The sequence below is a fragment of the Pholcus phalangioides genome, unplaced genomic scaffold (genome assembly GCF_987345545.1).
Source record: "Pholcus phalangioides strain wild (caught in Gottingen) unplaced genomic scaffold, Ppha-v1.0 ptg000017l_1, whole genome shotgun sequence".
In the NCBI taxonomy this organism is placed as follows: Eukaryota; Metazoa; Arthropoda; class Arachnida; order Araneae; family Pholcidae; genus Pholcus; species Pholcus phalangioides.
In genome coordinates this window covers 20,139,462-20,211,550 of record NW_028301610.1, presented here as the reverse complement: position 1 = coordinate 20,211,550, position 72,089 = coordinate 20,139,462, and the positions used below count along the sequence as shown (strand labels likewise).

At 35.3% G+C, this 72,089-nt stretch overlaps 2 protein-coding genes across 2 annotated transcripts; both read left to right on the top strand.

Moving 5' to 3' along the window:
- Positions 1-50,210: 50,210 nt before the first annotated feature.
- On the top strand, positions 50,211-51,509 carry LOC149072512 (uncharacterized protein F54H12.2-like). Its single transcript, XM_089247221.1, has one exon. The coding sequence runs from the start codon at positions 50,211-50,213 to the stop codon at positions 51,507-51,509; it is 1,299 nt and encodes a 432-aa protein (XP_089103347.1).
- Positions 51,510-52,714: 1,205 nt separating this feature from the next.
- Positions 52,715-53,705, top strand: LOC149072511 (uncharacterized). Its single transcript, XM_089247219.1, has 2 exons — positions 52,715-53,253; positions 53,344-53,705. Exons 1-2 carry the CDS (start codon positions 53,238-53,240, stop codon positions 53,703-53,705), a joined length of 378 nt encoding a protein of 125 aa, XP_089103345.1. The 5' UTR covers positions 52,715-53,237.
- Positions 53,706-72,089: the final 18,384 nt, after the last annotated feature.

The window sequence follows — 72,089 nt, the reverse complement described above, 5'->3', positions numbered from 1 at the left end:
GGAATCTACTTTGAAATATTCATCATGCACGAAGTTCGAACTTCATCAAAAAGATGTAGCAACGATGTCATTGACCGTGTGCAGTTGCAGGGCAACTTAATAATGATGTCATTAGGTTAGGTTTCAACTGCGTGTAACGAATGTTGTAAAAAATATATAAAATTTGATTACCTTTTGTACAAGAAACAAATCATATATCATAGAGGCATCACGCCGAGTCGACCCCACTGAAGTGAAAAACATTAAATTTGGTCATTTTTTTTTATTTCGTAATGCACAGTCTCACTGAAAAAAAGGGATTTCTCTAATTTCCCAACCTCTGAAGTTTGTATTTACAGACGGGGTGTAAACTAGTCCCATTTTTTGGATACGCGATCGACACGTATCGGCTAAATTTAGGGTCTTAAATAATCCGTGTCGACCTTCTATCAATAAATTGTGACTATGGTTTAAATACTGTCATTGAATATCAAGAGGGTCATAAGGCGGTTCATAGTTTACACGGGGAAATCATAGCACCGAACTGAAACCGCTGAAGCTATAAATATGATATATTCAGGGCCGCAACTATAGATGCTTGGTCACGCGGACAGAGACGAATTTAACGGTGGGTGCTCCAACTTCTAAAGGGCCCCGAAAAACCAAAACTCCATACTTTTTTTCTAATTAAAGGGGCCCAATATTTTCGGGGTCTTAACCTACTTTAATCCGCTACTGCACCCGGGGCAAACGCGCATTTTGACGCCCCCTTGTAATCTTGAAGGAGAGGTTTCAGAATGAAATTTGCGCCTCGCCTGCTCCCCCTTTGGTCAGTATTATATTTTATAATAAAGACACTCACTAAGATGGGATTTCTGAAAATTCAATCCTGAAGGGGATCATGGTAATTTCAAATGTTATATGGGGGAAAGACACATCACCGAGTAATTTCCAGATTGCCAAATTCATGCAAGCGAATCTACGTGTAAAAGCAAGTAGACATAGGTCTACATGGGTCCAGGGCCGCAACTAGGGGGGAGCAGCGGGTCTCGTACCCCAGGCGATAGACCCGAGGGGGCGCAAATTTCATTCTGAAGCCTCTCCTTCAGCAATACAAGGGGGCGTCAGAATGTGCGCTTGCCCCGGGTGACCAAGCATCTAGTTACGGCTCTGCATGGGTCTCCAAAAAAAAAAAAGTGTTCAAACCGTTTCCGAGACTCCATAATTCCTTTTACAAAATTTTAGATCACTTGTGATAATTTTAATTTTTTTTTCCTACTTTGCTTCAGATGGTATCCAATTTTCTTTTAAAAATCATAGGAAAACCAAAATATGACTGTTTAATACTTCTTTCAAGCTGGGACAAAGACACCTGTTGCACATCTGAAATTTTTTTTTCCCAAAAAACTTGGAATCGCGTTTTATGTATATGCCATACATAACGAAAGTGGCAGTACAATTTTGAATTTTTTCCCATTTTTAAATGTCCACTCTGTTACGGTCACCTGAGAAATATATTGTTGCCTAATATCGCTTTTGAGCTCATTGAAATGCTTACTTTTAATGCTTGATAAACAATTTTGGATTATACTTTTGCAAAACTATATTTCTGTTTTGTCCTTACTACCAGATTCTTCACTGGAATATCCACTATCATGTCATCATAAGTAATTAAACTTCTTTTTCATCTATATCAACATCAAGCAGACAGTACATGGAGATAGTTCAAAGCATATGATGAAAGTTCTCATAAATCATTCAAATTTTTAACAAAAAGAAAAATTTGGGCTGATTTTTCACTCTGTCACATCTTCCAAAAATTTCAGAATGGAAACTATGATTTACTTTACTTAAGTTAAAAGTTTTTAGTTAAAATTTAAAGATATCCATTAAATTTAAACTCTTCACATCTTTCTCCATGTTATTTTTTTCAGTTAAATATGAAAGCTAAGTTCACTTCAGAAATGCAAATTCCAACATTGCAGAGAACAAACACACAAATGATTGAATCAAAGTCGATTATTTAGGTCAAATTTTATTTTGAAACATCAAAATTCATGACTATCAATTAAAAATCAACAATCAGCTGATTCACTAAAAAGTTGTGTATGAGTTTTTTCTGAGTACTTCTTGATACGTGCACCTCGTACAAATTCCACTTTTCTTCTTTCCAAAATTTCTACCAAATCAGTTCTGGCTGGAATATGCATTCTTAGTGTATGCATGTACAGGCCTACAACATATTCATGTTGTCAGAACTGTGCTTGTTGCGTCTTCTTACTGGTGCTGCTGTCTGTCTCCAAGTTCGAAGTGGAGATGGTACATGCTTGAGTTAGAATTGGGTTTCTGCGGACAAAAAATTGAAAAAAAAAAAAATTAACTAAAAGCAACATCACATGATGTAATGTAATCATCAATCATTAAAACTATAATTTCGATGGATACAGTTTTTCCCTATTTATTCCCTTCCATATATATACAGTAAAACCTTGATAAGTCGTCACCTCAAGTTATCGAAAAAATTATGACGGCTTAAGCGGAGTTCCACCAGATTTAATGTGCAATGTTATGAAAATCGTATAAATTTAAAGTAATATGCCATTTATTAAAGTATGAATCAAAATAACAATATTAATAAAGTTTATAGATTGCGAAAGAAAAAATAACAGCAATTTTTTATATTTTTTATCTCTTATTACTTAAATTATTGTTTAGAAATGTAATGTACACTTTGATTTATACTAGTAATTTTCAATTTATAAACTAACAGAGCAACTGTTTGAATAAGTAGCTTTTTTTCATAACAGAGCTCTCTATTGCACATTAATTTTACATATACATCAAATTTAATTTTAGTGTTTGAATTCTTCATCAGTAGTTCATGATACAACTACAAAGTAATCTCGAACACTTTTGACTTGGTGGAGGGACCCTGGGCAGGGAAAAGTAAACAGAAGACCTCAAATTGGGAATGTCTAATTTTTTTTCAACAAAGATATTTTGTTTAAATTTCAAGCCCTAAATTAGTAGAGTCCATGCTTACTATGATTATTTATTATCCGTGCCCGCGTTGCACTTTGACTTTAACTTAATTAATTTGATTCTTTGATTTACGTAATTTGATTTCCTTTATGTAATCTTTGACATATCAATAAATTTTGGTTTTGCCGACGATGCCCTGCCCCTGGGGGGCGAAGTGCTTACGTTGCTTCTTGCGACAGAGCTTGGGTGTCTCGCGGTTTGTCCAGTTTCTCTAATGGAGCCCAGGCAGAAATGAGATCTTGCTTGAACAGTCCCCAACGTTCCAAAAACCTTATAAGGCAAATGAACTTCCCAGCGTAACTTTCGTTACTTAAACTGTTCCGTTTGGGTATATAGGATTCTATGGTGACATTTAAGCATATGGCAATGCTGTTAACAAGCTCTTTTTTTAATGGGAGCCATAAAAATATTCTGTTTTTCTTTCTCATAACTTTTTCATAGTGACAACTTAACCGAAATTAGCGACGAGTAAACGAGGGTTTAATAACATTGTGGTCTACAAGAGCTGGAAGGGTCTGAAGAAAAATGACGACTTATCAGGGTGACGACTTAACAAGGTTTTATTGTATATTCGGAATATCATTGTGGAAGCTCCCATCACAACCAAGTCAACACGAATAGTATTAATTGTGGCAACTTTTCATGTAAAAATGTGTATATTTTAAGCACAGTTTTTAACAAGCTCATTTCCCTTAGAAACAATAATCGAAAAATAGTATAATAGTATAAAAATCCATTAGCTTCGTAATCATGAGGATATGGAAAAGTCAATATGCATCACCACGCTTACAAAATTGATTATAGTCACATTTTGCAAACGTAGTGACACAAATTGTTTTCCCTACCACAACGCTCATTTTCGAATCGAAGTCCTTCAAATTTATTTTATTTCAAATACAAACATGAAAAGCGCATACATTCAATCGTTTTTATTTTCTTTTTGAGTGGCACAATCGGTTGAAAAATTATCACAGGCTTTTCGTATAACAAAAATGAATTTCAGATACAACTGATGTTAAAATATCAAAAATAGTAATATTCTATATAAGAAAATGTAAGTTCCTGTGATTATATACCTCATTATTTTTATTTCATAGACATTTTTACATAAGTTCTATACAAGTTTCACATGCATGCAATCGAAGTTTGTGAAAATCTTAAAAAATTACATGTCTAAACTGATATTTTGAAAATATCAAAATGTAAAAAATAGCAATGTGAATGATAGCCCGTGATAAAAATCAAAATATAAAAAAAGAACAGAGCAAATGATAGTCCATGATTATATACCTCCTCCTTTTCATTATTCTATACAAAAATGTGTTAAGCAGAATGACATATGTTCCAATAACGTATAATATGCATGCAATATATATATATTACTTTCTCATCAATTCATATATAAAAACTAAATCTCAGTGTGTTTGAACTCTATTATAATGTTTCATACTTTTGATTTAATTTTACTGAAAAATATTTTATAAAATATTCAAATTAATATATAAACGTCACTTTTGGACACATTTTTTCAGAAATTTAATCTATACATCAATGAGCATTTGCTACGCTATGAGCTACATTCAAAAAAAAAATATCATTTGAAATTGTTTTTATCGCGGATCGCGCAATTCTTCGAAAATCCACACTGAACAATAGTTGATTGGGAAACTTTTGTTATATTTGAATTGAATATGGTATTCAATACTTCTTCGAATGGCAATTTTGTTGACAACATTACTTCGTAAGATTTAGTCAAATTGTTATCAAAAAATGTTCAAATGATTTACAGGTTCTACATAAGCTATCTACATTTTCCTTACATTCAAAAATGTACCAAGACATTTCAGAAGCGTTTCTCAAGATTGATTTTACTTCACGCTCACCCAATGGACCAGGGAAATTTAGTTCTTCGAGTGTGTAGCTATCATTGAACTGAGTGAGGTAGATGAATGCTGATGAAGTTTGAAATTATTTATTTCGGAAATGACCTAAAGAGTTGACATCGATACCATTGACATGTATATATTTTTTATCATAAAAGCAACTCAGACTTTACTTATTTTATTCTTGTGTAAAAACATTGATTTTTGGAAGTGATAGAATGCTGAATATCTCTTCGTATACTTTGATTCAAAAGAATCTGTTTGTAATAATTTATAGTGTATTTAGCAATTACTACTTTTTTTATCCCTTTTGCACGTTTTTTGTCATTTTCACCAGGACAAGATAAACTGTACATTTTAGGATTGAGCTCTACAAATTCATCAATCGGTTTACCACAAGTCTCATCTTTTAGGAGACCCGGTTGGGTTTGTTTTTTGCTTCGTTATGCAGAGAATTTGTTTTTTCGTAATTGCTGAAATCAATTATATCTGAAAAATATGTTTTCAGATCTTTATATACATCAGCTGTATGGACTTCCAGTACAAAGTTTTTTTGGCTGTTCAGTGTATATAAAGGACAAACATTACTGTCAAATCCGAAAACATTTATACAGATTTTGTTTAATTTTTCAAAGGTTGGGATTTTAGGCATCGTCATAGGAAATTCAAGTTGTTTCATATTGAAATATTTCACATATTTTGTGTACTTTGTAACTCGTTGCTTGTGAGACCGGGAAGGAAAAAATTTAGCAATTACACAATAAATGAAAGATAAATTATCATTACATCACTTGAGTTATGAAATCGACTTGGTTATTTTTTTTCAATTTATAGAGAAAGCACCCGTCACAGACTTTGATTGGTTTAAACAGAATATATTATATAACAATAAATTCATGGAATTTCATTCTTTGATAAAAATCATGCTAGAGCATGTTTGACATATATCTGAGAGCGAATCAGCGTTAATTAACTCAAAATTATTTTTCACAAATTCTTCAACCACATTCTCACTGTATTCAGTGGTTCTAGATAATCCATCCAAAAGGTTTTTCTCTAGCTATATGCCATAAAAAGTACAAAAAGAAATGTCCACAACTTTTTGAATACGGTCCTTGGTATGTGATTTCATTCCACTCTAAAAATCTAGCGTTGTCATAAATAAATTTGCGTATTTTCAAAATCTTAGGTCTCGTACCATAACTACAGAAATAATATTTTCCGTTTTCACAAAATAAATAGCAACCCAATGACTTCCAGGGTCTAAATTCACAATGAATGCTTTGAAATGTTTAGTTTTTATCAGGGAGTCTATCACACGCATAAACTCCTCCAAAAATGTCTTTCAGAACAGGATCGTTCAAAGCCAACGTCCACAGCGTTATAGTATCTATTTTTTAATAATCAATATAAATGTTTCTAGCCTTGTCAATTTCAATAACGTTATGGAATTCTATCAAATTCACCGTTTCCGTTAAGGGCTCAGCAAATTTGAGATCGATGCTTAGAGAAGAGTTGCTTACCGGCGAGATATGACTTTCGTCTGCATTATAATTCACGCTTAAATCGAAGGCGTATAAACATAGCTTCTACAAACTTCAAAAATAATCTATGTTCATGTCTTGATTGCGTCGATCGTTAAATAAGCTCATGTAGCTTCTTGCATATAAGTTCAAATCATATTCAGGGGTGTATGGTTTTGAAGGTATCATCTGATTATCTTTTAGAATGCAGATGTCATTCACTCCATAGTTTTTAAAGTTGAATGGATTCTTTTTGAAATTACCATTGAATGCTGCATTCGATACCAATCCAACGATGATTCGAATGGGATTAGGTCTTATATATACACATTGTTAACAGTATTAGACTGAACACCAGAACCGAGCGTAAAACTTTTCACATCAACCCTCCTGATAGGTAACTTAACTACTGCGTGTTCCAAAGCCTTCTGTTGAGCTAGAAATATGCTCGGTGACACTGAAACGTTTCGAATGAGTAAAGCTGCATGTTGTATGAGGAGTTTATAATTTTCACTAGTTCCCATCAAAACAAATGCTTCTTTGCTGCGATCAAATTTTAATCGAAGTGAGACATTTGGAATTATTAGTATACTTTGATGAGTCAAATCTAAATGAAGAGGGGAGACTAGGTCAACTGTAGCGCTGTTTTTCGTAAACGCATATCGTTTAGCTAAACTACTGTTGAAAGGTCTTACTGCTTTTGTGGGATCTGGCTCATTTGCAGAGCTTGGTTTATCATGAGAAAAACATCCTGCAGTAAGGTAGGTGCCTTGAGCTTTTTCGGGATAGAACAATAAGGCTTCCAAAATGCTTCGATAGCCATAATTTGGATTAGATGATATTAATTTATCATTGAGGTACACAGACACTTGAGAAGCCCGTGTATTACCGATATAGTTAATCACACTAACTTTATCACTTGCTTCATCAGTATTTGATCCATCAGCTTTCACAACTTTGACTTGTAAATGTATCGAAGCATTAGATAAGTCAAGATAATGTTCACTTGATCCGGGTACAAAGAATTCAATGGGGGAATTTATCACTTATACTTGACGAACTTCAACCAGCGAAGAATTCTCTATAGCTAACTGCACAGGATTTTCCGAAAACAATTCTAGTTCTGATTTCAGACAGTAACATTAATATATTTTCATAAAACATGCAGAAAAATAAATGTCTTTATTTCCTTTCCGTTTTTTGCTTCTCTTTGATGGTTTCTGTTTGGTTTTCCGCCTTTTTATATCCCCTCCAGATTGTAATTTTCTCAAAACATCGTCTTTTATACTCCCTATAGACCAACAGGTATTTCTAAGTTATCAGATTTATGAACTTTTTCTTTCTGTTTGATCGGTTTTTCAATAATTTCAAAGTATTCCATATTTTCTAACACTTCTATTGATATCTTTTTCATTAAAATTAAAAAAAGCAATAGATTCTATTTCTTTCTCATTTTTATCTATACTAAAAATTTTGCTAAGAATAGGAGCATGCCTCTTACTAATTAACACAGCGTAATTTGGCACGATATCCATAATGACAGTATTATCATCTCGATAAAACGTAACAACATTTCTTCCCACGATGGAATTGATGTTTTCATTCAGATTTTTCATTAAGTCGCCATCGAAAGTTATGGGGACGGTAAACGTAGGATTTTCAATTTTATTTCTGTTGATTACTTCAATATATTGTCCTGAAATATTAGAATATGTTGGTCTGAATGTAAATTCACCTGATTTATTGATGATTATATCTTCTTCAGCTAAGTATAACATATATAACATCTTTGGCGCATGTTCTTTTGTGATACGGACTTCATAACCCTCAGGAATATTCAGATGAACGTAATCGTTTTCTAATCGAAACGATAGCTCTTTTTTAAGATAATATGCAATGTTTTCATTAATAGTATCAAATATATTCTCATTTTTCTTGACATCATGAGTTAAAAACATTGATATATTTTATAAGTTCTCTCTTCACCCACTTCTATTTCGTCTTCATAAGATACTTTATATCTGTTGTTAACTTCAGTGACATTCCAACAAGTCTAACTTCATAATCCATTTCCGTGAAATTTTATTATCATTCCGTGAATATAAACCATTTCCAGTTCTTCGTGAGAACCGAGTGTGATGTGAACTCTCTCTGGCGGAAGAAGGGTTAGAAGATTCCACACCGATTGAAAATTAGAGTGTTGTGACCACAAACGACGTTCTCCCGACTGCCCAGAACATGAACCCGTCATACCTTGGAGACGATCGTGTGAAGAATCACGAGAAAAGAAACCCTTACTACTGATTCTGATTATATGTACGTGAATTACTATTCTGAACATCCCATCTATGACTGCAATCTCGTGCAATATGACCACGATTTCCACAACTATAACATACAATACGCCTAGGTGCCTGAAACGGACTCTGGGGAGCCTGTAACGACTGCTGTTGTCTACGCACAGCATCGACAACTTGTAATTTTTGCACCTGTTCTTGTAAAGACAAAATTTGTTGCATCAAAGTTGAAATCAAAGTGTCATTAGCAAGAGAATCTGTGTGTAAATTAGGGTCACACGAGGAAGACGCAACCCACGCAGGTTTAGAACTTGTCTGCTCAATGCGATAAGCCAAATCCACTGCTGCCGGAAATGTCTCTGGATTCTGAACCGCCATTAATGGTTCCATGTGTGACAATACCCCGGCCTTAAATCTAGCCAAAAGCAGAGAGTTCCTGTATTGTGTAATAGCTATATACTCATTTGGGGTCACCGGTATAGCTCGCCTGGCCAGCGATTCCAAACTGTCTGCAAAATCCCTAACCTTTTCAGTTGGCAGTTGAGTCGTAGTTGTAAGTTGTGACAAAAGGACCTCGGGTGATGCAAATCTATCCAACAAATGTGTCTTAAACTGTGTGTACGACATGGGATCAATAATATGCGCAGAGGACTGAATATGTGCGAGTATAGTACCCGTACATTTTTGCATAACCACCTTTTCCTTAACATCGTCAAACCATCCCGTCAACTCCGCTGCTCTGTCTATGCGAGTCAGAAATTCAGATACGGTCAAATTTGATTGGGCTGTAAAGTCAACATTTGGGATACTGTTATAGGTTGCGACAATTAAAGGGAATAAATTAAATTAATTCTGGAGGTCCTCCGCCTAACTGTTGACGTCTTCTCACCAAATACTATCAATAATGGAGCAATCAAATGTGGGATCGCCAATATTTTCCTTCCCCTTTTCAAATAAACCCCATAGGTGCACTATCCCTAGATGATGCTAGATGATGGGGAACACACAAAAAACTTGTTTTTCTTCAGCACTTTCCGCGATCACGACCGCAACAAATGCACACGTGAATAGAACACAAGAAACCATATAACCAATCATATCCATAAAAAAAAAAAAACACAATTCCAAGATTAAAAATCAAAATAAGCATGAGAAAAAAATATCACAGTAAGGCCCTTCAACATGAATACACAATTATTTTCCCTTAACTCAATAGCCTCGGTCGGGCGGCCCAGGTGTACTGGTCAAGAAAATTAACACCCTTTACGTGTTAGCACGGTACCATTTTATATGTTGCACATCTTTCGGCACACAACTCGACACAGGGTCAATAACGTCGAAAAACATTTCCGTCGCGTAAACCCGCAAAAGCCCAGGCCACCAGATAGCAAACCCGACCAATGACTAAACTCAGTAGACAAAACCATTAGGAGAACCCAGTAAAAGTTTATTCAAATAATAGCTTTTCTTTTGAATGTTTAACATGAATTTATCAGTATAATTAAAATTAATCGCATGAAACAAAACTAAAAAAATTATTAATGTAAACATAAACACCAAACGTTATTGAATCGGCCCAACACACTATCCAGTTGAACGGAGATACTAGGAGAACCCAAGGAAAAATTGACTCACGCAGAGCCCGCTACACCGACATATAAAAATTAGCGACTTTCCCTTTTTTTGGGTTAGACGACCCAAAGTCGAGCATAACATAACTAACATCATATTGTTTTTTTTCATACAGCACATTAATCAAAATTCCGTCTCTAATTTCAATAGAAGAATTGTAACAGTTTTATTTGATAGGTGGCGGAAGGGGTTCCAGTTCATTTATGTTTCCCACGTAATAGAAAGTGATTCTAAATTCATGGGTCAAACTTTAAGGTGATATAAGAATCCTAAACAAGCATTTTCGTTCATATAATATGTGGTCGAATCGCAATAGCGGTAAGGGGAGGTGTTCTAAGAGAGCGCACAACAGCGCTTCACCATACACAGATATCAATTTTTCCGACGGATTGGCTGCGATATGTGCCATCAAACATTCGAGGGGAGTTTGATTGATCTTAAAATGGTGCAATCATCATAGCATTGTAAGCTGCACCAAACAATGGATAGCGGTAAAATTTGCGTTAGGCTGGAATTACACTATAAAAATTTGATAAAATTTCTTTTATAAAATTTCAAAAATGCAACCAATAAACATCTCGGTTACATTTGAACTAACGTAACCGAGACGCTTATTGGTTAAATTTTTCAAGTTTTATCAAAGAGCTTTTACAAAACTTTTATAGTGTAATGCCGGCCTTACACAAGTTGCACCATGAGAAGACCTACCACATTAAATTTTATGTGGAATTTTGATGCGTTATAAGATATATATGTGCTAATAGCTCAATTAAACTTTTAAGGGCAGACATTTTTTGCAAAACTTGGAAGACTGAAAGCAAGTGACGAAGTTGACATTGAATTCAACACGATTTTGAGAAAAAATTTAGAAAATATCGTTTTTGCGGTTTCAAATTTAAAAAAAAAAAATAGTTATAGAAGAATTTATCGTAGTAAGGATACCGTTGTATCGGAAGACGTTTAAGAGGGATTTATCATTATATCGTGGTTTCACTGTAGTCGATTAAGCGGGATACTTTAAAACTGTTTCGACGGGTGAGATTTTAGTTTCAGAGGATTTTATCAGTTCAAGCGGGGCCAACCGCATTGCTTTTCCTCGGTTCGTTGTTCTCGGAGAAAGCACTATTACCTACACAAAATCGGAAAAAAATGCTCTCCTCGGAAATAAATGAGACACTTTTCCGAGAGATTAATGATTGTTCTCATCATATAGCAGCTACAAAACAACTACGTGAAATTTCAACTAAACTTAACATGAAAACTAAGGCCTTGTAGCCTCAGCCGACTTAACCCACACGTGCAGTCAAATTTCGAGGATATTGCCAAATATTGTTTATGAATAACTCTGCTAAAATACATTTCTTAAGCCGGTATTACATTATAAAAGTTTTGTAAAAGTCCTTTTATAAAACTTGAAAAATGTAGCCAACAAGGTCACCGGTTGCATTTTCTAGAATGTAACAAATACAAATACAACGCCACAACAGGCAAAATGCCCAACGAGGTGGCTGATAGAAAGATGCCCATAAAAATATGGATGTCATATTTTAAAAATACAGCAACCCAATTAAAAATGCAATTAACACAAATTATAATCAATATATACACATGATAAAATATTATACAATGCCCATAAAGAATACTTATGGTTGTCTTATTCTAAGAAGGGATAGCTTCTCGATTTACCCCAACATGTTTATCGTATTTCTTTTTAAACGCGTCAATCGTGTTACAATTTACTACCTCCGGGGGTAAGCTATTCCATTTATTAACAACCCTATTAGAGAAAAATTCCCTGCGACACAATAACCTTGCATTGTCCCTCACCAATCGATACTGGTGTCCCCTTGTAAAAGCAGTCGATTGGCGGTGTACTAAAAGTTCATTTTCCATCCCATTGAAAATTTTGAACACTTCGATCATATCTCCCCGACATCTGCGTTCATCCAATGTAAACATATTCCAAAAGTGAAGTCTCTCTTCATAACTCAAGCCCTGTGTGCCAACAAGGACACGCGTAGCTCTTCTCTGCACCCCTTCAACCAAGTCTATGTCCCTCTGTATGTATGGTCTCCAAAACCTTACAGCCTACTCCAGTCCAGCACGAACTAAGCCTCGAAAAAGCGGAAGAATGACTCTAGGAGAACGCGAAGAGACTTTTTTGAAAATGAGATCAAGCATTCTATTGGATTTTTTGACCACCGCTGAACAATGTTCAGAAAACCTTAGTCGCTCGTCAATGAGAACTCCCAAATCGGTGACCCTAGTTTGCAAAATCTAACGTTATTGGTTAGATTTTGCAAGTTTTATAAAAGGAATTTTATCAAACTTTTATAGTGTAATACCGGCCTTAAACAAAAATAAACTAGGAAAATAATGGTTGGATGAATATTTGTAATCACATACTCACTAACACAATTCATAGCTACGAAAATGTACGAACAGCGGAGGAGAATGACATTGTTTTTCTCTATTTGTGTGTGTAAAACCATCTACAAAGAGACGCAACTACCGAAAGTTTCGGACATTGCGCGGGTATGACAGGAGATTACCTATTTTCTTTTGTACAAAATGCAAAAAGTATTTTTATCTATACTTTATTACCTTTTGAAAAAAAATCAAAAAACGTCCTATAATCTAGTTTCGAAAGACAAATAATCAAATTCTGTAAGATTTTAATTTCATCAAAAAGAAATTGTCAAATGCGTCATTTCTCACAACTCGCACGTAATTACCACCATTCTTTGTTTTGTTCCACTAGATGGCGCTTTATGATCTTCGTTATGATCGCTTATGATCTTCGACCCCGTAAGGCTGGAGATGGGGGGGGGGGGATCCTGGTCAGCCTGATGCGCTAGCTTTGGCCTCGGATTCAGCCGAAACGGGAGGCCGGGATTAGCCCCGTCTGCGTCAATCGGCTAGTCGCCCAGGTTTATCCGGTGGCTGAAGGGGTTACATTACAGGGCAGGTAGAGGGGCCGGGCCTGCCGGACTTGATGAGGTTTCTTGGTGCTGCTTCACGTCGCTGTTGGATCTGGAACGCGTCTGCTCACCTGTTTCGGTGGTGTATAGTTCCTACTTAACCTGACGTTGTTACTAACCTTCATCGGTTACGTGTGCGCGTCCCCTCGTAGGGCTCCATGGTGGGCATGGTCGGTAGGGGCCGAACAAATTATCTCCAAAATGAGGAAAAATACAAATGCACCAAAACGTCAAAGAACTGCTCTTACGAAAAAATTGTCATTGAACCTGATCCTGTTGTCTCATTTTTCTTTTTGCATTCTTCTGATACTGATAAACCGCTGGCCAAAGTATCACCATTCTTAATAGACAAAGCTTTCTATGGCGCAATAGGCACATTGAAATCAGTGAAGGCTCTTCGATCGGGAGGAGACCTCATTGAAACTAACACACCTAAACAATCCTAACTCGTTCAAAAGCTCACATCAATAGAACTCGTTCAAAGCTCAGATCAAGGTCCTTAATAACATCTCGTATATTATTGACATGACGTAAATTCAATTCAAAGCCCACATAATAGAAAGGTTCAGTGCTGAGGAAAAGCACGAAATATTTTTAGGGTTGTTGACTACCGCCAGTCAACAAGATTTGGAATCTGTCAGATTTTGGTGATAGGTTGCAATCGCTAGCAAGACGTGCGATTCCCATAATCCCGAATGAACACCCACAAATGACTAATTACCGAGAATCACTCGTTTTAGCGAGGTTCAAACAAGGCATATCGCCTTATATGCAACAGGTTATGGCTGCACATAATCCGGAGACCCTCCAACTAGAAGTCGATTTAGCTTATCGTATCGAGCAGTCTTCTAAACATAAGCCTGTTTGGCCCGAATCAGTTACACCTTCAGCATCCTCAATAGCTCGCTATTGAGGATGCGGAAGGTGCACTGGCTCATCAGCTCAGGATCCTATTGTCTCGGTCCTTTTGGAAAAATTGCTTGGTATTGAGAAGGATTTGCAAGAGTTGCGTATCTCCTCCCGCCACTCAACTGATGACGGGAACACAATTTTGTCTCAGCTAGACCCACAGTCACGTGTTTTTATTGCAACAGACGAGGACACATGGCTCGAGAATGTCGATTCAGACAAAATCAAACATCTCAATTCCCCAAGCCACGAGGACGCATGAACGATCGCTCTTTTCCAACTTCAGGTAACCGTTTTAATTCACGGTCAAGAGAACATAATAGGCGTGGAGCTAACGGAAATTCGAGCCCAAGGGCACAGTCACCAAATCAGGGAGAAAGCGTGAATTCAAGTCAGAGTGAAGAGACAAGTCAAAAGAGTGACATTTGCCGATCATGTAACGTATATTGATAGAGAGCACGATAAATCATTACCAGTCATACGAGTTAAGGTGCAGGATTCAGTGTTAGTCTGTCTTATAGATACAGGTACTTCCGTGTCCCTAATTTCAAAAAGATGGTGTGACCAACATGTTTTCAAAATAACTGAGGTAATAGACCAAATTCAAATCAAAGATGTCTCGGGAATTCCCATTTTCATTAGTCAAAAACTAAATGTAACTTTCGACATGGTAAATCACACTCACACCTTTTATGTCATACCCGAAAGTTCTTCACACATGTATGAGGCTCTATTGGGAATAGATTTTTTGGTTGCCAGGAAAGCGCAAATTCAGTTTTCCGATGGGGGTCTCACCCTCAAAATGCCCAATGGATCAGCAGAACACACTAATGAAAATAGAAGAGGTAACTTCGTTTATGGGAGAACTATGTACAAGTCAGTTTCGCCCCCAATATCGGAAAAATTTATAAAAGTTAGGCTGACAAACAAAATGTCATCCGAGTGCATATCATTTGAAGGAAACCGAACCTTGGTTCAAGTTTTCCATGTTGCAAATGTATTGCACTCCCCAATTGACGAAAACATATTTTATGAAAGTTATTAATCCCTCACATAAAGAAACTATTTTGTAAACATAAATAACAATATTTGTTTTGTTCAAATTAACTTCAAATTCAATACTTTCAAAAAAAATTAAAAACTAAAATTATTTTTCGCTGTGGATTTTGCTTCGTATCAGCAACCACGACCATATATATCATGTGCATAAAGCAGGATATGTACTTCAGTATTAGAATCCACACGTATGCCAGGAATACCCGAATTTTCCAATAATGAAACTACATCATTGACGTATAGAGAAGAGAGATTAGGGCTTAAGGTCTCCCCCCCCCCCCCTGCAATACACCAGATTTTATAGAGAAACTTGGTGAAATCTCCTCGTTAAAACGTACATATGCTTTTGCTTTATCATAGAAATTTTTTATAGTTGAAATGAACCCGGGACTAATTCCATAATGAAGTAATTTCTCCCATAAAATGCTATAATTTACAGAATCAAAAGCGCGACTGAGATCAATGAAAGCGGTATAAAGTTTACGTCTCTTTTTCTTAAACTGCAATTGAATTAAAGAATTCAAAGTGAAAACATGATCAATGCAGACAAAATCCTCCCTAAAAATCTTGCTTGATAAACACTAATGATATTATTTTCACTTAACCAGAAGTTAAGCCTTTGATTTAGAATGGAGGTGAAGAGTTAAGCATGCACAGCAAACTAGAGAAATTTCTCGATAATTTGATACAAGATGAATGTCACCCTTTTTAAAAATAGGGTTGAGAATTAGTTTTGACCACGCGTTGGGGAATGTATTGGTTGACAATATTTTATTGAAAAGAATTAGCAAAAGAGATTTAGCATTTTCTGGTAAATGTATTAAAAATTCATTTCTAATGTCATCGTGTCCAGGCACCTTATTTTGCTTGAGTTTTTTAAGATTATAATCAAGTTCGTCCACGAGAATGTCCCGATCTAAAATCGGATCTTTATAAGAAATTATGAGAATTATATTAATTATTATGAAATTATGAGATCGCTCGTAGGTGTACTCGAATTTATTGCGGGCATAAAATTGGAAAAATAAGTGTACCAACTTTCAATTGAAATGTCTGGAACGGTTCTGCTATTTCTTTTAAATTTATTTATTATGCACCAGAATTCCTTTGAATTTCTAGTATTTATTAAATTAGTGTTAAGAGCAGAAAAATAATTTTGTTTATTTCGCTTCAGAGTACTTTTGTAACTTTTCTTACAAGATATATAATTTAATCTATCATTTTCTGAATGGGAGGACCCTCTTTAAGGCTCGTTTAGATAATTTCAAAATGCTTTTTTACACTCATAATTGAACCATGGTTCATATAGCTTAAAGTTAGAGCCAGCATTTCTTCTTACCATGCCCACGGAACGAGAAGTATTTTTTATGGCATTCTCAATAACAGAGACCGATTCTTCAACAGAGAGACTTGAAAAAATTCTGGAGAAATTGTCATTTTAGAATTTAATGAGCTACGAAACTGTTCTTTAAGAGTAGGATTCCAAGATAATTATATGTTTAATTTGCAAGGTTTATTATTTCTCGAAGAGGTATTTGAATGAAATGAAGTCGCCAAAAAGGGCTGTGGTCAGACTCAATCCAGTGAAGAATTTCAAATTTTTTTTTATGAACTGCAATAAAGCAGGGGAGATTGCAACATAATCAATGACACTAGATCCCTGCCCCCAATAAAAGTAAATTGTCCAATAAAATCACTCGCCATTCTTCCATTTATGATGGACTATATGATGGCAAATCCTAACAGAAAATAAGAATGATTCAAGCTGTAAAAGTTTCTTTTTTGATTAGCAATTTCAAATTTCGCATGAAATATTTTTTGCAAGTAAAAGCTAAAAAATAAAGTGCCAAAATGGTAGTCTGATTCATACTTCTTTAGAAATATTTCTATTTCATCATTTCAATTTTCCTGAGTAATTGGTCAACATGTTGTAACTGTTTTCTTCATCAGACACCCACAAAAAATGCTCTCCACGTACATCTGGTTAGTAGCCACTGTTTTAAAGTAGCACATTTGGTTTATACATACTGCTGATGGATCAGCAATGTCACTTGCAGATAACAGCCCGTTTTTTGTTTAGATATTGACAATCTGGATGTGTTATATTTTAACCAGGTCATGTACCCTAAATCGAAGTGTTAAAAATTTCTTTTCAGATTTTACTGCTTACCCTTACAAAATAAAGGGCTAACTTTTATTTACTCAAACTGCTACTTTATTTCCTCCCACAAAAATGTTTGTTACGAAAACCCTGTTATGATTCAGAATTCATCATTAGGAATTGAAGTGCTATCTTCATACCGCGATGATCTCTCATAAAACGACACCCTTTGTATAAGAATATCACTCTGGTCCCACACACAATACACTTCTTACATTGGTAACACAATCAGTAATGGTAAGAAATAAATTATACGCAAGGGCCATTGAGGTTTACATGAGCATCCAGGACTGGTAATGTCTTTTTCTTTGGTCACTTACAATGAATAGCAGGGGGGGGGGGGGAGAATTAAATGTCTTACAATGTTCAATTAACACGGAAATGGTTAAAGATTTTCATTCAGGAAAAAAAAGTGAAATCTAATTACTCTATGAGACAGATACAGACTTTTGAACTGATACCAGTTATCAAAGATGAATTCATTAATACCCACACTCATTCAGATTAACCTCTTCACTTAATTCCATCACTGTTGGAAAAATTCAACAGCATCATATAAACTGATTCAATCGAAAATGTAATAATAGTTATGACATCAATTAGAAAGCTTTCCCGAATGGTTTGCTCAAGAGTATAAGGAAAATGGTCTCCACAATCACATTTAATGCCATCAATTATTTTTCAATATAAATACGAGTTCTTACTTTATATAAACCAGTGAAATGGTAAGTAATTGCTTCGTTAGTTGTTTGTGCCAACTTACTACTTCTACAAGGTGAACATCCGAGATGACAACGAAATACACCTAAAAAAAATAGACATGAAATGCATGTCCAAATACATCCCGAAATATAAACAATTTCCTCGAAAAACTGTTGCGAAAAATTCATTTCCCATAAAATATTATGGTTATCTTGATCTCGGCAAGGACCAATTCTTGATTAATTCCATCATAGATATCGCATTCTTTTTAAAACAGGACAATTGCAGTAGACACCAGTCTATGCTATTCCATTTATTCACAACGATTCTGTTGTAGAAAAGTTTTCCGAAACAAAACCTGCAGGCGCAGTAGCCCAGGTTGATTAGACACTCGCCTGAACTAACACAGTAAAGTTTTACTGGTTCGTGTTGGAATAACGTGCAATGAGAAAGCAGACACAGCACCTCGAACATCTATTCAACATCGGCAATAGCCTTTTGGTCCCTGTAAGTGACCATTTTTCAGTCCTCCGAGAAGTGGCGCATTGGCAGGATCAATGGAACAATCTGATTAATAATAAACTGCACGCCATCAAGTCCACACTTGGCTATTGGCGTTCAAGCTGCTCGAGATACTGAAAGGAGGAAGTATTGCTCGTCCGGTTATGCATGGGACACAGTCGCCTAGCACAATCATGGCTTTCATTTCGAGTCAACCAGAGTGCCCCCATTGTCAAAGTCCACTGAACATTGTTCATGCTTCAACTTGTCTACACCATTTCATGACCACTTTTGGTCAAAGTCATCTTTCACTTCGTGGCATTCCATCTGACCATTGAGATGCATCTCGCATTCCTAAATTCATCAAAGCCATTGATTTTTACAACTAGTTATTTACAGTCTGCACACACACATCATTGCTTCACGTTTCACTTAGTATGCGTGTTAAAAAACAGTGTTTTGACTTTCCAGACTTGAAAAGAACAAGTTTGATTAATAATGGTCATATGTTTTGGCGCAGTTTGGCCTAATTGGTCCCACACCGAAGGGGGTCAGTGCACCAAACTGAGTATGGATAAGGCTTCGATGGATTGGCTGGTATGAATTCGGAAGCAGCAATAAATTGTAGGCCCCAATCTAATTAGCCCTCGTGTGCAGAAAATAACCACGGTGTGACAAATTATGAACAAAACAACCAGCAAGGAACTTTACTTTTGGAAGCATTGAATTTGGACAGCATCGATTTATCAAATACCGAAACTCTCGACACGAGAGGAACAAATGAATTTAAATGACTAAAAATGTGAGATTCATTGCAATGGTACAATTGTAATTTGTTGTAAAAACCAATGGCTTTATTGCAATGCATCTCACATTTTTAAATTCATCAAAGCCATTGGTTTTTACAACAAATTGCAATTGCACCATTGCAATCAAACCATTGCATACCAAAGCGTCTTTAATACGCTTTGGTATGCACTGTTTGCCAATTTCAGTCGGAACACACAGGCCACTATACATATCCTAAATATGACAGTGATTTTTGGATGTATGTATGTTTTGCTGGCCCAAGAAAGGCGCTGGGAAATGTAAAATATGTTCTATTATACCCGTTGGCCTAATCTAATGGTTTAGTTCGGATTTAATTAAATCGGATGAGAGACCCTTTCTATATATGTATTGGATCGATTTCCGTTTAAATTTATAGTGTAAATATTTTTTACAAATAAAGTCGGTTTTCCGGACTACCTTCCCGGAATAGGACCAGAGACTTCTTCGGGTAGTTCTGGCTGAATTACAAGGTATTCATTTTCCCACAATATTAACTTGAATGCTTTTTTACCCAGCTCCATAATCCAGGGCCGTTGCCAGAAATTACTTTCGAAGAGTTGGGAGAGGCAAACATACATGTATTAGTAAACTTAATGTGATACCGATTATCTGCAAATGGGCCGCGGGTCCCGTGAGCCACGGAATCGTCCGTGGTACCCGCAAATAATCTACTTTTCTACTATGTGGTATTTTGCGCAAAATTCGCTGTGGAAAGACACTATTTCAAGTTTGTAGAGCGCCATCTTTCAGAGCGTATAGTAACCAAATGGGATTAAAACGACCGATTTTTTAAATTCCAATTAAAAAAACCAAAAACAAATTGCAATTTGCCATCAAATTAACAATTACTCAAAACTAAAATTAGTTTGATAAAACGTTACTTTATTAACAAGAAATTTTTTATTATGAATTAGAATTTAGAATGATTTAGTCGGACATTCCTATCATCAGTTTACCTGAACGAATTTGAGCCTTATTTACAGGCTTAGGTCAAATTCAAAGACATGAAGTCTTCATGTAATAGAGCCACTATGGCAGTCAAACCGCAGACTCAATACTTGTGCAGCTGCAAAGAGAACTTTAGGGGTCATTTAAGTATTACGTCAGCATCGGGGGGGAGGGGTGTGAAGTTTGCTTATATACGTCATCAACCAACCCTTTTTGGGGGGGGGGGGGTCAGTGTTTTGCTGACAAGGGGGGGGTGTCAAAAATGCCTGAAAATCTGCTTACGTAATACTTGAATTGGGTACTGTGTAGGAAATTGACAATCTCACATAAACAAAATAACCGAAAAATATTTCTCCATCACCTGCATAAAATAGGATTATATAGGGGCATATAGACTTTATCTGAAAAATCATTTGGCGAAAATATCTGCATTTTCCCGAAATATTTATAATATAGCAAATGTTTGTTTTCATTAGTATAACCATATCGTTTACAAAATGATAACATACTGCAACAAGTGAATACAAATAGGAAGATAGTTAACATAATTAGTAGGAATCGCATCCCTTGCGGTATAAAAGATGCAGTAATATTTGTCCATGGTGCAAACCAATGACTCGGCGATACATGGTTCGCATAAAACGCCAAAGTTGATAAGTGTGTGTGGAGAATTTCTGTTTGGAGAATCACAACCTCGAAAGTAAAGGGTTGACGTGTGTGTATGAACTGTTCTTCCATATAAAAACTTTATCGGATATACACCTGTGGTTTCTGCTTTAAATTCCACTACTTGTTTCCCTGGTGTAGTTCCCAAATGTAGAGTACTAGTCGGTAGTTGCCACCGTGTGTGTGATGCGCAGTGCCGTCTTAAGGTATGGGCCTACCCGGGCACGGCCCGGGGGCCTCAAGAGAAAAGGGGCCCCACAAAAATGAGATCTGGTTGAGATTTTCGAGAATTTGCCTGGTAGGGCATCAGAAAAATCATTTGGCCCGGGTGTCCATGATGCTCTTAAGACGGCCTTGGTGATGCGTTGAAAACTCGCTGACACTACTTTCGGCACATGAGATATAGGCGACAAAGGTCAATCGTGCTAAAGGATTGCATGAGTAACCACCTTCTGCTGTAATTTCTTCCGTATTTAATTTCGGGCACACTGTACGCCGTTCCATCACGATGTGGTAATCTTCAAATGACAGATGCACGTTGACAAGCTTGCTGAACAACAATTCAGACATTAGCTGTTCATTTTCGTCGATATAAAAATAGTGGTATCCGATAGTGCGTGGTAATGCTGCCATTTTATTCTCGCTCATTCTGTAAAGAGCCGAAGTCAGTATGTGACAATGTAGCACTTCTTCATAAGCGCTATACTGTATACTGTTCTCATCGAAGATGAAAGAGTTCGTTAGCGAACCGACGCGACAAGAATAGGGATTTTAACGCCTCTTGTCGAGGACATAACATGATTGGTGACCGTCGCTTGAGATGACCCATTCATGCTCTAATTTCCAAGTCATAACACATGAAGTACGGGACGTCACGGGATATTCAAGTCTTTAAATGATCAGGAACTAAGGCGGCTCTATAAAACAACCAACCTTGGGAGTCAATGATTGTGCATGTCGAAGAACCCGAATCCATCGCTATACATCTATTTATTCTTGATTATTGTTTAGACTCAGTCGTTTCCGCAACAAAACTTTTAGCTGGGACACAATGCTCACCCCATCCACACAGCGTTTTGAGGACAAGCTACTTGAGCGGTTTTCGGTTCGGTAGGAAACGAAGTATTGCCTCTGGGTATTCCAATTACACCTGACTTTGTTCAATTTTATATTTAACAAAAATAATATATTTTCTTTCATCTTAGAACCACAAACATTGGGTGAATTTCAAATTCTCGAGATAAATCGTGGCGTGTGTGGTAAGTTTACAAGTTTCTTTGTCATGCACTTTTCACATTCGGTAATCGTTGAAGTAACTATTAAATGGTTATTGTATGTGGTGTCTAGGGAGCGTACTACCGATAATAATGCTAACAGCACCAACAGGGTCGCGGTTTGGTTAGGTATTCCAATTCCGTTTAAAAATTTCCTCGACGGCCGCCTGGCAGCTTCTCACTGTGCAGGTCTGGTTTCGAATCCCGGTTCGGGCATGGATGTTTACTAACACTAACAAATTCCCTGGACGGATCATGCTGATCCCTTGGGAATACGTGAGGATCACGTTATTATTATTATTAAAAATTGCGTTTGATCAACGGAGTGACGTAACCGGCGACCGACATGGACCCTTCCAATCATTGTTAATCTCGCTGTACACCTATAGCATAACTTAACCCTTCAATGGGCAGCGCCGTATATATCCGGCCGACCTGATCAGTTGCCTTCCCCTACTTCCTTTGTGTAAATCTGTCAACCACGCAGTTTACGAGCTTCTCCTCGAGTATTCAGAAGAGATCATGCCATTGTAGGACGCTCTATACAGCTACACAATACAGAAAGCACACGGTAACAATGCTATCATCCCTTGCATTGTAACTGCTATCTTGAAGAGCAAACATGCACAAGTGTTGTAGTGAAAGAATTCTTGAAGATATTTCTGTGGTCTGAAGTATTTTCTTTTCGATCCAAAAATATACAAATACAACGCCACAACAGGCAAAATGCCAAACGAGGTGGCTGAAAAAAATTCAAATGAGAAATTGAATTTATTTGAATTTTGTGGATGTTATGCCGAAACTGATATTTGGAAAGAAGTGATTTGCTTCCTCCGGGAATCGAACCAGGGTCCCCTTGCATACCGGGCAAGTGCGCTAACCAATACACCAGAGTATCTATAGAGTATAGTTTTTTTTCTTTCACTCAATTATTTCTTCTATATTTGATTTTCTTTTGATTTTTGAAACTTTTCGGGTTAGAAATGGATTTGATACAGAATTTATGCTTCAAAATAACTATGAACCTGAAACTCCCACCCCTTGAGCTGAATTTTTTTTCGTAGTAAAGAAAGGACCCCACTCCTTCACTCTATCACTGACTTATTTCCCGCTAAACTATGCTATATAAAATTATCCGTGGTCATTTGAACTTCGATATTATAACTAAGCATCCATCCTATCTCTCTAACAGACTGAACCGTCCCCAAAAATTAAATCCTATTTCTGCTTCTTTTGAATGTTTTAGTTTTTCCTTGTACCTATAGTCGAATGGAACAAACTCTCCACGCCAACTATCATTGATCACAGTCTGTCACAATGAAACGCATTGTTTTGTATCAGTCGACAAACAATATTGTATAAGTAAAAGTCAGGAATTTCGCAATTCCACCATTCGTTGATTTTTTCAACTACAATCTCTCGTTATTATCTCTGCGTATCATTTCCTCAATAACCTCAGTGTCTATAAATCGATTTTATTACACTGCTGATGTATTCCAAAAGGTAGCGAGTCAAAATCGGACGGGACATATGCGGACAACATGGAAATAGGGTCAAAATCGGACAAATTTTGCCGCGCCCTCGATGTTGGCGCTGTATCTCCCATTTGTTTCTCCAACCTGTTAAATGGCGACAAAATGGATACAACAAGAAGCCGGGTCAAAATCGGACAAATTTTGCCGAGCCGGCGATGTTGGCGGTTTATCCCTAATTTTTCCACCAAGCTGCTAAGTGGCGATTTTCTGTTTGATGGACATTATAAAGACATGCAGAGAAACTTTAGATGAAATTTGAACAATGAAAGACGTGAGTCGTCTACCAGTCGCCAGAACAAGTAAAAAAAAAACCCGTCCTCTTTGAACCACTGACAAGTGATGGATTGCTACACGTAAAAAAAAAAAAAACGCCGACATAACCAACACTATAATAATAAATATATAGCTTCAGTAGAACTATTATTATTATTATCGGGCTCGGCGCGGAGGTGATCATAAGTCCTTATCCCGAGGGATTTCTATTCTAGGAAGGGTCTCTACAACTAATGTCGCCTGAGTATTATCAGCACAGTGCGTGGACTGCGGCATTGTCAAACCAATGGAAGTTGATTGTTTCATAAGAGGGAAAATTAGTAAAATCATACATAAATTAATGAGCACTTATACGATCATATACATAAACGATATCGATTGATCGTACATGCGAGATATATCGTGGGAAAAGAAAAATAACTACATCAACTGAACTAAATTTAATCAATAAAAATCACGGCAACTCACAGATGCCACACGTGGATAGAAATATGATAATATAGAAAACATGTGAACTAGTCCGACAGAAACATTAAAAAAAGATTTTATTCTAATGAAGTGATCTAAAACTATGCACACACACACTTATTCCGATTACAGTCAATCCCGTTTTTAACGTTCCCGCTTAGTTCGACTTATTTCTGCGGTTTCAACTCTAAGTACAGTGGATCCCGCTTATAACATTTTTTCAAAAAACCTGTCACAAAAACATTGTAAGCGGGGAAATGCTTTTAATGGAAAATCTTAGAGCGAATTAGTGAGTTGGAAACTCCAGAATAAGTCGTACTAAGCGGGAAAACTGGATCATATAAGCAGGAAAAATGAGCAGGATCGACTGTAATTCTCATTAAGATTTCCCCATTTAAAGCGGTTCTCGCTTGCAACGTTTTCCATGACAGTTTTTTGGAAAACGTTATAAGCGGGATCCACTACATTATTTAATATTTATGCATTTGCATATAATAAGTAGTCTATTAAAAAATCTTTGAGTTGAGCATAATGAATCGAAATGATAGATATCAAGTAGATACATGCGATCTTCATGCTTAATTGATTCAGAATTGAAATTCTATTACTGTCTTATTAAGGATGGGACGAATAGTGATTTGAGCGAATAACCGAATACTCGGCGGCCGAATATGTATTTTCTTAAAATTCAACACAATCATAAATAAAATTGGTGTTTTTAATTGTAAATAAAATTATTTGTAATTTCAAATGATTGACATTGAATTTTAGTTATACTATACGTCCCACGTTTAAATAAACTTACCCGTTTCGTGGTCCAGGATTTTTTTATTGTTCTTGATTATGCTTGATAACTTGATTCACATTGCAGCTCTTATTGATGAACCATCATTAGTTACACTTGTCCGAAAATGGGTAAAGAGCACGAATAACTACATATACTAAGAAATTTATTTCAAATGCTCCAGAGGAGTATGGACCGGAGGAGGAGGCCGGACACCCTTTGCTTATATTCAACCGTTCGAGAAAAATTACTGGGGTCACTGGTCGAAAATCTGGGGTGAATGGCACCGAGACTACCTCAAATTACGAAGGACTAAGATCAGGAGTTTCGGAAGTGTTTCGAACCAGTAGGTACTCATCTTTGTTTTCAACAAATAAATTTGCTTTCTGTCGATTCTGCAGGTGTCGGATGCATGCCAAAAATTACCATGGGTGCTCAGAACCCACAGCACTGACTCGGATCTCCCCTGCTTTGTTATTAATTCAATAACATAATTCGTTACAGATTAGGACTGCGAAGACCCATGACATCTTTATAAGGGAGACTGACATGGTTTGCAGATATATGAATGCTATAGTTTTTGTTTGATTGCACAGTAAATTAACTATAAAGATGCTTGTGAAAAATTTTAGCTAATCAGTATACGTACACCGAAGACCCCAGTTCAGGAGAAGACTCCTTCTGTCCCAGTCTAGTTCAAACGGGAACTGTAAGTACATTGTGTGTGCAGTGAATTCCATTCAGTAGTGTACTGAAGATTTTCTCATGAGTGCGGGGGGGGGGGGGGGGGTAAACTTTTTCTTCGTCGAAGGAGAATGATAGTTAACCTACAAAATAGGGTGGATAGATCTGTTGACTTTACATGACAGTCTCGGTTTTTGTCCAATTCGGATCCCGCTTATAGCGTTTTTGAAGAAAGTCATAAAGAACTTTGAATAAACTAAAAACGCGCGAATTCCCTCAAAGAGAGACAGCCAGACTGGGGCAGACACAGGGAATGTCTAATTTCGTTAGAAGTGTTAAAATATCCTCTATAACACTGCTCAAAACAAAACAAAAATCAGTTTACCAAAGAAACTTCAACGGTTTTAGGGTAAAGGTTTTAGTGGGCTGCTGATTCCAAAACTGGTGTTGGTTTTGACGAAATGACTAGTTTTGAGATAGTACATATTCTCAACATTCCAATGCAGTCTGTAATCACTATTTTTTGCGGCAAATTTTTACTTTTGTGTTTTTTTATTTATTTTCCTAACTTATTCTCAATATTATTGCATTCATATCATTAAGGAAGCGTAATTTTCATATTTACGGAATAAATGCGATAAAAGTGAAATCAGCCGATGTAGATGAATAAATACGAAAATTTTGATTTTTATAACTTTTCCTCAAAATTTCGAAGATTTACAATTTTAAGCTAAAATAGGTTGTGATTTTGCTGAGCAAAAGGCTTTTGAATTCTAACTCGTGAATTAAGAGTTCAGTTGCCTTCCGTTTCTGAGTTCTATCCGAAAATTATGGATGTTATTGACTATTTATAGAAGGACCAAACTATATATCCATTCGCGCACGTTTTGCGCATCAAGTTAATTTTCTCATGCACGCAAAAGTCAGAGCCATTTTTTTCGAAAAGACAGAAAAAAGTTTGACAGCAGCAGAAGAGTTTAAATACACTTATTTTTTACACGATATTCGACGCAACAAATTAACCTCTGCAGCATATACAGTGGTTTTATGCTGGGCCTATCTGACGCCGTGACAACACTTACATCAACTTTGCACCCAAATTTTGTACTTTGGAAAGAAGCTTTTCCAAGATAATATTTTTTGCAACGTTATGGCATGGTATGAAGTCATTGATAAATAGAATCATACTACTTTCAGTAGTCATCTAAAAGACTTCTGTTGATGGCCATGCACATGAAATTCTACTACCTACTTTGCAAAGGCAGTTATTCAAAGTCTTCGTAGTCCCGCTAATAGCAAGAATGCTGACACAGTCAACCTTCGGTTTACGAACGTCTCGGTTTGCGTTAAATTCGGTTTACCAACAACAAAAATTGATTCGGTTTACGAACACGCAAGCAAGAAAATATTTGACTAAATTCGAAATGATAACGGAAAAATTGAAGTGTCTACGGCCGCATTTCGATTTTTTCAAATACATTCCTCCGAATTCGACTCCTTTTATCCAGCTCATAGATCAGCATGTCATTTCAAATTTTGGGACGGTTTTCATCAAAGAAATTTTTGAAACACGTTTTGCAATAACCTCTGACACATATTTAATTACTACTATCTGATTTCTAGAAACATCATTTTAATGTTCCACATTGCTCATAGAACTTATTGATGATGTTTGGCAGCAAGTGACTTATAAAATGAATTCGGTTTGGAACGCAAGGTAGCCAGATTGCTTTGCAGGCAGAAATTTCGAGAGCTTTGACACTGAGATTAATAGGTGAAATTAATCAGACAAGACATGGGTACAGCCCTGCCCATGTATAGCATATATGCCCGTTTTCTCGAAAAGTCTGGATTTTCTCTGGAAAAAAGTGTTTTTAGTGTCAGTATGATTATTTCAATAGGTTTCGAGTTATTCACTTGAGCGTGAAAAAGTGTAAAAATTGACACTGTAGGAATCTTCGTGGTCTTAGAAACGAATGAATCTATTTTTACATTAATTCCTATGGGCAAATGTGTTTCGGTTTGCCAACCTACCTCAGGAACGAATTAACTTCGTAAACCGAGAGTCGACTGTATTATGTACCTACAACGTCGTTACTACTCACAGAGCGAAGTACTATTGAAGGAGATATGGAGAGACTACTGAAATATTAGCTTTTAATTAAGTACTTTACTTCGTTTCAAAATGAAACCTGCAGGAAAAATGTATCGTTAGTTTTGTTCATTTTTGCGAATAAATGCAAAATCTCCGATTTAGAAAAATTTATATTTGCGAAATTTCGAAATTTTATGCGCAAAATTTACGTATATCACATCATCAGACATTCGTTATTTGTCATGATCTTGAGCTGATGAACCTCTTACTGGGACAACAAAGAAAATATTTTTAGAGAGCCAGCGGTTCATAAACAAAATACATCTCCCAACACTTCATATAAAACTCGGCTTAGTGAAGCAATTTGATAAAGGTACTCAATAAATAAAGTGGCGAGTGCTTCCAATTAATTTGTAAAACGTTTCCTGGACTGAACAATGAAAAGCTGCCAGCAGGGATTTTTGATGGTTCTCAAATTCATAAATTTCTTAAAGATTCGAAATTTTCAGCATTTATGACGGATATTAATCAATAGCCATTTTTTGCAGGCCCTACCTACTACTGCTACACCACACCTCCCCCCCGCGGAACCCCCAACGAATCGGTACATGCGGGAATGTGCGTGTACGTGTAGTGAACGTATACGATATATAAATGTATGCACGATATGTATAATGTACTTTTACTCTGAACATAAATGTACCACAAATTTCGTGTGACGTGCATTGCCTGCATATTGAAATTTGATAATTGAGTGGAGTGTTTTTAAAGATGTGCATTTATTGATTTACAAATACGCATTATTTTATTATATTATCAAGGACGGGCTTAAGCATTTTGTGGCCCTCGAAAACGGAGTTTCCTAATCCCTGAGTAACCATGAACACCCTGGAGCACGCCAGGTTTACATAGGCAGAATGAACATCAAACTACTATTTCATGGTAATAGAAAAAAATTATTCGACAATAAATTTAAACGTTATTGCCCGCTGTTTCCAGACATTTAAAGGTTGGAGAGCTGTCGGGGAAATGGAACCGATTACCTACCCAGGACCTTAACTTCATACTCTTTCAGCCGGGCAAGTATGCATTATGTATGCCTTGTGTAATTTTTTAAATTTTAAAAGAAGTATTTAGCAACCCATCGTCCGGAGCACTAGATCCACCTCCATCCTTTAGTTGACTTGGAGGAAGGGGTTCTGTGAAAACCCTAGGCAAGAGGAATAGGGTTCGATGTCTGAATTTTAAAGATCTTAGACAAAATTTTAAGCTACAGCGAAACCTCGATACAACGACTCTGCAGACCAAGAAAAAATGTCGTTGTAGATTATGTAGGGATTATATATCGTTATGTCGAGAGGTAACAATTTAACATTAGAGTATAGGCATTTTCAAACAAGGCTTGAAAAAATATCGTTATAGAGTAATTTATCGTTATATTGAGTATCGTTGTAGCGAGGTTTAAATGCATTCGCTTTGTTGAAAACGAAGTTTTTAAATTAAAATGCAATCAAAGTATTTTCTTTCATCGCGTTTTTGCGGCTCCTAACATTTAACGCCCCGGTTGCGGCCAACCTTCACACTTGCCCAAGTCCGGTCCTTAGTATCATCAGTATTGACTTATCTTCCGATTTATGTATTGATTTTCATGATTAAATTGATTTATTCCATTGATTCAAGCTTTCTAGTGATGTAAACTGCTCGCAGATTTAAATGCGATTTGTGTGCTGCTTTTGTAGTACTACTGAAATTTAGTTTTCACTTTATGTTAAAAATTAGAGCGTTTGAAAAAAAATAATGCCAGATTCACACATAGAATCAGCACTCAAAATTACCCTGAAATCACTAAAAATTTTTTGGCAATAAAATTAGTGTTGAGCAGTCTACGTGTCAAACCACTCGAAATTTCTGCCTGAAAAGCAATCTGGCTATAATGCGTCCCAAACATAGACTTAAGATATAAATAGTATTATTACTCTGTGGTCCCGAACGGAATTTATGGTTCTGTAAGTATAGAGCCACCCTTAGAGGTGTGCGGCAGGTGCGGTTGCACCGGGCCCCGCACTCACGGTAACTTATTGGAGGCTTCCATCAATTCTTAAATTACTTCTTGCATTAATTCCGAATTTCATCAATTCTAGAATTTTTTCTTCCGTTCATTCTAAAAAAAAATCAATTCTATTATTTTTCTAATTAATTCTGAATTTTCATTGGTGTTGGATCCATTTTTAGTTATTTTCAATTCCTCAATTCTAAAATTTTCATCAGTTTCTGGAATATTGTTTCCTCTCATTACTTTGAAACTACCTTTAAGTACTGAATTATCATTAATTTTTTTTATTTACATTTTATTGCGTATGTAAAATTTTTTGTTAGGATATTTCTCAGCATTCCTACACATTCTGAAATAATAGCTGATGATCTCCCCCCCCCACAAAATATATAAAATCGGGGCTAAGGGTGTTGTCCTAAACATTTTTGATGCCTCGAAATTTTTGAGATGGCCCCGTGTCTGATAACGGCGTCCCTGTGTAAGTCACTTTTTGCAAAGCTTCATGGATAAAAATTAAGGGGAATGTAGTGTATTAGTGTATTAAATTATGTTTGCAGAAGTCAGCGATTGTTAATTCTGAAGCAGAGATTATTGCAAAACACCTTCTTAAAAGTCCTTTGATTTAAACCTTCTCTCTCAAAGTTTTAAAATTACTTTTTTATCCATGGGCTGGATAAGAGTCTTATTTGGAGGTACGGACGGCAATGTTAGAAAACGACGTTTCTCAGAAGAAAACAAGGCGACAATTGACTCTAATCCTCCCAGCTCTCAGTCAATTCATTCTTCTTCATAGTACAATCTCCCATGGGGTCGGCAGCCGACATATATTGATTCTTCTTCAAACTTTCCAGGAACTTATTCTTCCCCCCTCCCCTCATTCAACACATTTAGAAAATGTAGCTCGAAAAATCGCCAGAATCATTCGCCAATAAGTGTTAAGTTATCGGTTAACATAAAATGTCCGATTTTGACCCGATCGCGACCAGAGAACGTACCTTAAAAATCGCCAGAATTACTCGCCAGTAACGTTTGATTATTGGTAAACATAAAATGTCCGCATATGTCCCGATTTCCGACATGTCCGCATATGTCTCGTCCGCTTTTAACCCCTAATCTTCCAAAAACATGGAAATTTTAGTATCCATTACACATCTTTCACGTTCTTTGCGAACATCGAATTTGAATATTACCATAGTTATTTTAAACTTTTGGAACTTTAGGTCCTACATTGCAGCCAGTTCTTTGAAGTGAGACTTCACTTCACATGTTTACATTGTGGGAGACATTTGGTTAAATATCACCTCCCATCTTAGTCGTGGACACATATTCTAATGATATATTTTCATTTAAAGCCTCTCTAACAAAATGTCGGATATCGATATGTTTAGTACGACTATGATACAGAGTTTTCAGCTAATTTTATGGAACTACGATTATCAACAAATATTTTAGTTTCAAATATATCATGAATTCTTAACTCTAAAATCACTTTTTGTAAAAAAATTCCAAGTTTCCAAGTGCTATATTCACAGAGAAATTCAAATTCGAAATACGGAGGCACAATTTGAGAAAGAACAGCGTTAAAAGCGTGAAAAACTGTTTTCGCTGTTCTTTCCCAAATATCCTCCGTTTTTCGAATTTGAATATCTCTGCGAATATAGCACTTAGAAACCATGGAATTTTTTTTATTGGCATCGGGAGAGACAGGGCAACAACTTTCTAATTCAATGCACGGAGGACAGTATAAAAATTTAGGTTTTTTACTTTGCTACACACTGTATTCACTCTCAAAACTAGTACAGGGGAATTTTTGAACGCCTGTTTCTTAAATTGAAATCGCACCTCTACGACGGATGGTTGATGAGATGAGGGCAGAGCTAGTACTTACAGACAGGACCCGTAACTAGAATTTTTGCCGCCAGGGGCCAAAATTATTTTGCCATCGCCACAACTTCAAAATTCGATAATTTTGTAACGGTGCTCTTTGTTCCCACCAAAAACTGCCTCCCCCCCCTAAATTTTGCCACCCGGGCAGTGCGCCCCCTGCCCCCCCCCCCCCTAGTTCCGGCCCTGCTTGCAGGACAACCTTGTATATAGAGTTGGTGAAAACTAACTTGCATATTGAAGATAATCGGGGCAGCTTAAGACAAACATTCAGCGAAACTTTGTCGAAGACAAAATTATCCACGAAAAAATTATTTCATTTGTATGGTAACTAATCAACATCTAGTTATTGATATTTTTCTTAAACTTCAGTAAAATGTATTGAAATATAGCGCACATATATGAATATTCATATCATCGCATACTGAATACCAACAGATAAATAGACTGACATTTATCCAGTAAATATTGTGCAGTATGTGCATACAGTGTCCGCAATAAAAATTGATTTTATATTGAGTATTCAAGGAACTTTCGATTCAATCACTGTAAATCACGGCAAGGAAGCAAATGAGATCTATATCTAGAAAGGAAAACAGAACAGTTTTCGTAGAAATACCGTCGTCGAAGACGCAAATAATTTTCGTCAAAGAATTAAAAAAAAATTATTAAAATTGTTCGTACGATTCCACTTACGTTCTGCGATTTCTTTATTAATTTTTTTACCATTACTTGAATAAAAAAATAAGTAAGTAAACATTAAACGTTTTTCTGGAGTGAAAATTCATAGAATTCATTGTAATTCTCTAAGTTAGGACACTAAATGCAGCGGTTCTCAACCGTGTGCACTTCCCAGGGACTCCGCGGTCACTCGAGAATAATAAAATAAATCAATAAATTTGATAAACAAAAAAAAAAAAAAAAAAAGACCTAAAGGGTACCGTCATATAAATAATATACTAAAACGGGCTCCTCGTGTTAAGCAGGGCTCCGCGAGTCAGAAGAGGTTGAGAACCGATGCACTGAAGAAACGTTAAGAAAAGCCGTAATAAGAGCTAACGATTAACTTCGAAAGTTATACGAGTGTAAGCCACGACTGTATATTGAAAATTGCGGCGATTTTTTTTTACAAACGAGCTTTACTAGATATTTCCATGTGTGTGTGATGCTACACACAAGCTCGTATATAATTTCGTTATTTTCAATCGAATACTCTGTTGTGAATGAAAAAACGTTGACGCTCGAGATTTTCATGTAATAATGATTTATATCTTTCAATTAAAATAATGATCTTTTTGGATGAATCCACAAAAAATAGAAAGAAATTGGTGAAAATGATCATTTTTTCCCCATTTTCCTCCAAGAAATCAGGGGAAACTGATTTCCTAGGTTTCATAAACATTCAAACACTCAGTGAGGCCGTTGCGGCCAACCTATAATAAGTAATGTTGTTGCGATGAAAGTATTCCCAATCACCGAAAATCCGGCTACCTGCTGGTGAGAATGGGGGAAAGCATCGTCTTCCCTGAACAGGCTCTGCCCATTTTCAAAGGATTTATCTGAATATGCGTAACTGTCGAAAGGTTTTAATTATGCGATAGGTGTGGTACACCTCGCTGAAAACCGATTTTATAATTATGAGAACAGTCGTCAATGCTATTTTGAGATATATATGACCATAATAGAAGTCATTAGTATAGACAATGCATACACAGTATATTGTATGGCCGGTGGCAAACATTGTAAAGGATCAAAGGCAGCTACACAGAAAAGACATGGTGATTTCCGGCAAATGGTTCTACCTTTGATGCGTAATTCTCTCATCGTTAATCCGCCCTATTCAGCCACGAATGCAAATTGAAGCAGTCCCTGAAATCTGAGGAAATTCTCGTTCACCACTGCTTGTTTAACAGAATTATTGAAGTGAACATTTTCTTTTAGTCCTTCCTTACTATTAAAACACCCGATGTAGAAACTGACTACAGGGTCATGAAATTCAATAAATTGTCCGTTACGATTGAAAATTGCTTCTTGATCTAACAAAGCGCGGTGATGACGCTTGTGCACACTACCATGATCCACGCGTTGACCACATAACGTTAAAGAAATAATACGCGCATCTATGTGAAAAATAGTGGATTTACAGTGTTTGTGATTTCATAAAAACATGTTGCCGGGCTTTTACATGTCATTTCTTGACAATATCCGGCCGCACCACTGCATGGTGTGCTAGTGGAGCATCCGCAAGGAAAATACTCGAAAATTTTTGTAGTTCCTGGGAACAGTAAGATTCTGCTTTATTATGAATTGACGGGGTTGTATTAGTTTTTGTGCTGTGTGTGGAGACCATATGTAACTTTTCCAAACTCGTTCACAATTTTGACACCGTTTGGTCTATAGACTAAAGATATAATATTCTATATAAGATATAGAAAGATATATTATTCTATCTTTAGAATCTTATCTCTAACTCTGTGGTTTGGTCACTGCACAACTAGTTGCGGGCAAGTGCGCATGCTGTGCCTTGGATGACACGTGTGAGCATTTTTGGACGGCATCCTTCATTTCGCATATCTCAACATTGTCTCTGGCCATTGCGATGCTGCTGGTGAACATTAGGAATAACATCTAGAAAGAGAAAAGTTGCGGTGTTTCTTTTTTGTTTATACTGGTCCTTAGTGATTAAGGAAAGTCACCTTCCTATACAAACCAGGGAGATTATGTAGTGATTCATATATTATTATAGCTGAACTAACACACATTCCCTCTTTTCCTATCACTGCACACGCATATCCAACAAGATTCTCCTCTAGAAACTGCATCCCGACCTCTACAGCGAGAACTAATTCCAAGAAAAATACGGTTTTCTTCTGGGATATTCACATTTGGAATTCTCTGCCATTGTGTGTTCGAAATAAATCCTTAACATTGTTCAAAATGACTGTATTTAACCACCTTCAGGATGAAAATCCCTTGGAATGAACCACAGAGTAATAATAATATAGAGTGCGCGCGAGGGGTTACAATGTGAAAAGATCGGAGTCACGTGACTCCGGTCAAAAATCTGGTCAGGGAATCTTGCTGGCAATGCTTTCCTTATGGCTATTCGTATGACGATCTACACGTGCTGTCTTATTTTTCAATAGAATGGTCACCACGTGTGCAGCTTTCGGATGTTCTGAACGGTTTAGGAAAGGAGGAACATTATCCTTTCACAAGTGAGTACTTTACTTATTCCCCTTCATATAAATTAAAAATTGGAATATTAAATTGACGATTCAATGGATTTCTGGCGTAGTCTCAGTTTCTTACGATTCCATTTTGGATTTAATTCAATTAAAGTTCCAAGTTTTGGTAAAATTCAAATGTCACAAATCATTAAATGTTTTAATAGAATTTTTGGCAATAAATGATTGAAGTAATGAGTTTTATTAACTTTTAACTGAAATATACGTCTCCGCAAGATTTGGCGAGCTAGTGAGTTCATTCGAGTTTCGCTCAACTTGAAGAAAATATGCTTTTCAGAACGAGGAATTTATGGCAAATATTTTATTTAAATAGAATGTAATGAAAACGCACCCTCTAAACAATGGCAGTTTTGCATAAAAATGTATAACCAACTATTACAGGAAAGTAATTTTTTTATTCATTAATTTGTGTTTGTTGTATATGTGAAATTGCCCTCAAACAAGAAAATTAATTATTCAATTGATTTTTTTGAGTCAATATCTGTACCAAGACCTGAAGTCATATATTGTGTACCTCAGATGTTAACTTGAAAAAAGAATCATTCTAAAAACGATTCAATACCTTAGATTAGGATTAACATGTATACTTATGAAGCGAAGAGATTACACATGTCACATATATACTTTAAATTATTACATATATACTCTACATGAAATTTTCTCTTATAATTTAGAGAAATTGATGAGATTCTGTAATTTTTTTGAGTAAAATTTATTTTAATCCTGAAATATGATGTAAGTGTTTACAGTTTTGTGCGATAAGGTAATAAAAGGTTTTTAAGGAATGTCAGAAATGAAACTTTTTCTTATTATTTGAATATTATTTCATGACTGAATATTGTATGAGGGAATATGTTACATTACATAACATAATGACGCATTATAATTATATACTCATAATTAATGTAGAATTAGAGTAATTGTAATGTTCTGGAAAGATATCTTTTTGTTTTAATAACCCCTAGTATAAATAAATTTTCGAAATTAAAAGTGGCGAAGTGAATGAAGAGAATATTTAAAAATATAAATGAAATAGGCTTTACCACATATGAGATTTTCTAGCATTTATTTTTACTCCAACATGTTATGTATAATGTTAAAAAAATAAATAATAATTTTATTACACCAAACAAAGAAATAAATCAAATCTATTGATACTATGAAAGAATAAGTGGAGTATAATTATAAACATGTTTCTTAGTTTTTTAATTGATAGAAGACTCAATTTTCATATCTCCACTTCCAGATTTCCTGAAGATAAGAAGTTTGGGAAAGAAATCTTCGACGACAGAATTTCAAAGTTACAGACCATACTTGCATCTGTTCAAAGCATTTCACCAAAAATTCTTTCGACACAAGTAAATTAGGTGGGACTGGGCTTAAACAAGATGCAATCCCAACAATATTTGATTTCCCTTCGAGTTTTTCTAAAAAAGAAACAAAGCCGAGAAAAGAGCCTAAGAAAAGAATGGAAGATGTTGCACCAACAGGTATGCTATGTTATACAGGTATGTACACTATATAATTATTTTGTGCCATCAATTAAAAGGAAATTATAATGAAAGGAAAAAGTTAAATCAGATAATGATGTGAGAGTAATATTATATAAGAGGGTAAATAATTGTAAACATGTAATTGAACCCATACTTTAATAATTCAATAATTTAATTGTGTTTAAGGCAGATAAAATTATTGCCAGTACCCATATTAGTAAAAAGTTTACTAACATATATATATATGCAGGGTATCCTGTCAGTACTAGGTGGACTTTTATCTCATCAACCCTTCACCATGGAGGTACGATTTCAATTTGAAAAATGCTTAACAGGACCTCACCCTGTTGAGCTGAGAAAATTACCCTGTACCGGTTTTGAGAGTGAAAATGCAGAGTGTGTAACAAAATAAAAAAATTTAAATTTTTATAGTCTCCCAGTGCTGTAAGTTCCGATTAGAAAGTTCTTGCCGGTCTCTCTTGATGGCAACAAAAAAAAGGTCCACGTTTCTCAGTACAATATTCACAGAGATATTTGAATTCACAAAACAAAGGAAATTCAAGAAAGAACAGCGTTAAATGCGGAAAACTGTTTCACCCAAACTCCCAAATTTCCTCTGTTTTCCGAATATCTTCGAATATTGCACCAGAAACGTTGTTAGCATCAGGAGAGACAGGGCAACAACTTTCTAATTGGAAGTTACAGCACACAGAAACCGTATAAAAGTTTTAATTTTGTTATACTCTGTATTTTTACTTTCAAAACTGGTACAGGTATTTTTTGAATGCCTACTGAGAATTTTTTAAATTAGAATGATACCTCTACGATGGACGGTCGATCAGATAAAGGCTGTGCTAGCACTTACAAGATACCCTGTGTATTTATATCCTTACATTTATATGGATATTTATTTATTTGTTGCAATTTGTTTTTTTCCCTTTCCAGAAACCTCTTCTCTACCTCCAAAAAGATTTTGTTATTTGGGAGATTTTCAAGAAAGTGATATGAAATCCCCAACTAAAGCTCAAAAGGCATTTTTGATAGCAATTAGAGACAAGAAGAGGAATTCGTCTGCCATAGAAATCCTTCAACAAAAAAGTAAACGATTGAAACAACGAATATGCAGTCTGGAAGAGATAATTACAGAATTGAAGTCAAAAAAGTTTATTTCTGAAAGTGCTCAAAATGCACTGGAAGTGAGTTGGCATGATGTATTTCTTTTTTTTAGGTTGATGTTTATGTAAATTCAATGTTTCGAAGAAAAACACTTTTATACACATTCATGTTTTACAGGTCTTTCTACCTAATTCCAGTCAGATATTGCCTAAAGAAATACAGCAAAGAAGAAAGGGAGCATTTTCACCTGAACTTCGAACTTTTGCTCTCACCTTACATTTCTATTCCAGTAAGGCATACGATTACGTCAGGAAAACATTCTCTTTGGCTCTTCCCCCATCCTGCAACACTGAGGAAATGGTATAGATCAGTTGATGGTGAGCCAGGATTTTCACAAGCTGCACTATCAGCTCTGAAAGAACAAGTATATTCTTTTTCCTTAAAGAAAAAGAAACTTATATGTTCCCTGATTGTGGATGAGATGTCTATTCGCCGACATATTGAATGGGATGGGACAAAATTTTCAGGGTATGTTGATTATGGAACGAATCTCGACGATGACCAGTTACAACTGAAGCGTACGTTCTTATGCTGAATTGTATAAATGGTAACTGGAAGATACCAGTTGCATACTTTTTAATTGCTTGTTTGAATGCATCATCATAAATAATTGTCTTGAATTGTTACATGAAACTGGAGTAAAAGTTATATCGCTAACTTTTGACGGCACCCAAACAAATTTAACCATGACGAAAGAGTTGGGTTGCTCATTAAAAGTCGATAACATTAATCCTTCTTTCGAACACTCAGTGACAAAAGAAAAAAATTCAGATTCTGTTGGATCCCAGTCATATGATCAAATTGATCCGAAATTGCTTTGCGTCGAAGGGGATATTATATGATGGCGATGGGAAACCAATTGAATGGAAACATATATCTTCGCTGCACAAACTCCAGAAAAATCAGGGCGTACATTTGGGAAATAAACTTAGAAACCGACATATTGAGTGGGCAAGGGAGAAGATGAAGGGGAAATTAGCAACACAAGTGTCAAGTGCAAGTGTTGCTGATGCTCATGTATCTCTGTCATGGCATACACCCACAGAGTGATAATATGTATATCCTTAGTCTATGGAATGAACAGTGCGCGCGTGCTCGTCTGTACATATGCACAAAAGCACTTGTTTTTTTTTTCCTTCACCTCCCTCTCCTCTCGCCAAAAACTATTTTCTTTTTAAATCCAATGTTGTAAATGTTTCTACCTTTATACATTGTTTTTTTTTTCTAACACCTGTTCTCCATAACCAAACTGCTGAAGGGACAATATCGGATTTTGTAATCGGCACGAGGTCTTCCATTCGTGTCCTTATCAGCACCTTTAATTTATCCATACTTATTTTATCTTCCCCCCACCCCCCTCAACGACCCTTGTAAAGTTACTTGCTTGATCTTTCCTAAAAAATTAATTCTTTTTGCTAGCTCCTTCTTCTGAACTAATTATACAAACAATTATGAACTTTTCACAGAAACTCTGGTAAACTCCTTTGTTGGTGAAAGCAACTTTCCTTCTGTTTCATTAACTATGGTTAGCAAAGTACTGCAATAGCAATGTCACATTAACAAATTAATGAAGGGGAAGACAATAAATGCAATTTAAACAAATATTACGCAATGAAAAATTAATTTAACCTGATATCAAATTTTATATATCAAATAATAATTCGACAGGTAAATTTAAAGTGGAAACAATAATTCGATTTGGTTATGTGGATAGTTAACATCAAGTGTAGATTCTATTTATTTTGATTTTTCTCTAGCTTTTTCTCTGTATTATTAAAAATTTGCCATTTAATTTATTTTAAAAAAAACCGCGTAGAATGAAATTCTCATATCAGCTTTGGGTTGCCATAATTCATTTTTTGATTTAATAAATAAATATATTTGCACCTATTTGGCCGATATACTTCGTTCTTTTTATCTAAAGAAATAAGAAGATTTACGTGTATCGCAAGAGCAAAGATGTCATAGGGTCGAGAGCATTTTACTAGCTTTTAGCTATTGCTCTCTTCCCTGTCCCAGCTTTCTTCACCATATTATGAATTAACTATTTCTACCGTGTTCATTCAAACGTTTTTTCTTTCTCTTTGCATTTTCTTTCAAATATCGTAAAATATGTAATTTAATTGTAAACTCTAATTTATATGATAGTATTATCGAAATTGACTGGAGACAAATAAATTATGTTAACTATAGATTTGATCTTTAGTTAAGAATCGAGTGGGAATTTTGCTACCACATTCTTAACTAAGAAACGTTTTTGTTCCGTAATTAAGAATCGAGTTAAGAACCGAGGCTATACCCACTTCTTAACTCGATTCTTAGTAAACAATTTTTTTCTTCCATGCGAGATAACTTCTATTAAAGGAAAAATTTAAGTTTTTTTTACGATTCATATTTTAAAAAATGAAAAAAAATTTAACAATGCATAACAACGCATTTTTATTTCCAAATAAGGAATTCGTCAGACTTTTTAAGTTATCGAAAAGTTATCTGAAGGTTGCGTGGGAGAGTTGAAAACAGTGTTGGAGTCTATATACAGCACATATATGTTGATAATAGTGATAAAATATCGGATTATTTCGATAAAGTTTGATAAATTTTGCTACATTTATCACATTTACCTGTGATTATGCATAATTCTCAAATTTTCAATCCATAAATATCATGATCGATGAGTCGTAAATACATATTTCATATTATGTGAACTTGTAGATTTGAAATTTATTAGTTTAAAACTTGAGAGAAAATTGAATTTCTTCCACAAAATATGAGAGATAAAGCTCTAATCGGCAGAAATATAATTGTACATAAATTAAAAATCATTATTACCTGCTGCTGCGTTTGTTTTTTTCACATGTTTCGGTGTACGTAAAAAAAAAACCAACATTACAGAAGCGATGACCATTTTTAATATTGATATATTTTCTGATCACTATTATTGTTATTTGACCACGAAGCAGCTATGAAATACATGTACAATAAGTACCACGTTCATTACGCCATGACAATTTAAAGAAACATGAAGCATATTATAAAAATTATTGTTAGTTAATATAATATTCTTGATATATTTGACTGTAGACCAGTGGTTCTCAAACTTTTATCAACTGCAGCTCCCATGGCTCATCTGTGCAGGAGCAGTAGTGTATTTACAGGGGGGGCTGGGTGGGGCTATAGCCTAGGGCGGCAAATTTTGGAGCATAGAAAGAGATACGAGAAACCTTTAATTCACGTTTCGTAAACGCGTGGAAATGTGTCATTTCTATAGTAAAGAATATATAATTATAAATCATTTATTACAAACCATTGTTTATTTTTCGTTTTTTCTCCACACAGAATGTCGTTCAAGTAAAAAAATATATGAATGTCTAACTTTCCTATTTATAGTGTTATTCACCGCCTTCCCAAATAGTATCGTCACATTTAGACGTGGGAAGGTGAGTAGGCGTCCAGCGAAGCAAAACAGCACTCATTTCAGTTTACTGAAGGTGTTGGCAAAAAAAAGACATTATTTCATCAGACATCCCCTAAAGAAGAGGGGGGTATCTTCTTTGGAGGGCTGTCTATGGGGGGTGTTGGTACCAACACCTAGAGCAGAAAGCCTCCTCACAATATCCGTGACGTCATCGAGATCCGTCCATAGAAACCCATCTTCCCTGTAAAAATCGCTTTTCAGCAGCACCACACACTATAACGCCGATGTTATATTTGACCTACGTTGCTATTATAGTTTTCTTGATGTTATAGAAAAAGAGGTGGAATTAGTGAAGAATTGAGCACTTGAAAATAGACGAGTTTATACTTATAATTCAACATTATTTATAAATTTGATTATTCAGACCTGTCGATTTGAAATTTCGGAAGATTATCTGGAAACTGATGAACATACGAAGTTTTTTGGAAACCATGAAGTTTCGTGATGAATTCTTTGTCACTGATTTTAAACGTGGCTCATTTTTGAATATCGTGTATAAAGTTTTCGCAAAAAAATAATTTCGGTATAAGAGGAGAAAATCTATAAAACATGTATTAATTTAACCTTTTAAATATAGACTTATAGTAATTTTCGGAAGGGTGCTTTCGCAAGTGACTTATTAAATGGAGTAGAGTGACGCATTATCTCAGGAGTTCAGTAACATTGGTACCCCATAGAGGACAATTGAGACTTCCAAAGAGTGACGGGTTAACCGGGTGATGCACTAACGAGGTTTGACTGTATATTACATTTATCAGTGTTTTTCATCGATGCGTAGACTCCTGCGGGTCAGAGGTTGAGCACCCCCCCCCCCCCCGTTATATGGCAATCATTATGGATCGGAATAGAATACAGGACAGAAAAGTAAAATTTTGGCACAACTACATACAGTACCACTTTTTTTATAATTTGTTAATAATGGCATTGGGGGGGGGGGGGGGGTGAAGGGGGTAAAAGACTCAAATGGGAGGGTACGGCAAAAACATAAATACGGCCCTGCGCAGGAGCGGATCTATGGGGAAGGGGGTGTGCGATAACCCTGAAGTGAAATGTAATATTTCTCATGAAAATTTTCGGAACTTTTATATATAATATTTCAACAAATTCAGGATAACTTCGACTAAACACGGGTACAACCGGAACATTTTTCAAAAAAGTCGGAACGGAGAAAAAAACAGAACTGTCACGGAAAATACGGGACATATGGTCACCTCATGCAGAGACTTATTTTTAAGCTATTTGTAAAATCATCCCTCCCGAGAGGGAGACTATACCCATCCCCTGCATCTGCGACTCCCTGGAATAGTTCACACACAGCAGATATTTTCATTCACATAAGTACCCCATCAAAATGTAAATATAGCCGCAAAAATCAATATCTTCGGCTCGCCGCGACGCCGTTGTAAAGATTGGCGATGCTCCTAGGAGCCGTGACGCACACTTTGAGAAACACTGTTGTAGACTCATTGATGCCGCCGCAATAACGGGAGCCCGCAGCAATGATGCTAACCTTTGTCAATATTTTGAATTTTCCTTTCACGTTTACCATTTACAGAAAAATTTAAACGACAGTTGGTATAAATATTTTCAGATGCACCAGAAAAACATTTAAGAGGAAATTTTGTAAATGTTTATTTAACACAACATTATATTTAAAAAAAAACCTGGGAAAGAGACCGCGAATACCGAGGGCCGACTGTATATAGCTTGAAAAATTAAGATATGCAGTTAGGGCCGCCGCGACCTACTGAGCTCGACTTTGAGGGGTCGATATATAAGTGTGTCAGTCTAATTTTATTAAAGGCGGACTTGAATTTTGAAGATATGGGGATATTTCAAAATAATATCAGACGAACAGAAAATATGAAAATTTTTCTCGCTCCTATGGATATACAGTATGTTTTAATGTAGTTTATTTAAAAATCATCTACACCAGGGATGCGCAACATGCGGCCCAAATGTTTCCCGCGAAGGGCTTCCCATCCGGCTCGCGAAACGTATTCGGTATGGAAAGTAAATATATATCCACCTTACTAAGACTGCCCATATCTCCTTGAAAAAAAATTACGGTATATCGAGAAGAGAGTAATAGAATTCACGGAAAATAGTTCGACAAATATGTGAGATATTTGTACGATTATAATTTATTATGATTATTATAGTAATACAATTTAAAAGTTACATAAGTGATCTTGATCCCTGATTTCAATAGAGAATAAAAATTTATGCAATTTCATTAAAAAAAGAAAACCAAGACATTGTAACATTACCATTTAGGCCACGCCGGAAATGGTCCTTTTCTAGTCATTTTTATATTGCCTTTTACATTGATTCTGGGAACGATCGGCGAGATCATGTGCCGCCGATCGACCGCCATGTTTACGATCTTTTGCGCTGCCTGATGCCGAATATACCGTAGTTCTAAAATATTATTTTTAGTTCACGTGAATATGTAAATTTCTCAAGTGTTACGTTGATTCTAGCGCCGCCGAATCACGATACGGATTGGTTCCGGTAATGCGAGATGAGGAATTTTCAATTAGTACCAATTTTAACTTTGCTGATCACATTCAAAATCTTTGCTCTGTTATCATATTATAAAAACTTGGTTTGCTTAAAAGAATGTCGAGAGATTTCAAGGATAGTAATACGTTAATATCCCTTTTTAATACGCTTACAAGATCTAAACTTGAATATCTTGAATTATCTGGAACCCATTTCACGCTTGCCGTATTATGAGTCTCGAAATTATTCAAAACAATTTTCTAAGGTATTTATATTTCAAAAAATATGGTCTTTATAACAATATTCTATCTGCCACTCATCTACGAAACAGTTTCAATGTCAATAGCTTACAAAAACGCTGGGACTACTTGCTCGTTATTTTTATTCAAGAAACTGTTGACTAACCAAATTGATCGCATACCCATTCTTAACGGAATCTGTTTCAATATTAAGTGACACAATAAAAGATCTAATTGTTTATTTGCCATCAAATCATATAATACTAATATTGGTAATTATTGTGCTGATTTTCCGAATTTTATAATGCGCTTCCTCAACATCTGGATATTTTTCATTCGTCTGTTACCGACTTTAGAAGATTTTTGATGTGATTGCGTTGTACATATATATCTTTGTATAGAATTTTTGTTACTTTTTATTTGTCTTTTGTGTACTTTTTATTTGTCTTTTGTGTACTTTATCATGTCGTTTTTTCTATTCTGTGCTAATTTTTATTTTTACTGCAAGCTGTAATTGGGTTTAAACCTGTTGCTTTGTATATTTTAAATAAATATGCCGGTAGTGTGCAGTGAACAGACACGTTGGTCCTTGAAGTTGATCGTTACATTCAGTGATGGCAACTCGTGGAAAATTTCCCATATTCGTGGGAAGAATTGGCCAAAATTTATCAAAGTGGGAAATTTTGAGTTCATCAAACAGAATATTAAAAAAAAAGTAGCACTCCTTTCTCTCTGCATTAATTTGTTTATAATTTTCTATAGTAAAATACTTGATTACGTATTTTCCCGGCTAGGTGGCAGCACATATTTCTGAATGCGTGGGAAAAATTTAGCCAAAAAAGAAATTTTTGGAAGAGGTTATCACTGGTTCCATTTCATTTTCCACCAAAACCATGATTGCTTAGGAATGATGCTACAATAATGATTGACCGAAGTAGTAGTGTTTTGTGCGTTTCTGGAGTGGTCTTGTTGTTTTTTGGTGCGTTTCTGGAGTGGTCTGTGTTCCATCCTTCTATATATTGCTTTTCACATAACATAATTGCTTCTTTGTTTAGTTCCCGGTCAGTGAGGATATAAAAATAACTCTCCTCATAATGGTTGATAGAAAAATACGATTTTATTTGATCGTGATATCTTTCCTGTTCGTTTTATTTCTCACCATCTATGTTGTGCTTACTAGAGTTGACGTTTCTCCTGCTAGTTTTCGATCTGTCAACATAACAAACACTTCTTGTTATAGGTCAATACACTTGGGTAGACGCATATATTTCCATACATGCTTTAAAGATAAAAAAACAACCGTCTATGATATTAGAATATTTTACTTGGAAAAGGGTGTTCTAAAACCATATTTCGTCGGCGTTCAGCTGTTTCCCCATGAATACTCAAAGCTCTGCGAACGTGTTTAAACATGATCTCATGCTGAGGTTTCCATCCACCTGTTTGGTAAGCGGACCTTCTCAATCTGGGAAATCGACTTTTGTGAGGAAAATAATAAAAAAGTAATGTTTACGAAAAAAAATAGAAAACGTACTGAATTCTGTGTTCCAACCTTGGTTTTTAGAGGAAAATAATTTAGATATACATTTCCATCAAGGGCTGCCCGAAGATTTTGATAATTATGATTTAATAATTGTAGACGACCTCTTAGAAGCCATTGACGGTAGTGTCTCAACTGTTTACCGTTAAATCACATCACGAAAATAAGAGCGTAATTTTAATCACTCAAAATTTGTTTCCGAAAAATAAAGTTTTTCGCAATATTTCCCTTAACACGCATTATTTGGTGTTGTTCAGAAACATCAGAGATTCCAGTCAGGTTCAGTGTTTAGCTCGTCAAGCTTTTCCCGGCCAGTGCAGATTCTTTTTGGATGCATATAAAAAGGCAACGGAGACTCCGTTTTCATACATATTTATCGATTGTCACCCTTTATCTTCCTCGGTGTGTCGATTGAGAAGTTCTTGTTTTCCGGATGCTGACGGTAAATACTGGGTCTTTGTTCCTAAATCATGAAATCAGTTCGTAAAAACTATCACCTGTTAAAACTTTTGCAATCTACGACACCATCTCAGCGTCAAGCTCTGTTAAAAACCATCACTCCTTCACAGCTGCATTCTATTTGTGAGGTTTGTTACAACGTTTTACACGGGAACGTTCCTGTTAAAGTTTCAAAAATCAAAAAATATAAATCAGTCATTAGAAAACTTGGTGATAAAAAAGTCTCTAATAAAAGAAAAAAAATATTTTAGTAAATCAAGCAGGTGGTTTTTTACCATATATCATCCCAGCTGTTATTGGTGCAATAGGAAGTTTGTTTCAGCGATAAATGGCTCAAAAAATGGCTTTGGTTCCGCATGAATACTTGCTACCGCTACCTAAACGGTATAAAGTAGAATCCCATTTGGAAAGCGATATCGAGTCACTCCTGAATACAAACGATATTCCAGACGATGTCAAAGCTAAATTACTTTCAAATCTTTTATCAAAATACAAGAAAATAGTTCATACACCAGTAGATCCCGTTAAGGTTGCAGTCGTTCCTGATAGTAAAGAACAAGAAGCTCAGCCATCTAAAGTTTCCATAGAAGAAGAAGATGCGGATCCGATTGTCAAACAGATATTATTGTCAATACCGCTCTCGACAAGAAAATTCGTTCCACTTTTGATTGACAAAATGAGAGAGGGTGATATGTCATGGTCAAAACTGGGTGTAGTAGAAATTAATGGAAAGCCACTTCCTGGATCAAATATTATAGATTTTTTCTCATACATTATGCGTAACAGGAAATTTGTTGACATACCACCAAGTTTTCCTTTGTTCTTTCACCATCTCACAAAGCAGAACATTCCCATTGAATGGATTCAAAACAATACATTAAAGCAAAATGAAATGGAAGCTCGCGCCAAACGTTCTCCTTTAAGAGATCCATTTCTCGAATCTTATTTCACTCCTGTTAAGACTCACGGGAAAGCAAAAACCCCGAAGTCAAGGAAAAAACTGCGGTCGCACAGTCCCGGTAAAAAATGGTTGGAATACTGAAAGACATTTACTACGATTTTAAAAACCCAGCATCGTTAGGAGGTATCAACAAGTTAGCTAAGCAAGCTAAAGTGCCAGTACGCAAAGTCAAAAATTGGTTAATAAGTCAGGATCCGTACACTCTGCATCGTCATGTCAGAAAATATAAGATCAAAACTCGCCCTATAATTTCTCTGGGTGTGAATGAATTGTGGCATATGGACTTGGCTGATCTTAAAAGTTATGCTCGAGATAACAGAGGCTACAAATATCTTTTAGTAGTTGTAGATGTTTTTCGTCGCAAACTCTTCGTTCAACTATTGAAAAATAAGACACAAGATGAGGTTTTAAGGGGTTTCAAAGAAATTTTCAAAACAGGCAGATGCTCTCACCTTCAGACTGATAGGGGTACCGAGTTTTACAACAAAAAGTTTCAAGCTTTTTTAAAAAAACATAACGTGAAGCATTACTCCACGTTTTCTGACACGAAAGCTGCCATAGCTGAACGGATGATTCGAACAATAAAAAGCAAACTGCACCGTGCGTTCACATACCGAAGATCGTATAAATACATTGATATTTTACCTGCCATTGTCAAAAGTATAAACGATACTGTGAACCGCAGCACTGGATTCGCTCCTTCGAAAATACGAAAAATTCACCACTCGGAAATATTTGAACGATTGTACGGTTCGAAGGCTCCTATTGATTTCAAATTCAAACTGAATGACCAGGTAAGAGTTTTGAAAACTCGAAAAATAATACAACGTAAATCATACAAGACACCTTGGTCTGTGGAAATTTTTTTAATTAATAAGCGTTATCCCACAAATCCCCCAACTTATGGTTTGATTGATCTTCGTGGTGAAACGGTTACTGGACGCTGGTACGGTGAAGAATTGCAGCGTGTTATTAAATCCTCTCAAGATTATTGGGGTATCGAAAAAATTCTAAAATCGCGTGGATTCGGTAAAAGCAAAGAGTTTTATGTTAGATGGCTTGGCTTCTCTGACCTGTACAACAGCTGGATCAAGGCTTCTGACTTGAAATAATGAGAAATCAATTTTTCATTACTTTGGTTAGCAATGAACTTTTCCCCAACAACACACAGAGTCATTTTATAACCAAATTGCCAACACCCTTAAATTTAGAAGGATCGAATTGGAAGTGTGCTCTGACAGATATAATTTTTCCAAAATCGTGGCATAATATTACGGAAAAGAATTCAAAATACCAAGTCACTTATCCGGATGAAGTTGATGAGCCCGACATCAAAGAATACGATATTTTGATTTCTAGCAACAAGTATGACACCGCCTTTGAGGCTATAAATAGAAACATACTGTACACAGCAAACACGAATATTGTCAACTTCGATGTCAATTATGAAACTCAAGATGTCACGTTGAACATTCCAAACGGTTATGAAATTAGAATAGAGAAAGATAACGCTCCGCTATTACTGAAGCTCTTGAGTTTGATCGAATTGAACGTAGTTTTAACAACAACTACAAAATTTAAACTGAACACAAATTTAAAACTCAGACCTGGCATGAAGGACGTGAGCGAACAGTATATTACTTTGGTTGATAAACGAAAACTGCTTGAGGCTAAAAAAATTATTCCAGTCAAAAGTATCAAAGAAAACAACAATAAAGACTTGAAATTCTTTGATGTTATAAATGATAATATCAACATGGTTATGATAAAAGGCGTTGTGCGTTTTTCTCTTGATGAAAGTGAAAGATATGTGACTGTAATAGTATCGCCAGGTTTTGAAGTTATCATTGATAAAGACAACTGCGCTACCTTTGCTGCACTGCTGAGTTTGAAAAGAAATGTTACGATACTGACAGGAACTTCTTTTCATTTTTATGCAGGATCAACAGTGAATATAGATTCGGGTGATTACTTCGAAATAAGAAAAACTATGCTTAGAACAAAGGTCATGAAAACACAGAACTTTTCTTTACCTCAAGGTTTATATTCAAACGGGAAGCAACTTTCAAAGTATCTCGATAAAATTAAAATCGACGTTTTAAAAAATGATACAGTTAAATTAACAGTTCCAGATGATCATGAACTACTTTTATCAAGAGAGTTCGCCGATATTCTAGGTTTCGAAGAAATGAAATTTGGAGTTGGTGAACACGTAGCCCAATATCGTCTACAACTGGAGGCGGGAATATCTGAAGTTTTCGTATACACCGACTTGATATCGAGTCAAATAGTTGGAAACACAATGGCGCCGTTACTAAAAATTATTCCAGTATTAAAAGAAAAAGAGGGTGATCAGGTCGTCCGCAGCTATTCAAATCCATTGTACCTCGATCTTCAGAAAAATTATATTGAAAACGTGGAGGTGGAATTGCGAGGGTCTTCAGGTGATTATATACATTTTACTGATGGTAAAATATTTCTCGTGCTGTCTTTCGTGCAGATATAAAGACAAGCTGTATCACACGTTCATTCAGACGCAACGAACATGTTGTGCCCTAAAGATTGCACTGAATATTATGTAAATCAGAGTGGAACAGGTCTCCCATATTTTGCAGGAAGAGCTATACAAAGAGGGTCCGGGTATTTTTCAAATCTTTTTCGGCATGTAGTATCTTTAATCGGGAAATATTTTGGTCGGAAAATTTTGAAAACAGGAGTAGGCGTTGCATCTGACGTTTTAGCCGGGAAGGATTTCAAACCATCAGTTAAAAATAGATTCATAGAAATGAGAGACAACATCGCCGATGATGTCGTCAAGAAAATGCAATCTGGAGGTCGAAAACGAAGAAAAAGAAAGAAGTCCATCACTACAAAGCGCAGAAAAAAAGACATTTTTTCCGGATAGTTATAAATGAACTGAACTCTTATGGTTCCGCATCATTTATTGTTGATCATGGCTACTAACGCATGTCCGTGTTTGAAGAGTGAACTCGATTTGTTCGAGAAAAATTTCATGCAACTTGCGATCGAAAACAGTGCTTTAATTGAAGTTCAACCGGTCTCTAGCATAAGTCAACGCGGCCCTATAGAATTTCTCGTATCAGGATCAAGTTCAGAAAAATACATTGACCCATCTCAAATTTTTCTCCACCTAAAAGCTAAAATCGTTAAGCGAGATGGAACATCGATTCCTGCTGGTGCTAAAGTAACTCCTATAAATTATATATTAAACACTGCATTTGCTTCCATGCAAGTTTCTCTCAACGATCGTCCGATACTGAATGACGCGAATTACGCATATAAGGCTTATCTGGAATCATTACTGTTCACCTCACGCGATGCAAGAGAAAGTTATCTCACTAGCGCTTTGTTTTTTAAAGACACAGAAAAAATGGATGACTACGACCCGAGCACGACAGAAAACGCTGGTTTAATAAAAAGAAACGCCTTATCATCGGAATCAAAGGAAATGGATTTAATCGGGAAGCTGCATTTCGATTTGGGTCAACAGTCTAAATTGTTAATAAACGGCGTGAATTTGAAAATAAAATTTGAGAGAGCGAAGGACAGTTTCTGTCTTTTAGCTGATAAATCCGATTATAAATTGCAAATATTAGAAGCAAGCTTGTACATTAGGAAAGTTCAAGTTTCACCTTCTGTTATAGTCGGTCACGCTAAAGCTTTAGAAGGTGGAAATATTCAGATGAATTTTCGAAGATCAGAAGTGAAATCTTTCACTATTGGAAGTGGTGTTCAATCACACTCTATATCGAACGTTTTCTTAGGCGAGATACCTAGCATCGTAGTTTTGGGTTTGGTTGGTAATCAAAATTTCAATGGTCATGAGAAAAAGAACCCGTTTAATTTCGTTCACGCCAATTTAAATTATATTTGTTTACGTAAGGATGGCATCACCTTTCCTACCAAACCATACAGTCCTATTTTTGATAAATCTATTTATGCGAGGAATTATTTCTCTTTCTTCACTGATCTGAATAAATTTTCCAATGGCTCATCAAATATCGATATAACGTATGATTCATACAGTAAAGGCTTCACGTTTTACTGTTACGATCTTACCAGTGATTTTTCGGGGGACATGACACATACCAGCCCACCAGAAAACTCGAATCTATCTATCGAAATGAAATTCAGTGAAGCGTTGCAAGAAACGATGACACTCATCGTTTATTATCAAATTCCCGTCACGATTCAAATAGATAAAAGTAGAAGCATTTTTACTCACTTTTAACAATGAATACATTCGAGTTGTATCAGCTCGCAATGAGTGACGACATTTTATCGCGAGTGTTTGCAGGAGTTTTTGCAGCAGATCAACTTCCAATGAAAATAAACAAAAAGCACAAAGGTTTCATTTCTAACCTTGATACGAGTGATAAACGGGGGTCCCATTGGGTGGCGATGTATTTCGATAATAAAAAATGTTACTATTTCGATAGTTATGGAATGAAATGTAGAAGCAGACACATATTAAAATTTATCAAAAAAAATTCTACTTCTATCGAGTGGAATGACGTCGTTTATCAATCTCCCTTCTCAAGATCGTGTGCTCTGTACTGTTTCTATTTCTTATCACACATTGTTAGAAGAAAAAAACTGCATGAATTAACATCAAATAAAGATGTGAATGAAAAAATAGTTTGCTCTTATGTCGCCAAACAAGTAATTTATCCAAATATCTTACATATCGGAGCCATACAAGATTGCAACAGTTTACTATAATAAAGCCAACTTTTGTTATCTATAAAAATCGGGAACCGAGTTACAATCACCGTATTTACTAAAATGGACCGCTACGGATTCGTTTATGTTCATGGAGAAGATGGAATTTTGAAGACCTATACTTTCGATTGCAAACTTTATCGAAAAATGATGGATTGTATTACTGCTGCAACAAGTTTCAATTTTGACTATCCAGATTCGTTTGGTTCCCTCGACCCTAAATATTACAAAGTCATAACTAACGAGGAAATATTGGAGGAAGTTCATAAACTTGTTGCATCGAATCGTTCGCATTATGGTTTTGGGTTCATGGTTGAAAATACGGAATGTGGAAACTTTGTTCCGTACATACTTTGTGAAAAGCTCTACGACAACATGAAGCATTGTCTCACAGACGCTATTGAAAACAGTTTTGATTTAGCAGAAACTGTGTCATCACAAGTGTTTTTCTTCAAAATTATGAATAGTGACCATATTATACAAGAACTGTTTGTTGGATCGAATCTTGGAATAAAAAGCCGTTCAATGTACACACATCTAGATATTGTATCTGACAATGTGTAACCCCGTCATTGTTTTTGTCCACTTCTGTGATCTTAATTTATGCTACTTATGAATAAATATATTATTTTTAGATTGACACGATCTTTTGTGTTCATTGTGGAGTGTTTTTAAAATCAGACTCAAGTAGAATCTGAATTATCATGCTAAAAACGTCATTGAATCGTTTTTGGTCATGACAATACACTAATAACTTCCCATGAGAGATTAAACGCACTCATAAATGAGGTGAATTATCCAAATAAGTCTCGAACGACGAAACTGTTAGAGACTTCCTTTCATTTTTATGCCGGATATGCAACGGCGGATATAGATCCGGGTAGTTTTTTTTTCAGACAAGAGAAACTATGTTTAGAAACTAACTTTACCTCAAGGATTATATTCAAATGAGTCTTTGTTCAAAGAAAAGTCAAGAGTTCACGTCTTCGAGTTTAAAAATGTCAAGAGTTCACTTCTACGAGTTCAAAAAATAACCACATCCTTAATTACTAGTAGAAAGAAATAACCACAGCATGAAAACAATCAATAACAGCTACTTACTCGTATAATACGAAACATTAAGTGTACGCGCAATAGTAGTCTTGAAAAACCGTATAAATACTGGAGCTCATCGACCCACAATTTCATAGTCCACAATCGAATCTATCAGTTGTTCATCATCTTCATCAAAGTTAGGATGGCTACCAACAACGGTAAGTCTCGTTCCAATATTTTTTTATTTACTGTTCCAGACACCTATTTTATTTATTTGTAAGGTTAGGATTTGTCTGATAATTTTTTAGATAAAAAAAGACCCATTTCTGTTTCCTCTGATGAAGAAGAGGAGGTTATCGTGATACCTGATAAAAGAAAGAAAACCAAAAACCAAAAAAAACCATCCAACACTGATGAAGATCCGACGAAAAAAAGCTCTACATATGACTTAGACCTTAGTGATCAGCCTCCTCATCACAAAATAGAAAGCTACAAAATTCACATAGGTGAAGGCTTTCAGCTTGAAAATAGGGAATTCCGTAAAATTATGTACCTAAACTTATCCCGTGTTATTGACGGAGATGTTAAAAACCGCTTCAACTTACCCATAACTTTGCTCGATACGCTAAAAAAGGCTATTGAGTGCATGCAGCAATACCTAAAACAATAAAGATTGTGGAACTATGATTTTTGTAAATACAATGTACATAAGACATAGATTTTCTTGTAGACTGAGCGCTGATGCAGAAAGCTATATAGAAAAGCTATAATAGAAAGCTATAGGTATTGTAGACTTAGAATGCTAATTCTTTCTGTATCATCATACATTATCTCTATTGGCATCGTAACCTCTTAATTAAAAAAGTTATCCTCACAATTTAGAGACAAAGGAGCCTCCTTCTAGGTGTGGCAAAAACACATCCAGACGATGGATAGGTTTTCTCTGATCAACGACTCATAAATCAGGTGCCTCCTCCAGATGTTAAAAATAAACATCTAGATGATGGATAGGTTTGGTCTGATAAAAAAAAAGACTGATTTTGATTTCAGTTTTCAATGATGAAGAGGAGGTTATCATGATTCCGATAAAAGAAAAAAAAAAGCCATCCTCTACTAATAAAAACCCGACCAAAAAAAAAAAAAAACCTTTACATATGTCTTAGACCTTAGTGATCAACCTCCTCATCAGAAAATAGAAACATATAGGAGACGGTTCTCAGCTTGAAAATAGGTAATTCCGTAAAATTATGTACCTGAACTTATCCCGTATCATTGATTGTATACGGAAAAAAACTATTTCTAGAGGGTGAACTAGTTGATCGAATCTTATAAAACAATGTTCATACAGAGAAAAAAAAGTTTCGGGGGTTTCATTAAAACATATCGAAAGTATTTGCAGGAAAAAGATCCATATAATTTATTTACGAGATTAAAAAACGAAATACGTAAGTTATTTACCATTTTCAACTTTATCAAATTTATACTCTGTGTAGAACTTACTTTCACAAAAAAACAGGATGACGAAATATGTCGTCAAAAATTCTATAGTTGTTCAAAGGTAGAAAAAATATTAACTGCGAATAACTATGAAGACGCTCTTTCGAGAGCCTTCGAAAAGATCATTGATAATGTTGAAAGTTTCATAAGGAATGGATCCGGGTGGGTTATAGAATCCCTAAATTTTATTGACGTAACCATTGGGAGATATAAGCCTCTATCAGGTGCTTGCAGTGACGCCAAGTTACCAAGTGATTTAAAAAAAAAAAAATGTCTCCTAAACATAAAAACTAATCAAAAAGATTGTTTTTTACTTGCGGTGTTTGCTGCTCTTTTTCCAGTAAAACATAACAAATGCTTTGGGTACTCGTACACCAAGTTTAAAAAATATTTGAATTTTAACCATCTCACTTTTCCAGTCAATTTAGATGATATAAGACAATTCGAAGAAAAGAACAGTATCGGTATAAATGTTTACATTTACGAACGGAAAAGCATTCACCCTTGTTATATTTCTAAGATGAAAAAAAACAAGAAACACATCAATTTGTTGTTACACAATAATCATTATTTTGTAATAACTAAAATTAATAGATTATTAGGTAGTGCAAAACAAGGAATCCACCACGTTTGCCCATCTTGTTTCATTGGTTTTAAACGGAAAATAACTTTTGAAAAACACAGAAATTTATGTACTAATAACTACCCAGTATGTTTACCCAAAAAATTAACTTTAGAATTTAAAGCCATAGAAAAAACCCTTAAGCATCCAATTTCCATGTACGCGGATTTTGAAGCCCTGACGTGTAAAATATCGGAACAAAAAACTTGTAACACCGTTAGAACTGAGTTACATAAACCAATAAGTTTTTCTATCGTTGTAGTTAAAAATGAAGAATTGTTTCTAACAGTATATTATTGCGGTGAAGATGCCATTAACGTGTTCTTAAATACAGTAAAATCGCTCAGTGAAAGTCTCATTCAGGATTTGAAAAATATTGTACCCTTAAAAGCGAACACGATTGATTTCAGTAAGAATGTTAAATGCCACATATGTGATATTAATTTTACAGTAGATGACCATATTGTCATAGATCACTGTCATGTTACAGGAAATTTTCGAGGATATGCTCATAACTCATGCAACTTAAATTATAAAAAAAAATACTTCATTCCACTTTATATTCATAATCTAGAGGGATATGATGGGCATTTCATCATGAATGGTATTAGAAATCATCATGTGAAAAAATTAAAAATTGTGCCGCACAACAGCGAGCGAATAATGTGCATAAAAATAGACAATGTAATTATGCTTGACTCCTTCAAATTTTTACAATCTTCTCTTGCAAATCTAGCAATCAATTTAATAAAATCGAACTACAATTTCCCGCTTTTTAATAAATTTTTCCAATCTAAAAACAGATACCTCTTGAAAAGTAAAGGTATTTTCCCGTATGAATATTTTGACGATATTAAAAAGCTCCAAGATACATCCTTACCAGCCAAAAAATATTTTTTCAATACTTTAACAAATAGTAATATATCTGAAGAAGAATACAATCATGCTCAGCTTGTGTGGAAGACGTTCGATTGCAAAACATTCGCAGATTATTTGAAAATATACCAGATAACAGATACATTATTACTAGCGGACGTATTTGAGAACTTTCGCATGCTCATTCTCAAAAATTACAACCTCGATCCTGTTTATTTCTTTTCCACGCCTCATTTGACTTTTCAATCAGGATTAAAATTCACGAAAGCAAAAATACATCTTCTTCCTGAAATAGATATGTACACATACATAGAAGAAGGTATGCGAGGAGGAATTTGTTTTAATAATACACGCCACACCATTGCAAATAATCCTAAATTAGATAACTATAACCCTAATTTAGAAGAAATTTATATTATTTCTCTTGATGTCAATAACTTATATGGCTTTTGTCAAACGCAATATTTACCCATTTCAAACTTTCGGTGGTTAAATGAAAGTGAAATTCAAGAAATAGATATTTTAAAACTTAAAAAAGACGATAACATTGGTTACATATTTCAAGTAGATTCGTCATACCCTTACTATTTACATGATAAACATAATACTTTCCCCTTGGCACCGGAGCATAGAATAATAACTGCTGATATGCTATCTCCATATCAAAAATCTCTTGTTCAAAAATTGAAATTAAGATATCCAAGTAAAAACAAAAAGTTATTGAACACTTTACATGATAAAGAAAACTATATCTGTCACTACAGGTTACTGAAATATTACCTTAAGATGGGGCTGAAACTTAAAAAAATTCATAAAGTCTTATCTTTTCATCAGACTCCATTTTTGAAACCATATGTTGATTTAAATAATCATCTAAGGAAGCAATCGCTCAACGATTTTGATAAAGGATTCTTCAAGTTAATGAACAATGCTTTTTATGGGAAGACATGTCAAAATGTTAGGAATAAAATGGACATAAAGTGTGCCCTCAACAAAAAACAAGCTCGAAAATACTTGTCATTACCAAATATTGAGTATTTTGAAGTTTTAGACACAAATTGTGTTTTATTCAAAAGCACGAAAAATAAAGTTATATTAGATAAACCTATTTTCATAGGATTTTCAATATTAGAACTTGCTAAAGAAAAATTATATAAATTGTATTACAAACATTTTCAAAAGTTTTTCGGTTCAGAAAAATGTAAACTTTTATACACTGATACCGATAACATGGTGTTGAAAATAAACACTTGTAACTTGTATGAAACTTTAGCAGAAAAATTTAAAGATATAATAGATTTTAGTAACTACCCTTGTAATCACCCGTTGTATGATAGGGAAAACCAAAATAAACTAGGTCTATTAAAAGATGAAACAAAAGGTACCCCGATAAGAGAGTTTTGCTCTTTAAAACCGAAAATGTATGCGTACACTTTCGGCAACGAAATAAAAAAAACTGGGAAGGGTGTAAAAAAAAATATTTTAAAAGATCTAACTTTAGACATGTACAAAGAATGTCTCTATCAAGAAAAAATGCTAAGAAATTTACAAAGAAATATAACTTCCAGAAAACACCAAGTCTACACTACCGAAAATGAAAAAATAACTTTGAATTCTTTCACAGATAAAAATTATTTACTTGACCCTGTGAATGTCTTATCATATGGACATCATGAGATTAATCACGATGATACAGAATGAATGCGTTAGCGCTCAATTTTGTTTATTGAAGCCAAAATATTGATTCATATGAACTCTAAAAATTATGTATGTGTTTGCACAAAAATGCTGTAAAAATATTGCATGTCAACCATAAGTATAGCTTTTTTTTTAGAATATAGAATTTAAACAATAATTATATAGAATTATTTATAGCAAATAAATAATTCTAAAATCTAACATGAACTCGACAAAAAATATTAAAAAAATTGAAAATATTTTATGCTTTTATATTTTATTTTATTTCTTTAAGATTGCATATTTACTCTGAAAAAATGTTGTATGTATTTTACTTTTGCCGTTAAAAAATTTTGAAAAAAATTTTTAAAAATTAAAAAAAAAATTTTGAAAAAAAATTAAAAATTTAAAAAAAATAAATAAAAAATAAAAGAACTGAAAAAACATATTTTATGTAGGAAAAGACTGTTGAAAAAAATGTTGCTTTAACTATGAATGAAATGAACTATGAAGCTAAGAAATGTTGCTCTAACCTTTTTTGCTATAAAACTGTAATTTTCAATTTGTATAATCAATCAAAAACCCACACATATATTTGTTTGATTATACAATATATTATTTAATGTAATACATGTGTAGTGTATCCTTTTGAAACATTTTTCTTTGGCAAATATAAACAAATACACTACTACTAAATAGTCAACCATTTTCTTCAAAATTTGAAAAAAATTGTTGGCTGGTACGTAATTTAATATTTGAGGTTTTTTATCCAATCTGGACTTACGATATACCTCTTCTTCTAAATTTTTGAACAACCGAACACAAAATTGTTTCGGTGTTCCTTGGTGGCTGTGGAAAAAAAAAAGCTCGTTTTATGGGGAGGTGGAGACGAGCTAAAATGAAAAAAAAAAAACAGTTTTTTACAGGTCAAGCCGGTTACAACGGATAAACCTGAAAAATCGAAAGCTCGTTAGCCCCCCGCGGACATGGGCATTGAATGTTTTAAAACAACGCCTAGTTCGCGGGGGGCTTATGGTTCTCGAACTATTCAACAGCTCAACCGAGTGGCGCAGTGGTAAGATGCTCGTCTTTCACTCGCGCGGGACTTATGGTTCTCGAACCATTTCTGTTCAGCCGATTATGCCCGTGTGGCGATTAGCATCAGTTCAGCAGAGCATCACAACTTCAAACTCCTGGTAGGCATTTGAACTCCAAAAGAAAAAAGCTTACCAGGATATTGATATTGTGATAAAAGCACAAAACAACCAGGTAAGACTTGATGTAAGGTAAGGAAGCTAAAAAGTACATTACCCTAAGGTTATAAACCGAGAAGGAAGATAGCACGACACCACTCCAGAAACGCACCAAAAAACAACAAGACCACTCCAGAAACGCACAAAACACTACTACTGACCGATCCTGCGTAATGGCTGAGTTGCTCGCTGGAAGGAGATTTTGAAAATCTGAGGGCTGCATTTATCTGGGAAAAGAAAAAAAAAGAAGGGGGGGGGGTGGATGGGTAAAATTGAATAAGAATATAACATAAGGTCTAATTAAAATTGTTCACGTTAGTAGTGAAAACCCATGATGAAGGAGATGTAGATCTAAAATTTAAATATTATTTGATCTGGCGCTCTGTATCACTTGTTCACGGTCATTTCACCCCGCCTCGTTCCGGAAGCCACGAGTTGATAATCTAGCAGGGTGCCACGGCACCTTTCGATCCGTTGAGCGTCCTTTTCATCTTCTGGTCAAAAATCGCTCTCAGCCTGTGTTGAAGTCTCTACGAGATGTCGGCTCTCGTCTGTGACGGACGGGTGATGCTGTTACTATGGAGCTTCCCTTTCTCCAGGATAGATAGAACCGATCACAGCCCCGGACTGATGCATAGCACCTTACTTTCGTTACCTCAAAAGAGGCAGAGTTGTGTCGGAACAGTTAGCAAAGATTTATAGTGGTGACTCTCAAGTTTCGAATTGCTCGCGTCGTTCTCCCCATGAAGACAGCCATCAACTCAATGCAACATAGAAGCCATTTGCCAAAAATGGGTGACTGAATCCAATGTCTAGGGAGAAAAATTGCACGTGCGCCCAGTGGCACATAAGGACCGGAGACCACAGCCTGGGATTTCGAAAAAAGTGTGGAAAAGAAAGAAAAAGAAGCTGGCATGTTGAAGCGGGAGAGATTTGAGAATGGTCTAAGTACACCATGCATACAAATTACATATATACAGCGCCTCGACTGTGACGGGAAACGAAGAAACAAAGCCTCCGTCCACAGCGCTGAGAGATACGACGCGTATGTTCATTTTCGTTTCAAAAAACCCAATTTCCAAGAGATTGGCCATTGAATTACATGATAATTCAACTCTCAATTGACCGAGTAGCATTTTTAAAATTGACAAGCATTACTGAGCATTTAGCAAGTATTTCCGAAATTAAAAATAAGCATGTAATAAATTTTATATCAGAAATGTGTGGCGGATGCGGGCTTTATGTTAAGTTCATAAACAAAATGCCATTCATATAATTGATGGTTCTTTTTTTCCGATACAGCGACGCATACATTCATGTGGTGCTTATTCCAAGTAATACTGTAATGTATCAAACTACATGTACCGCAATTAAAAAATTTAAGCAATGAAATATAGAAACAAAAGACCACAATAAAATATGTAATGCTCATTTCGTTTTTAATTCTAATAAAAAAATTGCCACTCGGTAAATATTAATTCGTATTTAGAATCAATTTAATATAATAAATTTGATTATTCAGACCTGTAGAATTGAAATTTTTGAAAATTGTCAGGGGAAACGGAGGAACGTGTCAAGTTTTGGAAACCATGAAGTTTCGCGACGCATTTTTGGTCACTGATTTTTAACGTGGATCATTTTTGACTATCGTGTAAAGATTTTTCACAGAAATTGATTTCGGTGTAACGAGAAAATATATAAAATATGTATTATTCTAATCTTTTAAATATAGAATTAACTTTTCAAAGAAAAGTTTTTACATAATCTTCGTATTATATTTTTTTTTATTATGTAGCTTTCAGTACCATAGGGAAAAGAACAAAAGCAATTTAATTAATAAGAATTTCCTCGTTTCTAAGTATTCATTGAGATATTTGAATTCGAAAATCTGAGAAAAATTGAAAAAAAAAGCAGCAAAAATTAACGGTCAACACTTCTTTCCTAACTTTTCTCCGATTTTTGAATTCAGATATCTCTGAATATTGCAGTTAGAAACGTGGAAATTTATTCGTTGGCATCAGATGAGACAGGGCAACAACTTTTTAATTCAGTTTTTGGGCACAGGTTGTCGATATATAAAGTTGATTTTTTATTTATTTTAATAACTACAATCCCTTGAAACACGAATGACGTAGCTGAAATTCCTGACTAAGCACATTTACATTCCGCAAGAATGACTTAAATATCGATCCAAATTTTCTTGCTATTCCTATTTTGAAAACCGTCAGGTAACTGTGGGACACTCAGTACATTCAAGTAATGCAAGCATTTAAATCACAACGAGTGCACAAACCACTGGCGGGCACCACCCAGAATTTTAATCGGTCCACGAAAAAAATTTGAAAAAGTATTTCATTATTTCACACACACACACACAAAATACAATTTAGGACGTGCGGTTAAAGGTAATATGCAAATATGCATAGATATTGTTATGCATTACTGAATTTTTTGCTAGACTAACCAAGTACGCACAAAGTATCTCGGCACCATTGATTGGTGCTGATATGCATTCATATGCGAATGTATGCACAATACATTGGAATTAAATTTATCAGTGTTTTTCATCAATGTGCAGACGCCTACGGCAGGAGTTTCAGCAGTCCCCCCCCCCCCACTTTATATGGCAATCATTACGGAATAGGATACGAATACAGAACAGGAAAGTGAAATTTAGGAGCAACTATATAAGTAACACTTTTTCGTCTTTTGTTTACGATTTATTAGTAATGGCAGGGGGGGGGGGGGTGGAAGTTGAGATAAAAAGTTAGATTGAAATGGGAGGGGGGCGGCAAAATTTGTATAGCCCACAGGAGGCAAAAACATAAATACGGCCCTGTTCACAAATGGGAATAGGGTCACTTCCCACTGTTTTGAACCTGAAAAATAAACCTGTGGACTACAAGTCACAAATAAATAGTTCGATTTTTTTTAACACAACTATTGTCACATGCCATGTTTTTTTCCCTCCAATTTGAGATTATTTGGAAACTTTTTGCAAAAAAAATTATCATTTTGTTTATTTGATGATGAGATAGAACTGTACACATACACATAATTATACATGCATACATCAATGTTATTGAGGGCGAGATCAAACAAAACCCCGCTAACTTAACATTTGCTTTGGGTCAACACATTAATGGACAAGCTAGAGTTATGGAGGTTCCACTATTTACTGACATGAAGGCCAAATTACTTTAAAAATTTTCAACACTGGGAAATGACTAAAATTGAGGAAAAAAACAACACCAATGCTTTTTAGAGATCAAACAAGTGTTTCTGTAGTGTTTATTTTGATTACAAACAAGGTGCAGGAATACTCAAATCTTAACTGTGGCTTAATAATATGCATATGAGACAAGGTTGTCACTATTGCTTACAATGGTTGTGAAAAATAATGAGACGCTCAAGGTAATTAAAACTGCATACAGTAAAATCCCACTATAACAACAGACTTCGCTTATAACCGACACAGCTAAAAAGTTGCGAAATTTTTATCTGACGAGTATAAAACTCGTTCTAAGTATCTCTAAAAAGTATTGACTCGTTTTAACAGGCATGTCCAAGCAGGCGATTAAACATTGACCATTGCTTTACATAAATATGGATGTGCTTCATGACTTGTACCGCTCGCCAGCTAGAAAAATTAAGATTCGTACACTTATCTTTTTCAACTTCAACCTATGTTGAAGGCTGTTTTTATTTGATTCATAATAAACTGTTTACAGCTAATTACTATTCTATCATTGATGCATGCCCTGTATCATTACACCCCTATAAGAATTATGTTATAAACCAGCAGGAGTAGAGATACAGGGGGGAGGAATGCCCCCCCCCCATCAATCCCAGCGTCAATGGGAGAGAAAACTAACCTAATTTATATGCGTATAAATAAATTGACATCACATGCCCCCAGACTTTCAGTTCTATTTCCGGCTATGTAAACTGGACTTTCATTATAATGGATAACTTTCAGTCTGTTATAACGAGGTTCTAATGTACAAAGAAAAAAAAAGTACACAAAAGTACATCCTGTATAGTCAGATAACCTCAAAATAATTTAAATTATTATCTGTTATCAAGATATATTTAAGATATTTATGACAACCACATTACTATATTACTAGGTTATTGGCATTAGAATTTTGTGATTTAAATGTATGATGTTTAAAAAAATATTGGGTAATTTGAATCTTTGAATTTTTCAAATAAAATTGATTGTTATCATAATAGTACAAAAAAAGAGAAAAATTTACCAAGGAGTCAATCAAAAAAATGACCCATTCTGGTATATGCTAGTAAAAATTAAAATGGAAAACAGAATAGTCAACTAAAAAAATAAAAATTATTCAAATTAAAATAAAAATTCATGGCAACAGAGGAGTGCAATTTAAAAACAGTTCTATATTTACTATTGATTTGAATCATGAATTTTATTCATGTTTCAAATCCAGCAAATTTAAATTGACATACCCTGCTAGAAAGTAGTATGTATGATCTGTATGCATCATCGGTTTTTCTATCTGCTCTTGTGTGTACATTCTCGAAATAATCTGCACTAAATTATAAAAATACCACAACAGGTAAATTGCCCAACGAGGTGGCTGGAAAAATTTATCCACAAAAAATATGGATATTAAATATAACCAAAATATAACAATCCAGTATAAAAGCATATATCACTAAAAAAAATTTACCAATGTATAAAACACTGTCCATTAAAAATATGATTATGGTTGCCTTAACTAAGTATGGATAGCTTCGCAATTTATCCCAACATGTTATCGTACTACTTAAACGTGTCAATTGTGTTGGAATTAACGATCCCTGGAGGTGAGCCATTTTATTTATTGACAACCCTATTATGGGAAAAACTCCCTGCTATAGACTTCCTGCTTCCTGACCCGGAGTTGTCCCTCACTAAACGGTACTGATGTCCCTTTGTCAAAGCGAAGCCGTCTTATTTGCGACCGGGACATTTGCGACTGAAACAAAAACCGTAGTTTTTGCGACCGAACCCACGGGGGATCATCAAAGGGAGGTAAGTTGAAGGAAGATGTAGCAAGAGGGGTGATTTACAGCACCCAACGTGTCAGAAGTATCTCAGGGAAAGGATTGCACACACTCAGTTCAACGGACTAGCAGCGTATGGTTTCCTCGTTAAATCCAATTTTTCTTCTGAGACTAAATAGCTGTAATGTTTTACTGTAACTTCATAAATATCATCGATAGTAACGGAATAGAATATTTAGACTATTTTTGATAAATAGATCTTTTTTGTTCATTTCTGGTGGAATCTCCATAATTAATATTTTTGCGTTATTACGATCAGATAGTCAAAAATTGGAAAGTTTATTCATTCTGCATTATATCCGGATACAATCCATTCAATCCGAAGTTGGGTCCGTTAAATCGGGCAATGTTGTGTCTTATTGGGGGAAATTAATTCCACAGTGTAATATTTCAGATAAACTTGAGGTAGATTACAACACACCTATCACTAAATTAAAACGTAAATGTAATTTACACTTCAAGTATACGTAAAGAGAAAAGGTTACACTAGTTTGACAAATTCTTAAAACGAAGTGTGATACTTATTACAGTCTCTTTCATATAAACATTTCAAGAAACTTGAATAAATGTTTGAAATGCAGAGTGAAAATAAGATTCAAAAGTCTTATAAGTGAATTAAACAAAAAGATGACTGAAAAAAGGGAAAGAAAAATAATGTCCATAACAAAAATATGGAACATCATTGAGCAAACAAACGAAGAGAAAAAATTATTAACAGATTAATTAAAATTTCAGAGGTATGTACTCATGATGTGTTCCTGTTACGATGATAGACCGGTCGGTTCACGGACCACTAACCGACAACAATTTATCGACTGTCAATAGTTTAAGGAGACAAATTATTATGCACACGCCGAAATATTATTGATGTCAAATGTACGTACATTAATATTATTGAATATTAACAATACTTTATCGACTAAAACACACGCTGTCGAACTCATACGCGTGATGCAAGTCAGGGAATTTTCTATCATAATTTTTTTGTCGGTGAATTTACTAGATAAATAAACCGTCCGGCTGCTGGTATATATTAGTGTTTTTGAATGCACCTAAAATTCATCCAGAAATTTTTACCACATTTCCCAGGAAAAATGAAAAAGGTAAAATTTTTTAGGTAATGGACCTTATTGGAAACGTCAGTGAGTTTTTTTTATCAATAGAAGAATGCGTCTTGTGTGGAAGGCTATAACTATTAATTTTTGAAGAAAATTGAAATGTTTGAGAACAAACATTAATTTTTCTATTAATGCTTACGTATGGCAGTAGCAAATTTCGGCATAACTCTAACATAAATACGTCAGAGGCCCCACTTACACTTTGGCTTCGTGTTCTAGCCTATACCAATTCGTTATAAATTCCGCAGAGGAATGTGTGTACGAGGTGCATGTACAGTTAAGTACTAGCAAAGTCTCGCCACAGAGAGTAACAGTCCTACAAACAGTACAAATATTCAGTCACTACACATCACTCACTTCACTTCTGAGATATAGATGGCAGCACTGAAAAAACATACACAACACTAGATGCGGACTCAGACTGTTAGGTACACGCACTTACACTTCCGGCACAACTCACTAGGTAGTAAATTGCCTATGGCGATAGACCTGAGTTGTGCTCGGTTTGAAAAAAAAAGAAGAAAAAAAAAAAGTTAAGTACTAGCATTAACCGACTTCGTAAAAAAGATCCGTCACTTTTTCGAACAATTCTTCACATTATCATCAGGCAGTAGATAGAGATTAGCGAATTTATGGCACATGCCCATTCTTGGGAATGAGATCAAAACTGTCGTACCCCAAAGCGTTCCTATCCGATCTCGAGGGATTGTGGAAGTACTCGAAAATGCCCTGGAACAATGAGTGAAATCGCAGAATATCAGTACAGTAGCACTCAATTATCCGAATGATTTGGGACCAGTTCCCATCCGGATGATTGGATAATTCACGAAATGAATTTTATTTATTAGTGAAAAATGAATTTTGACTTAGTATGTAATGTAACTTGATTATTATTAAAACAATTTTGTTCATATTTTGTACTTGCGTAGGCCTACTGTATTAAAATGTTTCATTGCCTCAACATATCGGTTCAGTTAGTTGTTTCGCTGCCTTCACTTGTTTCAGTGGAGTCGAAGCGATCCGGATAACTGCAGTCTCTGTACTTTCAGTATATGTAATTTTATCCTTGCCATATGTTTTTGCACCCCAAACAATATCATGGCACTCTACGGCACAGATTTCCAACTGTTGTTCAGCGGAACCCTGGGGTTCCATGAGAAAATTTTTGGGTTTTCGTGAAATCAAACGTCATGGATCCCTAAAACATTTTGGAACCCTGTGAGGTTGCAAATGAAAAAAAGTTCTTGTTGCAGACGCTGTTCTTTATTTTCCACTTTGACAAAAAGTGGCACATATTTTAACAAATTCAGATGACCAAATAACAGTGAAAACTGTAATAGTAGTTTTATCTCCCCCGACCCGGGTAGATTTTCGAGTTTAAGTATGTAAATATGTAAGCTGTTACTTCCAGCTGAGTGTGGGGCCCACAGAACATCTCTTTGCCCAGGGAACCCACGATGTGTCATCCTTAATGTTGAAACAGCCATGCATAAAGCTTTCCACAAGAAGAAAGCTCATTGAAATCTATCCCAGGGTAGGCATGGACAGAGCCGCTACTAGGGGACGGCAGAGGAAGGGCTCCCGAGAATAGTTTGTTGGATATTTTCCCATATAGAAGAACCAAAGCATAAATAGGGACAGAATATATATATATAATTATTAATATAATATACCAATATCCCAGCTTTGCCGTGATGCTTCTGACAAAGTTTGGCGATGAAGCCCCTAGAAGCCGCGACGCACACTTTACGAAACAGTACCGTCAAGGGTTCCACGGAAAAGTCTCATACCCATGAAGGGTTCCGCGAAAGCTTCTACGTTGGAAACCCCTGTTCTACGGCATAAATTTCCAACTGGGGTTCCGCAAGAGCTTTTTTTGGTGTACCACGGAATCAAACGTCACGGAAACCCTAAAAAATTCCGGAAATTCCGAGATATAGCAGCTTATAAATAAAATCATTTTTTTAGTTACCGATGTTACAGCGGTTATTTATTTAGAATTTTGATGGAATAGTGTCATGTGAACAAACCATTTGGATGATCTAAAAACTAACTGAGAAGCAGTAACTCCAGTAGCTCTCGTCGGTCAAAAACTGAACATTTTAATCATGAAGAGAATTCAAGAATGGCATTGCTCTGCAATTTTTTTCCCTTCAAATCCTTCTTCAATGTTTAAATTTGGTGGATTTTTTTTTCTTAATATTGAATTTTAAAACCAGATGCTGGTTCCAACTCCATGAAACGGTAATACGCCATAACAGGCGATATTCCGCTTGTACCTGGAAATGAACAGGGTGACCATATAACTCGTCTTTATGGGCATTTTCACTGATTTGAATGTTTAATTTGCCTTTTTTCGGTAGGAATATGCATGTTTATGACGTAGATGAATAAACTGAATTTGAATAAGTCGCAAAAAGGATTGTTTTTTTGGAAAATTTTCTCTTTGCTAAGAGCGAGGATTCTTGAACCACAAAACTTGAGTGACCTTTACGGCCCACCCTGCATGTTAGAGAAATATTAAAAGTAGCTTTAATATTTCTATTTAATAGTTCAAGTACATTAATTAGCTTTTACTACATACTAATGTAGTAAAAGCGTCAAGATACAAGAATGAATCGACCAGTGTACGGGAATGAGCTTCTTCAAAAGTGCACCTTTGAATAGTACGAAATGGGCACTAGAAAAATGCAAACACAATGATATAACACCTATTTTTTCAGTATTATTTCAATGTTCGCTTATGAAGACTGTTTAATTCAATTTTTTTTTTGTAATCATACTGTATTAGTACACAATCTCTATAGCGGTTATTTTCACCGCTACCGTTGTAGGTAGAGCTTCGTCCAACTAAGGAACACAGAGCATTTGTATTCTAGGTATTCAGAAACCTCAAATAGATGACCAATCTTAGTGTATTCGCATAGCTTTCCGGTCGAAACGACCGCTTCCGTTGTTTTAATGTTAAAGTGGCTCATAAATGTTCAGATAAGTATGTGAAAAAGATAATTGCGAATGAAAAAAGAAAAATATATGACACAATTACAAAGTTTTTTCTTGAGATGTTAAATTAATTTTTCTGTTCTGGAAAATAAGGTTCTTAAAAATACTACGTTAGAATTAGTATATATGTCCATGATAAAAGCACTTGCAAGTTACCTCCTCAACAATATATGTGTGGTAAGATAACCAAAGGAATGATGGAAATCGTAACTAACCAGAATATGACACGAATATTTGACCATTTAGATATTATCCATTATTTAACTTTCATTCTTGCCATTTTTACCCCTTTTTTGCCACTGGCCGAAACCCAACCCTGAAACATTGAAACCCATCTAGAGTATATACACTAGGATAGAACATCAGTCATATTATTTCTAGTTAATTAGTTCAATAATTCAACCTTTTCGCTCCAAGAGTTTTAAGAGTTCTCTGTTTTAATTGGTTTGTAATAATTCTTTTTCAAGTGAAGACCTGAGGTACACATATGGGAGTATCTAACTCCAATGGTCCTAGTAAGGATATCGACTCAAATTAATTAATTACGTTTTTAACGAAAATATACTTTTTTTAAGGGGCATTTCGACATGCAATAAACAAAAATCAACTTTTTAATAGCCAGTTTTGGCTCACGGGTGAAGAGGTTAACTTGACTGGCATAGTGGCTGAATGTGCTTCAATGGAAATTCAATGTTACTCTCAAAAAAAAAAAAATGAATGGAAGGAAAGAGTGATAAAATTTTTAAATAAATCAAGTCACACATGAACTTGGATTTTTTTTTTTCAGTTTACATGAATAAAAATTAAAGTTATGAAGAAGTGCTTTAGAGAAGAAATTGACTTTTCCTTATGAGATAAATGTACCGTATTTTCCAGCGTATTATAATAAGTAGATGCGAATTTCACTACTTTGAGAAAAGGTTATAGTACTTCCTAATCTCCATTTGCAAATTTTATGCACCAAAAATGAAATATTAATTTTTTGAAGGTATTATGGGTCGCATTCTTGTTAAAAAGAAGTCGATTTTTAAACTTGAATTTAAGCGCCGTCTATATATGTTTGAAATTTTATTTTTACTAGTCAATCTTTGAAATATCTAATTAAATCAGAAAAAAAAACTATAGATTACACGAGAAGTGTAAAATCTGCAGTAAAAAAATCAAGATAGGTATTTTACATTTATTTTTAGCATGTCTATCTCGAGCCCATCCTTCTTTCCAAGCAAACTTCCTTTTGCACTTTTTTTGAATGAATTTTTAAACTGATTTGTAATGCAAAATTTCTAACTTGGGCACTGTTGTACGTACTGTGATTCAATCTTCTTCATTTCCTGTTCTTGCTGAAAAGGGAAATTCGCAGATGGCCATAGGTCAAAGGTCAACACGAAAATGCCTGAGAACGGAAAGAGATGAGGGGACCTAGATCCCCATCATCGTCCCTTAGCTGCCCCCTGTGGTTTCGGTCGCAAACACTACGTTTTTCTCTTCGGTCGCAAACGTCCCGGTCGCAAATAAGACGACACCGTCAAAGCAGTTGATTGAGGGTCTATTAATGACTCGTGGTCAATCCTATCCATCCCTTTGAAAATTTTAAACACCTCGATCATATCCCCCAACACCGTTCCTACAATCTAAAAATATTCAAGGAATCAAGTCTTTTTTCAAAACCTTGCAGCATTCTCCAGTCCAGGATAAAAGTCTCAGAAAAGTGGAAGAATGACTTTAGGAGAACGCGAAGAGACATTTTTGAAACTGAAACCAAGCATTCTATTCGTCTGTTTGACCATACATATATACCAAACAGACTTGAATGATAGGCTAGTGTTAAAGTTTAGCAGAGCTAGCCAAAAAAAAGTGTTGGAGGTTGAGTACAATAGTTTCATGGGCCTCAACAATGGGTTTTGGAATGTTTACTTTAGTTGTAAAACAATGCGTTTCAGACCTGTTTATCCTTTTATATGGGTCACTTATTTTCGATAAGTTCTTGTCCAGTTATAGGATAATGACTAACATATGTTTTTCATTTTGTGTGTGTAATATTAGATGGTGCACTTCTGTTTACTTGTTTCGCAATTTCTTAATGTAGGTATCTAGCTGCTCCTTGGAGAAAATTTATACCGATTTGTGAATATTTATGTATCAATATTTTTTTCCTAATTGTGTAATATATAATTTATTTTTATGCGACTTTTAATTTCCCAACATAGTTTTTTTTTGCCCCTTGGAGAAATATTATATTGAATTTTTATGTACCAAAGTCTTTTTTTATGTCCTTTCCTAAATGAATAAATTCATGTTTGAATAAGTTATGATTTCTGTTCATTGTTCAAATTTTGATTTTATATGAATTAATATAAAACTGAATAACTGTATAACTGTAACTTGTATAATTGAATTAATGAATGAATTAATTAACTCAAACTGAATGTGATTGTGGACCCACGCATTCTCGCATGTTAATATTGTTTTTCTATGACTGGCGAAATAATTTCCATTAGCTCCCTGTATGTCTCTTTGGACAGGGCTGTAACTAGGATTTTTGTCGTCCCGCCAACTTGAAATTTGAGAACTCCATAATGGTGTTCCATTATGGAGTTCCATGTTAACTCGTAATGTTTCTATATAATTCCATAAGTTTTGTATCACTTTCCTACAGTTCTTGCCAACGCAAACAGCCTGCTATGCAGGTTCCTCTCAATGTAGATATGGACCCAACGCTTTTTTTTTGTAGAAATAGAACACAACGATAGCCTTCTAATCCCTTGAAGTTTCCATATTTTAACGCAACGAAAAATAGAATGTGAAAAAAAATTATGTAGCGCGCACAACGAAATACCGAAGGAAAAATACCGCAACGCAGGGGGGAAGTGGTGGCAAGAAAATAGGAACAGCACACTGATACCAAGGCGAAAAATCGGCAAGTTCGCTGCAGAAAAAATCGGTCCATTGGCGGATGCCAATCGTATCATCGCCCGTATCGTTGGAAATTCGCCGCGAACGCTCGTGACTCGCCGTTTGAGACGCTCGTGACTCGCCGTTTGAGACGCTCGCCCAGTAATCACTCCGAGTGCGGAGGGCCTTTATGCCGAACACATACTCGGGAAGAGTGCGACTACAAAAGAGGAAATACATCGGGCAACAGGTGGAGGAGAGCGAAAATGACCGCAGGGGTTCAAAAGCCTTTGAGATAGTAATGGTAACTTGTGGGAAATTTCCCATATTCATGGGAAAAATTGGCCCAAATTTGTTCAAGTGGGAAATTTTGAGAGTTCATCATGTACAAAATAATTTTTTGAAAGAAATTAATGCAGTGTAATATTTTTCTATTGTAAAATACTTGATTACGTATTTACAGTTCTGTCCTGTTATAAATGCACTGGCTATAATACCAGGCGTTGCCCGGGTTTTCTTCAATGAGGCTTTTTTGGATCACGTGATATCTCCCTCTTTCTTTGAGGGACATGCAAACCGTGTCTAAGTTCGCCAATATGGCGACTCATGAAAGAAACAAATCTAGATTTGAAGACACGTAAAAATAAATATATATTTTTTTCTTTTTTTAAAGGGTGCTAGGTATTTCGATTCCGTCCTTTGAACTTATCTATCTCTGCCTGTTTCTGCTTCAAAAAATGCTTAATTAAAGCTGTGGAATTTTTTCGATGTACTTTTTACGGGCCCATAATTAATTTTAAAGCAACCTAAACTATATGAATTTATGCAAATAAATATCATAAGACAATACGGAGACATTAATTTTCATGCTTGAGAAGATATAAATAAAAAGTTGAAATCAATATTATTGCATGGATATCCAACTCGAAAGTAGGTCCGGCTGATTGCTTCATACTTATTTTCCTGGGCTTCGTATATGTCTAAGCGAACTCAATATTTCAAAAATCGAGTACTTGATATAATTTTTAAAATTACTGATG

Bases quoted from the DNA above. Each gene is read 5' to 3' on its own strand.
- LOC149072512 (XM_089247221.1), top strand. From the start codon at position 50,211: ATGGCTACTAACGCATGTCCGTGTTTGAAGAGTGAACTCGATTTGTTC.